This window comes from Primulina huaijiensis, chromosome 1, assembly GCF_012295235.1.
Source record: "Primulina huaijiensis isolate GDHJ02 chromosome 1, ASM1229523v2, whole genome shotgun sequence".
Lineage (NCBI taxonomy): Eukaryota > Viridiplantae > Streptophyta > Magnoliopsida > Lamiales > Gesneriaceae > Primulina > Primulina huaijiensis.
The window spans coordinates 14109341-14181429 of NC_133306.1; the positions used below are offsets into that span (position 1 = coordinate 14109341).

Below are 72089 nucleotides of genomic sequence, written 5' to 3' on the forward strand. Positions count from 1 at the left end.
CTATAGGTTGGTTTTTGGTAAAGCCTGTCACTTGCCACTAGAATTGGAGCATCGAGCTTTCTGGGCAGTTAAGAAGTTGAACTTTGACTTGAAAGCATCTGGCGAAGGCAGAAAACTACAGTTAAATGAAATGGATGAGTTCCGCAATGATGCATATGAAAATGCCAAGATTTACAAAGAACAGACCAAGAAGTGGCACGATAAACTCATTGTACAAAGGGAGCTAAAACCAGGACAACAAGTACTATTGTTCAATTCCCGTCTGAAGTTGTTTCCTGGTAAGCTAAAGTCGCGTTGGTCAGGGCCATTTGTTGTGGAAACGGTGTCTCCTTATGGGGCAATTGAGCTAAAATGCAATGATGGGAGGACCTTCAAGGTGAACGGATAGCGAGTCAAGCCATGCTATGGGACTGAAGTAAGGAATATCGACAATGTCAAGCTGAGCGAACCAAACTGATCAGACTAGTGATAGTCTGGCTGAAGACGTTAAACCAAGCGCTTATTGGGAGGCAACCCAAATTTTTGTTTCTCTATTATATTTTGTTTTCGGTCTTCTTTTTATTCTAGTTTTATTGTTTTTGATTGTGTATTTTAATAGTATGTTCTTGTATTTTCCCAAAATTTTATGAATTAAAATGGTTTTCTTTTCAGGACTAAAAAAATTGGAGACAAAAAAATTTTTACGAAGGACAACCGCACCAGCGGTCATCTCTGCAGCGCACCCGCGGTTGCTTGGAATTACAAAATAAAATTTTTTGCCGAGAGCACACCGCACCCGCGGTCCTTGCACACCGCACCCGCGGTCGACGTTTTAAAAATCAGATTGGGGCAGAATTTAGACATAACCGAAGAACCCTTCTTCAATTTCTCTCCTCCATTTCGAATTTCATCTTCTCAAAACACACTCCTCACTCAAGATTTGTTCTTCCAAGCACAAATTCTCCACTACACAACCAAATAGCTTCACTCATTCCATCAAATATCTCTTTCCTTTCAACAAAAATCAACACCAAACCTAGGGTTTCAAATGGGCTCGAAAATTTCTTCAAGGATTGAATGGAACTTCGATTTTGTTCCACAAGAAACATTTAAACAATCAAGGTGAGCAAATCAATACTACATTTGCTTTAAATTAGAAATATTTGGTGTTATTGAATATGGAAGAAATTTACATTTAGTGGAGTAAATTCTTGAAATTGTTGATTATATTGGTGTGAAAATTGTTGGAGTGTTGTTATTGTGGTGAATAAGTTTGGGGGAGTGAAGAATCATTTAGTTTTGTGAATTGATTGAAGGGGAAGTTGTTGAACTCAAGGTGTTTGATAAAATGCCTCCTAGAAAAAAACAAGCTAAGGGTGCATCATCATCTTCAAACTATTATGAAAACAAATTTTGGAACGAAATAGCTGAGGAAAATTATGGGAGAATTTTGAATAAAAGCATTATAAAAGAGAGGGGATTTGATTTGAGTTTTCCCCGGTCCGAAATTGGTTTAATGCTTACTGCTCGGCATTGGGAGGATTTTGGCAGGCAGCCACAAGATGCTGTCATTTCATTGGTGAGAGAATTCTATGCTAACCTCAAGGTTAGGCATGAACAATTGAAGGTGTTGGTGCGAGGAAAAATGGTAGCCTTTGATGCACATACAATAAATACTTTATATGGAATCCCTCATATTATGCATGATGAGTATGAAGAATACCGGGCTGAGCATGTTGATTATAATCATATTCTTCAAACAATTTGCATAGAAGGAGCTGAGTGGAGAATGAGGGATGAGGTGCATGTCAGCCTAGCCAAGTCTGATCTGAAAACTGTTGCCAAAGATTGGTATTCATTTATTTATGCTAGGATCAAGCCTACCGAACACACCACCACTGTCATCAAGGAGATAGCTATCCTTACTTTTTGCATTATGACGGGAAGGGCAATTGATTTAGGGAAATTGCTCCAGAATTCGATGCTTGAATATGCAAATGGTAACTCTCGTAGTGGACTCGTCCACCCTTCTTTGATCACAGCATTATGCCAAAATGCGGGAGTGACTTGGGCTGTGAATGAAGAACTGTTGAAGCCGAAAAATGTCATTGTGATGATTCAACCACATAGGGCAGTGAGAGGTGATCAAGCGGCGGCACGTCGAGCTGAAAGCGAATTTAACAGAAGAGCTGCACAAAGACGTGCCCATGTTCAAGCTCAAGAACCACAGCCACAACCACAAACGCAACCAGGAAATATGAGAGATAGGTTGACCCATTTGGAAGAGGAAATGCGAAATCAACGTCAAGACATGCATGCGTTTCGGTTTAGGACCGATACATTTATGGATTATATGATGGATTTTACGTCTGTCTTGGCTCAGCAATTTCCAGCAGCCTCAACCTCTGGTAATCCATTTCCACCTCCTCCTCAGTGGCCACCCATATACCACCCGCCGGAGTTCCAACAACTGCCACCACAAGATGATGAAGATGATGACGATGGCAATGACTACTGACGGTCGTTGCCATAGGTATGTGTATTCCTCTAACTTTAGTTTTTATTCACATCGAAGACGATGCACATGTTTTACTTTGGGGGAGATATTGTTTATTTATTTTATTTTGTGTGTTTAATTTAGTTTTATTTGAGTGTTGTGTTTTCTTTAGTTTTATTTTGTGTGTTTTATTTTCTTTTGAGTTGTTTGCTTGTGTGTTTTTAGTGTTTTTAGTCATGAAATATTTTAATGGCTAATGATGAGAAAAGAATAATTTTGCATTAAGAGGAAAAGTCATGCATTACGTTCATGTTAATCGATCAATTTGAAAAATTTGGAGAACAATCATGAGATTTTATAATTTTGAGACTTATAATTTCTATACAACTCTGTGATTTTCATTTGATATTGAAATAAATTTTTTTCAAATACATAGATGATTGAGGCAATCTTTGACTTTACTTGGGCCTATTTATATTGTTCATAAATATCCATTTGAAGCCCTGTTGAGCCTATATGAGAAAAGAATTGTGTTCTTGAATTTCTTGGAAGCCAAGCACTTTTCTTTTTAATATATATGTATTTGGTTGATGCATTGAGACACCATTTTTTCACGATGATTAGATTCTACTTTGTGTTGGTGAATTGAGATTTTGTCTAGAACTATCCAAACAACACTTGAGGCGAAATACGGACAATCTATGATTTAGGAATGATTTAGGTGATTTTTTTTTTTTATTGATTGAGCCTTTCAAGCCACCAAATAAAAATGATTTATCATTTGTCACCTCTTTGAAGCTTATATGAATTCGAATGGCACACGTAAAAATGTGTAAAAGACCCCCATTCGATGTTCTTTCAAATATCCCACATTTACTACCCTGTTGAATATCTTAAACACTAATTTCTTACCTTCTCAAGGGAGTAAGAATTCAAAGGATTAAAGAAATTGAAATTCTCCTAAAAAAGAAAAAAAAATGAATGATTTTTCATTGAAGAGTTGGAGAAAAATGGGAGAAAAAGAGATGAAATGAAAAAAAAATGGAGATAAAAGAAAAAGTGGAGTTTGCAAGAGAAATAAAATTCAACTTACTCCCTTATTTGAATTCCTAATCTTCATTTGTAGCCGTGAGCCAAGGCCTAACATTACAAGCATTGCAAATCCTATTGACCAAGTCATAGTTGTCCAATATACTAGTGGAGAGTGATTGGGAGGATCTAGCTTATGGACAATCGATAAACACTTCCATTGAGTATGAATTTTGATAAATTTTAACACACACCTCATTGCATCAAATATTTATTGGGTATTCCTTTCTTGAATGAATATGCTTTGAACCAAATCTTTACCGGAAAAGACCTCTTGATTTGTGTTTGTAAAAATTGAAATAAATTGATAATGTTTTGAAACATGAGTTGAAGAGATTAGAAGTTAAAAAAAATTAACCAATTGCATGATTTTATCCGGATGAAAATTTGGTTGGATTGTTTTGATTTGTGAATTCATGAAGAGTTGGTTAATTTATCTTGAGGCCAAGTTATTTAAAATATTTCATGTCTTATTTGTTTGTTTGTGTTGTTTTGTTTTGCTCGGGACTAGCAAAATATTAAGTTTGGGGGAGTTTGATAAGTGCAATTTATTGTACTTTTATTACTTGTTTTTAACTTAGAATTTTGTGATCCTTGAGCAGGTTTTATGTGATTTGTTGTTGTTTTTGTTGTTGTAGTTTGGAAGCTTAGAATGAGTAATTGGAGTAGTAAAAGTGTTGAATTGGAAAGTGCAAAAGATGAAAATTTCCGATAATAAACCGCACCCGCGCTAGAAATGGCACCGCACCCGCGGTCCATGAAAAGCAATTTTAGAAATTTCTGCCGAAGCAGTACCGCACCCGCGGTCCTTGTTGCACCGCACCCGCGGTCTTCGTAGCTTGGAGATTAAAGTTTCCCCGAAACAAGACCGAACCCGCGGTCTGTGTTATTGCGCACCCGCGGTTGTTGACAGACAAAGTGCGGAAAATGCTGATTTTTGGTGTGCTGCGCATGGGAGTTGAGGACTTTTGTGTTTTGCGTGGAAAGACTTGCCTAGGACTATAAAAGACTTCTATTATTTACTATCTAGGGTAGGAAGGGAGCAGAGGAGAGGAGAGGAGGCTACAAAGAAGTTAAAAAGCTCAAATTCATCATTCTTAGGAGATTTTGTTGCACACATAGGAGAGAAATAACCTGCACTCCACACTCTTCTTCTAAGTTCTTCTTTCTTTATTTTTATTTGATATGTCTTGTTTAAGATTCATGTGTTGTTGTGTTGTTTGTATTATTATTATGAACTAATTCTTGTGTCTAGGGGAAAGATGGAACAAAACTAGAAACCATGTGTTGGGATTTATGAATTATGCTATATAAGTTTTCGTTATTGTTCATTTTTATTTTTCCAATCTTAACGCTTTCATTTTACTGGCCATATCTTGAATGATTCTTATGTTTATAAGTTATCACTTGGAAAAGGGATTTTATAAACAAGAAAGGGAAAAATACATCGATGGTATTTATAGAGTTTGGGAGGACATATATTGCTATTGAAGCCATTAAGAGAAATTAGTGCTTATTGTGTTATTTAATTATAGATTGTTGACGGGGACGTTACAATCTTTTGTTAGATAATTAGTATCTACTTAGCAATCGGAAGATGGAGTAGGTAATTTAGAATTCTTGGTTAATGAATAAGAATGACATTTATAATATAGCTACACAAAATAACACATGGTGGATAGTTGCGTGAAATCGGACCTCTAGATCTTTTATTCTATTGTTATTTGCATAAGTTTTTTGTGATATTTTATTTAAATCCTTTGTCAATTTAGTTATTCTCGCAAACAAATCATTTACTCGATTTTTCTAAATAAAATTGAGACTATTTTAATTACAAGCATTAATATACATTTATATATATACTCCTCGTGGGATCGACACTTGTACTCAAAAATACATTTTATTATAACTTGACGTTGTGCACTTGCAAGCAATTAAGAAAACATGCAACAATAATAGGCAATACTCATACTCAATGTCGTTCACAATGCTTTTTGAAAACTTCCCCAGAAATTTGAAGCACACAACAATATTTAAGAATTTCTTGGATGTATAGTCTTGCCATGCGATCGAAACTATATTCACGACTATACGGAATGAAATGTGCTTACTAATTCAGTCGGTATAAAATCACCCAAACGGCATCACAATTCTTAGATGACAAGGGCAAGTGGGTGACAAATCCATCATCATATGCTCCCACTTCTATTCAGGGATAGGAAGATTCTGAAGTAATCTCTTGGTCTTCGATGTTCAGCTTTCGTTTGCTGACAAACCAAACACTAGACAACAAACTAGTAAACACTTTTTTTCATACCTTTCCACCAAAACATGGTCTTCAAATCCTTATACATTTTCATGACACAAGAAATGAATCCGCCCATGCTGCTGAACTAGAATGACAGAAACATGTTTCCACAATTTAGGAGCTTTTCCTTGGATTATGAAATCTGCTACCTCCATCTTCTCATCCTCTTCATACTGCGACACTCGAAAACACTGCTCCATGATATATACCAAAGCTTCAGCAAAATCAGCATTCTCGTCTCTTGTCAACGGTGGAGATCCAATCTTCATGAAATCCATAATGTTGATGTGGTTCCTACGTCTCCTTTCATCATGATCTCGGTGATGCTTTCCGTCGTTATCTCTACGACGAAGTTCTCGGTCAACCTCATCGTCGTCATAACGGTCATGTTCCACACTTCCGTGACTACTTCAATCTCCTGAAATCTAAAAGGAAACAAAAATCAACCTCGAAAAACCTCGAAACCGAATTACTAATGTCCCAAAAATCTTTGCATGATCTGATAAAACTACATGCAGCGTCCTTACCCGAGCCATTACAAAAAAGACTAATAAGCATGCAAAATTTAAATTTGATAACAACAATTAAACAACGAAAACCAAATTACTTAATCATCTTACAAGCCAAACAAATATAGAACAATAATCTAAGTTTTCAACATTAATATAATCATATCGAAATTATAATTTTGAACGAGAATACGAGAAATCAAATAAAACATCTACTGGATCACATCCAAAACCCAACTTCTTTCGCCACTGCCATTGCCATCCGAGCCGTCCGAACCTAAGACCTGCACCATGAAATGAGGTGCCCAATATGAGAACAAGGAGGTTAGAGACAATTTCCCAATACGAGAATGTGTGAGTATACAAACTGATATGATGCATGTGAAATTAAATATGCAGTCAAAGATCTAATGATCAGTCTAGAGGTGCTTGAGTGTTCAGTCTCTGATCTGCCCGAGGCATGCTTTGGCTCCCACACTCATCATAGAGATGTGGACCTACAATGTCAAAAGGTCATCAGAGCCTGTAGGCCCCGTTGGGAACTTTAGCTCTCAATGCCCAACCGTCCACAATACAGAACATGGCTGAGCGACCCCAACAAACGAGGTATATCTCAAAAGATATCTGGCCTAACATGATATGTCATGTATAATATTCCAAAGCAGTAAAACATATATCGTGAAACAGATAAATATGCAGCATATAAGTGTGTACACTGCACTTGGATATCTCAGTCAGTACATCACGTACCTCACTAAAACAATCGACATACAGGTCACTCGTATGAATGAACCTACACAACACTAACGTAATGAAATTACTATCAAGCCAGATCTTGAATCACTAAACATGCTTCAAATTTTTTCCTAATAATCCTCAAAACATTATTTAAGGCTTTAGGATTATACCTGCGTTCGTCTTCAGCCCACTGACAATGTCTTGATCTGCGTCCCAGTTCACCGACCTCTCCTAGAGTCAACACTAGCTTCGAAACTTCTCGACACCTAACTGCCTTGGAAACTTGATAGAAAACCTAAGGTATATTGCTAGAACTCGAGAGAGAGTAGCTGAATGAAGTGGTGTAGGAAACAAATGAAATCAGCTTCCATTTATAGGCTGTATCTAGACTAGTTCAGAAGATTACAAATCAATCTTATCGATCACGTGTTAAAATCTCATTCGTTTAGTTGGGTTTTTCAAGATATTGTAATCCGAAGTAGATTGGGTGGTACATTTTTATTTCAGTTGATCCCAACAGGTTGATTCTGAATTATCAATTCCTTAATAATGCTTAATTAACAACCCTTCAATCATCTTTTAATTAGTATTTCATTCAAAATAAAGATTCGGGTCATTACAGAAAGAAATGAGCCCAGACCCTGAGTATTTTATCAGACCTCTACCTTGGTCCTAATTTTATTTAATATGGGCCCCTCACTTTGGTTAATGGGCTACGACACTGATCGGGTAAGCTTAAATCATATCTAGGTCTGGTCAGAATTATGGAAGTATCAATATTTCCTCTTCCTCTTTGGTCTAAAAGAAGAATTAGAGACCAAATATTTGATCCATTTGACCCGAGTAAATCATAGTGTTTATAAAATTGTGTTTCTTTGTATTTGTGCTTTTTCATGTTCATCTGATCCATTGAAATGAAAGGTAACAGACATTTGAGATTGAGATCTTTGTAGATCAAAACGTTGATCCTTTTGATTTTATTTTCAACCGTTAGATTGACACGTTGACGGTCGTGATCTGACGGCTGTTTAGCTTCCTGAGGCAATGACTCAAACACTCGCTTAAATTTATATGCCCAATTATTTTGATCGTCTGGGCGTGATCTCTTTTGTTGTGCTATAAATACTCAGTCCCCTTCTCGTCATTTTCACTCATTTTTGCTATCTTGCCGTGATTCTGTCAAATTATTTTCTCGTTCCCGACCAAAAAACTTTTGTGGTTGGACCTATCCGAGTCGGGAGACTCACAATGAGAAGCACCTTAGGTTGACTTGGGCCTTAGAAGCTAAATTGCCTAGGGCTGGTCTGAAGCGGTATGATTTGAATGGGTCACACATTGATCATGGTCTAGCTGACACTTTCAGGGAAAGAGCAGGACTACCTGAGGGTTTTGATCTTGCTATGCCCGGGACGAGTGATCGAATTCACAATTCCCCTCATGTGTACCATACCTTCAACTAATACCAAGTAGACATGGGTCTTAGGTTTCCCGTCCTTCAGATAATTTAAGGAGCATGTAAATACTATGGGGGTTAGCTCGTGCTGAATTTCTATTTTTTGCACATACCAGCCTTGCTAGACTTTTGAATCAGGAAGACAGGGCTGGTATTTAGGATGCCTAACTTGTCGGACTTTTGTGATCTGTAGAGGTCGTTGGACTTATGAAGTGTACAAGGCTGTGCGGGACTTTTAAGCTTATGAGTTGGTCTGGCTTTGTGGTCGACCAAGCTCCGTAGACTTACGAAATGTGTCATGATGTGCTGGGATTTAATGTGATGAGTTGGTCGGGCTTTGTGGTCGGCCAAGCTCCATTTGACTTATGAAATGTTCTAGGATGTGTTGAGATTTTAAGGTGCCGAGTTAGTCGGGCTTTACAAGTTCTTGCCCGAGGTAATTCTTGTGAGATGGGCAACTATTGTTGGACTTACATTTAATTTTAATAAAAATCCTATGAAGAATAATTTATTGGAAAAAAAATCTGAACAACGTAAAGTTTCAAAACAAAACTCAACTTAGAAAGGTATAAACAATAATATAAAGAGCTTCAGTTTCCCTAACTTGACCCGCAAGTCATCTATGAGTAATATTTCTTGAGATGTCAGGCATTCCAAGGTTACTTAATCCTTCTTCCTCTGGAATCCAAGTAATATGCTGCTATTCCAGCTTTTTCCACAATATTGAATGATTCTTCATAGCTAGGATCTAGCTTTCCTAAAACGACCTGTACATAGTGTTTGAACATTTCATGTTCGCAATCTTGATTTTGATGTTAACAAAACTTGTTATTGTATTTCTAACATATTTACTCACGTGTGAAGTTGCAAACACAAGAAGCAAAGCGAAACTGAATTCTGCACAAACTGAATTTCTGGCAAGCTTCGGTGTTTTAATGATATCTTTCAACTGGATGATCCAAATTACAATCTGCAAACTAGACTGATCAGAAAACTTAATTTGAAACAAGTTGTATTTCACGTCAGTTGTGAAAAATCACATGTTATCATGGTCTAACTGATCGCTGAATTACCAAACTGATCACACGAAAACAGCAATCAGTTGGGTTTGAGCAGTTGCGGTATTTGGGTCATATCTCTCAGCTCAGTTACTGAAATAAAGCAATTCAATATACGTTGAAAATATAAGATGATGATCTACAAATCATCTTCAGAAGTCAAAGTTTGAATCGAAGCTTAAGATGCTGATAAATGACGATGAAGCTATTTGTTATGCACAAACTGAAATCAGCAAACTGAACTGAACCGAACCAGTTGAACTGAACCAGACCAGTTGAACTGAAGCATACCAACTGAACCAGCTTCTGACCATCTGAACTGAACGACCAGTTGAACCGAACGACCAGCTGAGTTGACCAGTCGGGAAAATGTCCAGCAAGGCGAATTTGACCTTTGCAATTCCAGAAACAGTACAGAAATCTTCCAAACGGTCATATTCTTGTGTCTAACGTATATATCATTGTCGGAGCCTATAAATACATCATCTTGAAGATCAAACAAGAGCTTTTGAAGGGGATTCAAAGCATGAGCTGTTAGCATGTATATATCAGCTAGTTGAGAGCACAAGCCCTTGTGTGAGAATACATTTGAGATGTACACTGTAAAGGATAAATTCCTCACACATATACAAGAGAGTTGAACTTCAAAGATTAGTTGAGTGAGTCTTGCACAAAGACGTAAAACTTGTTTATGTAGTATTTGCATATGAGACATTAAACAATATGTAGATTGTGAGGTGCTTCCTACAATCTTGAGTGCTAGGAGTTTAGTTTAGGCAGTGGGTAAGTCCTAGCTGAATGAGTTTGTACAAGTAGTTGTATAAATCAAAGTCTTCTGGTGTATATCCTATCCTTGTGATAGAAGGGGTGACGTTGGAGCATTTGAAGACTCCGAACATCCATAAACAAATTCGTGTCTAATTGTTTATTGCATTTACCTATTATATCCACTGTTTTAAAGATGCATTGTTGAAGTATTTTATGTGTTCTTCAAATACCAAAATATTGCATACAAGTGTTTGATAAAATGTTTCAACTAAAATATTTTTACACATTCAACTTGCATATATTTTAAATGCTTTAAAAAATATTTAATCGGTTTCTACGAAGGATTATTTTGAGTATTTTCCACTTGATTTCATATCAAACTCAATTTAGTTCATCGATGTTCAATATTTCAAGAACCGAGCTATTGTAGCTCAACGATTACCCCCCCTAATCGATCCCAACACATAGTCTACTACTTAAAATATGAGGAAAATAATTTTTTTAATTTAAATCCAAAATTTTTAATTTTTAAACTTAATAAATACCTAATTAATATTTTCAAAATTTTCAATATATAAACATAAGAAATTCGAAACTTGAAATAAAAAATTCAAATATTGATTATTTTAAGTCATAAAAATGATTCGTGTCAAAAGCCCATAAAATATTTCAAAACGAACTTAATAATAATTTGTTTACCAACCATACGTAAAATAAAATAAATCCGAGTAAAAAATAAGTTCTCACTTACATAAAAACTCAAAAACTGCAAGACCATCGGGCTTGCACGGCCTACAGTCCGAGCTTGCTCAGTGGTCATCGCTTCCAGCCTCCTTGATAAGTGCAATTTGTGCCCTTAAATTATACTTAAAATTCGTATAGATTGTTAGTTTTCTTAGGCAGAATTATGTGTTTTTTGTTATTTTTGGTGTGATTGCAAGAATCTAGGTAAGACGATACATGGGCATGAAAAGGAGCGAAAATGGCTCTTATAAGAAAATTGTGAGCAAGAGTCCAGCTTTGGAGGCAGTGAGACCCGCGTATATGCGTGAGTTAGAGGCGCGCATATGCGCGCAAGATACAAGAAAAGGCCAGAGAACACCGCGCATATGGGCCGGACGAGGCGCGCGAGAAGAGATTTCAGATGCACGAACAGAGGACTCCGCGCATATGCGCGGAGCAAGGGCGCGCATGCGCGCGCAAAAGAGTAGGACTGCCTAGCAAAACAGAATGATCCGTGCATATGCGCCGGCTAGAGACGCGCATATGCACGCGGCGCGAAGTTCATAATTAAATAGGTTTCGACGTGGGCTTTGCAGAAGGAGTTGTGGCATTTGAGAAGCAGCCGACACCAAGAAAGAAAAAGAGGCGAAAAATCGAGAACTAACGGAGGACGGAACGCAAAGAACGAAGATAGAAGACGCTTAATCTCGACACGGAGACGCACTTTCATCTCTCTTCAACACGTTTCTAATTCGGTTCTTTACTTTAACGTTTTAACGATTTCAACCAGGTTTTGTTGTGATCTGAATTCGTATATGAACTAATTTTATTTTCTAGAGATTGACGTAGTCGTAGTCGAACCTATGTTATTGACGTTTTGAATTTTCATTGAATTAATTCATCGTGTTTATTTGTGATTTCTTGTTTTAATGCTTTTGGATTACTGGCCATAATTCGATTGATCAAATAATTTAAATCTAAAACTCGAGAGAGGGGATTGAAATTAGGACAGGGGAAATCACATCGTCAGATGTTTATAATGTGCAAAAGATGTGTAACTCTTGCGAATCCATAAAAAGAACATTGTTTGCATTTATTATGTGTTACGTGATTTTGAATAGACATATTGAAATCAGTAATAGGTAATACAGTTTTATTTATCACTTGAAAAAGGGAAGAGAAAATATTACGAGTTCTTGGTTAATAAATGTGATGCTATTTAATGATATGCTAGTCAATTTTAATTTAGCATAGGGGAGACCAGACGAAATCATATCTCTAGATTGCTTTACTCACTGAATCTCTACTGCGTGCATAAGATTTACATAATTCGCTATTTTATCTGAATTGATTATAAACCATCTCATTGATTTCCCTAAATAAAGTTGAACTATGTCAATTATGATACTTAATATACAATTTTAAATAATTACTCCTCGTGGGATCGATATCTGTACTTATACCTGTACTGAAACTTGAAACCGTACACTTGCGGTAGTGAAAATATGCAACGCTCCTCAACAATTTCATCTGCATCAATCTAGTCTATTGAGTCTAAAGACTCAACATGTATAAACCGTGAGTAGCAAATACTTCATAATAAAAGGAAATCATGCAAATTAAACATAATTGATACGTAAAATGACATAGGTATAAATAAATATGACGTGACTTCCCTGCAAAAATATTTCCATAAAACGTGCTTCGTGCTTGACATAACATAACTTTATCATTTTGCGTGGAGTTCTGCTTATTGAAATGTGGCACCATAATGTTTTCTCGAGTTTTAGCTTTTCAGGTGAATATTCAACGTCGGACCGGACAAAGGGGACCAGAGACGATTAAGGTGCAAAAATTGAAAGTTATATTTTATTTTAAGCCAAGAAAATTATTTATTTCAAATGATTTACAAATTTTAGTATTTTAAAGTTTAATTTAATTTATTAGGCGATTTAAAAAATTTTAAGCGTTAAAAATGTTAATTTTGAAAATTAAAGATTTAATCCTTTAACTTGGGGTAAAATATTTTATGATGATTTTTATGTCATAATTAATTAATGTAATTAGTATTTATGTTGGATTAGGATTTTAAGTATCTTATTTAACAATTTTATTTAAAAAAAAGAAGAGATCTAATCTTGTTTAAATTTGACACTTAATCTTTTTAAATTAAAGGGTGAGATTTTATTATCTATTGATTGTTTAAATTATTGATTAGATTTTTAATATACCTAAACAACCCTCAAACTTTCATAATTATATCATCACAAACCACGCACACACATTGAACACACATAATTTCAAACACTTAACACACACAAAAGCCGTAAGTTTTTTTGTGTAAAAAAGGGCTAAGATTTTTGCTCTCTTCTTGATCCTATCATCACCGATTAATCACCCACACATAGCACGGTTGATTCACGCCATTTTCACACAATTTAAACAACTGAAACATCGCTCCGATTGCCCACCGTTTTCCTCGCAACTATATTCGACGGTTCGTGCGTTTAAAAATGTAAAGGTATGTCTAAATCCCTTTTTTACTCATAGATCTTGTCATATTATGTATTTTGATGAAAATCATGCATGAAAATTCATTGGTTATATGTAAACTTGGGTTCAAAATGATTGAAACCGTTTCCGAAAACTTAAAGCATGAACTCACGTATTCTTCCAAATTTTGGTGGTGTGTGCTTCGGCTGGGCTCCTGGGAGAACTCTGCTTGTTATGGGTAAGTTTTAGGGGTGTTTTGGTCATGGTTGACGGCTGGTAAGGGCTAGACATGGTTTGATATGGCATGGGTTAAGAAGAGGCGCAGGATGTCATGCAATCAGGGAGGCTGTTCTTGTGTTGGTCGCATGGTTCCATGCAGGGAATGGTTAAGGGCTCGTGGCTATGGTTAGGGACGTGAGCTAGGGTCCTAAGGGGAGCCTACTTAGAGTGGTTCACAGTATGACTTGCCAGGAAAAGCGCTAGAACTAGAAAACTACAGCTGCGCAGGTTGGGGTACATTTAGGTGTTGTAGAGTTCGAGCTTATTGTTTCAAGTCAGGGGCTAGGTTGGAGCTCTTGGCTATGGTTTGGTCAGTTTCTAAAGGTCCTAGGATGAGCCTAATTAGGGTGGTTTAGGGTTTGGTTGGTTAAGGAAGGCGGCTGGATCAAAAACACGAAAGCTGCGTAGATGGGGTCTCATGAAGGGACTGTCACGGTTTTTGCTTGTTTGAGGCTTGGGCTGTGGGTCTGGGCTGGAAAGGGGTGGACTAGGATCTCATGGGAATTCTAAGGGTCGAGTCTAGCATCTGGTTTAGGTCCGGTTCGCATTGGTTTAGTCGTGAAGTCGTGAGAAGCGTATTCGCGTCATAGTGTATCTCATGGGCAGTTTTTCTTGGATGGGTTGTTGCTCACATTGTTAAGTGGTTCGAACATGGTTTGGGGAGAGTTTAGGCTCTTGGACAGTAGGTTAGGGTGTTGGCTAAGTATTGTTCGACTCCCGAGTCGTTCGGAAAGTCGTAAGATATTTTATTTAATCCGAGAATCGTACGCGTCGAAGTGAATCTTTAGGACTATGTTCGTTTAGTTAATTTATGATGTTCTCGCAGCATGTCCAAAGCGTTCCAACGAAGTTTATGATTTTCGTAACTATGTATCATGTGCAAAATAATTAATTTTCAGCTATGCGATTTGTTTTTTGGCCAAATTATGTTACGAGTTTGGAAGCAGGAGAACGTGTCCGAGGACCTCTCCAACCTCTTCGGAGGATTATGATATGTTAGGGAGCGGACATACAATCCAAGGATTGTGGTGATCCATGTCGGCCCAGTACTGCAGTTTAGTTTGATAAAACGATTTATGTGTATGGGCCACTTGCATTGAACAGAACTCTACGCAAAATGATTTACGATTACGATTATGCAAAACAATTATGAAAATATGATTTTACGTTTCTTTTATGAAATTTTTTATGCAGTAAAGTTGCGTTATAAATATTTATGCTTATAATATTTTATGTACAAGCTAAGTTTAAATTGTATGGATTTTTATTACGCATTATTCTTTATTTACGATTTGTGCATGCTGAGTTATTAGACTCACTAGACTTGATCGATGTAGATGATTTAGTTGAGGAGACGGGAGACGGTGACTAATGAGCATGTAACGTCCAAAAAATTTAAAGGTCCACGTGAACCACATGCATGCAAGTTATCAAATTTCTTATGTATTTTAATTAATTTATTTTTAACGCATTATTGAATGATTTTAACATGAATAAATATGTTTAATTCTTGGTTCATTAAGATTGCAATGATATAAGCCTTTTAGTTGTGTTTCACGCTCGAACGAGGAACGGAGATCATGGACAATTAAAGAAAAATATTTTTATAAAATAATTATATTTAATTATTTAATATATGGTGTTAATAAGGTTGATTAATTTTTAAAATGGGCCTTGTTAAGGTATTTTTACTCGAAGAGTTGTATTTTAAACTGGTACGCAAAATTTAGCGAGTCGGGGGACTTTTTGAAGGCTCGGGCAATATTTTCAAAAACGTACCTAAATGAAATATTTTTCGGTAGTGTTTTTGGGCTTGATGGGATTATTTTATTGCTTAATAGGCCTAAAACCCTTTTAATCCCTTTATTTTTAATTAAGGACACATTAGCACCTTATATTAGAACTTAAACCTTACTTTAGCAAACCCTAAACATAAAATATTACCATGTGGCCGCTCCATCCCCATTTCAGCAGCAGCCTCACGTTAGTTCAGCAGCTTTTCTCTTGGTTTCTCTCAAGCTTTTTCAAAGGAACTCCTCCCCGTCCCTCCGGTGTCCGTTCAACACGATTGTATCAAGGTTTTCGAGCGTAATTACCCAAATGCATGCCATAAATCCTTTTTTTCTCATCATTCACACTATTTTATGCTGATGTGTGTGTGTGTTTGCTTGAGGAATGCATAGATATATTACGTTGCATCGTTTTTGCAAGGTTTGTCATGAAATATGCCTACCGTTTTGCATGAAACTCACGTGTTTGTTGTTCTTGTGTAAGGGGCTGCAAGTTTGAAGTGTTAGGGGGCTGGATACGTTGGGAGTTAGGGTGTCAAGGGTCTGGAGTCACGAGTTGTTCACGTTTTGGTGAGGGCCGATTGGTCTTCTTGAGGGGCTAGGGTTTGCGGTTGGTCGGGTGAAAGGTAAGGGGAAGCTCGGCCAAAGATGTCTGAACCAGGCCATGGTGCGGTCCAGGAGGGTCCAAACCGAGGTCTAGGGGAGGTCCATACATGGCTGGTCTCAAGTCAAAAGCAGTTGGAGTCGATTTAAAACGATATGGTGGGTAAATTGTGTGTTTCTTAAGGAACCAAGGGATACGCGAGCATGGGGCCGAGGGCAGTGCCTAGGTTGATCAAAGAGGGTCCATAGGTGGGCTAGGAAGAGTTGGTTCAGGTCTGGTCCCCGTTGGTTTCGTCTACGGTCGAGAATTCGAGGGTTTAGTGCACTAGGGTTCGGCTCACTTTGGTACAGAAAAAATCCAGGAACTTTGAGGTGCTGTTCGAGGGTCTTAAGAGGGCTGGACTAGGTGGTATAAGGGCTGGTAGGGTATGGTTGAGGCATGATTTAAGCTTGGAAAGTTTTGGTTAAGTTTCGGGTTGATTTTCAGATTAAAACGAGACCACGGTCCAAATTTTAAAACGAATCGTATAAGTCATGAAACAGGCTCGATTTTAAGTCTAAAAAATTATTATAAATATGTTTTTAGGTATTTTAAGGAGTATGGTTGGCTTCGGGTTGAAATTTTGAGGTACATGGGTATAATGATCAACTAGAATTTCCAGGGGCAAAATGGTCATTTTGCACACGGGTCGAGTTAGTAGTTTTGGCAGTGCCTTGATTACAGTTTGACATGTTTCAAAAGTTTATATTTTCACGAACATGAATTTTTATGGAAATATGAAAAATACGTTGCATGCTTGATTTTAAGGAAATTTACGTTTATACATGATTTTTATAAGTGATGAATACGATGACATGTTTTTGGTGTAAGGGTTTTGGTTGTGACTAATATGATGATACGATAATACGATGACATGTAAGGCCAAGGCTCAGTAGATGGGTATTACTGTCGCTGATGTCCCCGCCGTCGGGTAATGCGGTTATACGTAGATGGATCCATCGACTAATACGATGATACGAAAGTCACAACTAATGAACGGAATTAAAATAAAGAAAATGATCAATACATATATGCTCATATGTTGAGACATGTTTTGGACACGTTATGCTTTGATACGATATGTTTAAGTTCATTCTTTTAAGATCATGAAATGTATGTTGATTACAATACTTTTCACTGTTGCATGTTATGTATATGTACTTGTTATAACGATTCAGATGTGTTGAGTCTTTAAACCACTAGGTGTGAATAATGCAAGTGAAAATACTGATGAGGAGATTGGAGGCGTTAAATACTGAGTAGGCTGAGCTGGGGGTGCACATGTTATCCCGAGGACCTTGCATTCTTTCGCATATTATGATCATGAGTTATGGGTGTAAACAATATTTTAAATGTTTTTGCATCTCTTTATACGTTGATGATTTTGACAGACGTTGAGTTCTTTTAAAACAGTAAATTAGGAGATTGATTTTATTTTAAGATTTAATTAATTACAGTTATTTTTATTCAGTGGTTGGATGGCTTTTTTAAAATGCATGATTGACTGCTTCTATTACATGCATGTGTTTGAGGATTTCCGAAAAGAGCTAAAAAAAATTATTTCTGTAGAATTTTAAGCAGTAGACGTTTCAGTTGAAATCATAGCAAGGGTCCTATATAGGGTTGTGCTACCGCCAGCTTCAGCAGCTCAGTTTCAAGCCTCAAGTTTGTAAGTTTACATGTTTTGAAAGTTTTGTGCCATCACCTACATGTTTACATGATATACATTTCACAGTACATGTTTGTCTGTCTATATGCATGTTACGACATGAAATGAGATATTATCTGATTTTCATGCATGCTGGCTTTGTGGTGGAATTGGACATCATTAAGAATTTGGATAATGGGCGTGAGGAAAGGATTGAAAATGATTTGACTATATTAATTTTTGGTTGGTAGTACTGATGTTCTACTTTTTGAGTCATAAGTTAGTAATGAAGATTATCAATGCTTTTGGGACATGTAGATTTCTAAGAAAATACTGATGATTTCTGGTCAATAGTTGAGTTAATTTTAGAGAATTTTATATAAGGAATAATAATTGGAAGAATACAATCATCTTTAGAAGTATAAAAATGTATAATTTTGGATTTTATATATTGATGGAAATGTAAGATTTGTTATGAAAATTGATTTTGGGTTTAATAAGCTTAAGATGATCGAATTTTGTGTTACGGGAAACCTATAAAATGGAATTAAAAATGCCAAAAAATTATGGGTAAATGTAAAATTTTTGAAATTAAGGACCAATTGGATAATTTTCGAGGAAATTATGAATTAATTTTGCAATTGTTAAGAAATTTGGGGACTGGTTTAGCAATAAGTGAGAATTGAATGGTGTAAATGATAAGAATTTTCGATGATTTAGGCTTTAAGAGATATTTAGAATCTTGAAATATCTGGTTATAATAAGGAATGGTAATCAAGAGTATTGTAGGATGATTCAATATTGGACTTGAAAATCTAAGCTTTAGTGGATTAATGTTGTGGCAACTTAAGAATTTAGTGTGATGACAATTTAAGATAAAGTTGAAACGTCTGCTACTCGTTCTCTTATTAGAAAATTTAGAGTGATGACAATTTCATATTATCATCAACATATACGTATTCCTTTTTCCTTTCGTTCAATTCAGATATTTAATTGTGACTTTCATGTTCATCTACGTCTACGTGTTGGGCGATGGATCCATCTACATGCAACCACAGTACTGGGCGGAAGGGACATCAGCAACACTCTCACCGGTCAACTGAGCCTTGACCTTACGTACTAACATATCATCTTATACATATTTGTGTCCAAGGAAACACGATCGTCGGGCTCCCACTAGGACCATAACCCTCACGATATCTCCAACATATCATCGTATTAGTCACAATTACTTCACCTCCTTCAACATTTCATATTCTCATCATTTTATAAAATTTAAACATGCATATAACGTTTTTCTTTTAAAACAAACATGCAACATATCTTTTAACGTTTTCGTTTTATCATAAAAACCCATAAATATAATAAATCATAACATATTAAATACTAAAATCCATAAACATTTAAAAAAAAACCTTTTATCATATAAAAACTTGTAAACATTTGAAATAAACATTAAAAATCCTAAACATTTAAAATAAACGTTTTAACATCTTAAATCATAAACATTTAAAATAACATTTTAACATATTAAAAATTAATACACATTAAAAATAAACATATTAACATCATAAAATTCATAAACATCCATAACCATTGAAAACAATCATATTAGCATAGAAATCAACATTCGGGGAAATGCCATTATGTTTACTAATTTTCAGATGTAAAATTACCGTTTTACCTCTAAACGTAAAATTTTAAGTTTTTGACATTTTCTTAATTTTATTGACTCTAACATGTCCCAAATAATTATTTAAGCTTACATGAATTTTCTCGTATTTTTATTTAGCTTAAATCGAGGACTTTTAAATAAATCTTTTCAATGTGACGTATTAATGCGCTTTAACCCCGAATTAAACCAAACCTTAATATAAAAATTTTAAATTAAAAACGTAGGCTTTTAATAATTATTTATGGTTAAATATAATTTTTCATAATTTTATTAAGCTTAAATCTTGGCGTTTCAATTAATTCTTTAATTAACGTTTTGTGAAGCGATTAAATCCCGAATAAATCCAAAACTCATTATTTTGATCCCAAATTTTAAACACCAAGTCATGAGCAACACCCGTGGACCCATGGTTTCACTTTTTCTTCTTTAAATTTTGTTTTTGACCCTTAATCGATCAACCCGAGCCATCTCCCGATTTACTCGAGCCACGCCTGAGCCACCTCAAGCCAAACCCTAGCCAACCCACCTAGGCACCCTCCTGACCAAGCTCAGCCCAAAGAATAAGCCCTGGCCGACTCAAAAACCTTCTGAAACTTGACCCTTTTAGTGTGCGCGAGAGTTTTGTGCACTTAGGACTCCTTCTCCTTCTAAAAACCATACAGCCCTCAACCATCTACCAGCACTGACCCTCACCGAGCCTAGACCACACTCAGACCCTAGACAAGCCTAGCCCAGCCCCTGGCCGCGCGTGCGATCACCTAGTGCTTCCCTCATGTTTCTTTCTTTTCCCTTGAGCCAGCAGCGACCCAGCCGCACCAGCCCCTAGCCAGCCCTTGTGCACCCTCTTAGGACCATAAAGACATAGCCTAGCCCAGCCCAAAGCCCCTTGACCGAGCCCTCTCTTCCCTGGACAAGCTACAATCTGCGCTCCCTCTTGTTGGCTCTCGGGTGGAGTCCTAGCTTGCTAGGACTCTTCCCCATCCTCTTGTGTTCGAGTCCTAGCATGGCTAGGACTCTTCCCTTGACTCAACCATGTCCCTAGCTAGCCCTGGTCCCAAGCTGAACCCAAGCCCAGCCACAAAACCCAAAAGCCGATCCCCTAAGCTCACAACCCATACCAAAATTCGGTTCCATCTTGTTATATTCACGTGTGCAGCATTTTGGTGTGATTTAGGACTCTTTAAAACATGTAGAATCATCCCATAAACATTCCTAATCATGACAACCCTTTTAAAAACATAACAAACATGATTTTTCCTCAAATTCAAGCCTTAAAAATTGGCATATAACACAAAACCAAAAAATATTTCATGTTGCAACTTGTTTTCCATGCCAACGGATTTTAAATAATTACTATAATGTGAATGATGAGTAAAAATGGCAGTATGGCGTGCTTTTCCATATTTAATGCACGAATAAACGTCGACGAACCGAAGAACGGCGGCGAGAAGACGTTGGCTGAATTTTTCTTGCAATATTCGAAAATTTCCTCTTGATACTTTGAGTGTGCCGTGGAGTTTAAGAGAGAAAGGAGTCTTGTTGATTTGATTATGGTGTGGGGCGTGGGTTATAAGGATTATGGGGTGGGTTTTTAGTTTAAATAATGCTTAGAATCCTAATTAAACTCTAATTGCTAGCTTAGTCTCATTAACCATATTAATTAGGCTTTATTAGCCCATTAGTGTTTAATTAATATATAAAAATTAATTTTGTTTAATATAGTTTGTGAATTTATCAGCCTGGTTGCCAAAATGTTTGTATTTTTTTTGAAAAACCAACACCGATAAAAATTACGTCCCGGCGTATAAATTCACCTCAAAATCTATTATTTTCAAAAATAACAAAAATCATCACCCATATTTTAAATAATTAAAATGATTTATTTAATAAAAAATTTTCTATTTTTCAGCCCTCAGTCTCCTTTACTCGATCGCAACTTGAATAACATTTAAAAATACATTTTAATGCAACCATGTAGAAATATATATTTTAAAGATGTCAATATGCACTACATAATTAATTATGCAATTAAAACAATTAATTAAAATAAATGAGAATTTAATAGCTTACGTTCATGTGGTTCGCGTGGACCTTTGAAATTTCAGGGCGTTACAATCTTCCCCCTTTAAATTTAATTTCGTCCTTGAAATTCGCTTATCCTCGATAATCAAAAGTTTAGACTTAGCTCTAGTATCCCAAAAATCCACGCTTCAGCTGCGCTACTCTGATAAAATTTAAGTTATGAAATGTACTTACGCCTCCTTGATCCCAATTAATTTTATCTTCTAATTTTCGCGTATTTCAAGTTTTCTTAAAATTCTCAATAAAAATATGGATGACCACGCTCATCGTATATTACCTTCCTTATTTTATACCTAAAATGTTCGTCAACTTATCATATTCCAATATTAAAATATCAAACGCATCCGCTAACGCTTAGATTTTCAAGCCTAATATTGTTTCATCTTACAAAATCCTTGATTAACATTCCTTATAACATTTTAACCTAAGATATCCCAAGGTTTAAATATCATTTTGGGCCCAAATCATCAAAAATTCTTACCATTTAACCCATTCAATTCTCACTTATTGTTAAACTAGTCCCCAAATTCCTTAACAATATATAGCAAAATTAGTTCTTAATTTCCTCAAAAATTATCCCGTTGATCCTTAATTTCAAAAATATTACGATTAACCCATAAGTTCTTGGCATTCTTATTTTCCCTCTACAGGTTTCCCATGACAAAATTTCGATAATTTTAAACTTATTTACCCAAAATCAATTCCTATAATCAATCTTACCTTTCATCAAAACTTAAAATCCCATTTTAAACATTTCTTACTTCCAAATATCATCGCAGTCTTCGAATCATTAATCCTTATGTCTAATTCCCAAAATTAACTCAACTAGTAACCATGTGTCGTCAGTTTTTTCTTAGAAAAAATCTACGTGTCCCAAAAACATTCATAATATTCATGATCAACTTATGGCCCAAAAAATAGAACGTCAATACTAAATCCCAAAAATCAACATAGTCCAATTCTACCACAAAACCAACATGCATTAAAATCAAAAAATTTCTTATTTCATATCATATCACGTATAAAAATTCCGAAGCATATAAATCATATATTATCATAAAGCTATTAAATATGTGACGTAAACATATAATTCATGTAGTCATGCAGGTAACAACATATAAATCATATAAAGCATTTAAACTTACAGATTGAGGCTTGACGACTGAGCATTCCGACGCTGATGGTGGCACAATCCTTACAGGAATCATTGCTCTGATACCAACTGAAACGTCTGCTACTCGTTATCTTAAAACGTGCTAATTTTTTTTTCCCTCCTTAATCTCTAAAATCGGAATATACATATATATAAATACTTTAAAAATACCTTGTACCATTTTAAAAATAAACAATCAACTAATATTTAAAAAATCGAAAAAAATAGTTCAAATCGTAAAAATCGTCAAACATTTTACCAAACCTGAAAAAATTATTTAAAAAGTATAGCTCATACTATAACCACTCAAAAACCTCTCATAACCACACTTATAAAGTCATAAAATATCTTTAACATAACGTAAAATATAAACTAGTGCGGAAAACTAGCGTCGGTCCTCGGGTTATGTGCACCTTAAGTCCAGTCAGATCAACCATGAAGACCTCCATTATCATTAATATCAAACTTACCTACATCAATCAAACCTAGTGAGTCTAAAGACTCAACATACCATAATCTTGATAACAAGTACTACATAACAAATCACATGCAACAGTGAAAATTACTTGTACTTAAAATATCGTTTTCATGAAGATGCATAAACTTTAAACATAACCATTTTCATAAACATTTTCATTATGCATAAACATTAGACAAAAACATTTTCGTAAACATTTTAATGATACATAAACTTTAAATATAAATTTGTTCGTAAACATTTTCATAAATATTTTCATATCATCAAAAAAATATTCATATACATATCATCATCAACATATACGTATTCCTAATATCATCAACATATACGTATTCCTTTTTCCTTTCGTTGAATTCAGATCGTTAATTGTGACTTTCATGTTCATCTACGTTTACGTGTTGGGAGATGGATCCATCTACATGCAACCACAGTACTCGGCGGCAAGGACATCAGTAAAACTCTTACCGACGTATTAACATATCATCGTATACATATTCGTATCCAAGGAAACACGATCGTAAAGCTCCTACTAGGACATAACCCTCACGATATCTCCAACATGTCATCGTATTAGTCGCAATTACTTCACCTCCTTCAACGTTCCATATTCTTATCACTTTATAAAACTTAAACATGCATATAACTTTTTTTTTAAACCAAGCATGCAACATATCTTTTAACGTTTTCGTTTTATCATAAAAACCCATGAATATAATAAATCATAACATATTAAATACTAAAATCCATAAAATAAACCTTTTATCATATAAAAACTTGTAAACATTTGAAATAAACATTTAAAATCCTAAACATTTAAAATATACATTTTAACATATTAAACCATAAACATTTAAAATAACATTTTAACATATTAAAAATTCATAGACATTAAAAATAAACATATTAACATCATAAAATTCACAAACATCCATAACCATTGAAAACAATCATATTAGCATATAAATCAACATTCGGGACACTGCCATGACGTTTACTAATTTTCGGGTGTCAAATTACCGTTTTACCCCTAAAAATAAAATTTCACGTTTTTATCATTTTCTTAATTTCATTGACTCTAACATGTTTCAATTAATTATTTAAGCTTACATGAATTTTCTCGTATTTTATTTAGCTTAAATCGAGTATTTTTAAATAAATCTTTTCAATGTGACGTATTAATGCGCTTTAATCCCTAATAAAACCAAACCTTAATAATAAAATTCTCAAATTAAAAAAATTAGGCTTTTAATAATTATTTGAGCTTAAATATAATTTTTCATAATTTTAGGTCCGGGTAGGCACTGGAAATTTGCATTTTTGAAGGAAAAAGGACACGGACTCCGTGTCGGGGTCCGGGTAGCCTTTGTTTTTGAAACTCACGAAAATTCGCTATCTTATTCATTCATTCTTTCAATCCAAGCCTAAGGATCATGAACCAACACCTCGAGACTCATCCTAGGATGCTATTACATTGATTCAAACCCATACAAACACCCCAAAAGTTCCCAAGCATCGACAAGCAACTTCAATACAACAATAACTTGTAATTCGACATCATTTCGCTTCCTACGACTTCTATTACATCCCAAGCCAATCCCAACCCAAACGAACCACCAAATAACACCTAAACTCATCCCATAACATATCTAAATGCAGTAGCACAAGCCCGGAGGTGCCCAACGAAGCCTGCAACAAAATAACTTCAAGAACATGTCAAGAACACATTTTCATAAAAGTCGTAGTTTGAGCAGTCCTACGAAAACAATCATAACTGACTCAAGATTTGTCCAAATATTTCGAATTTTATATCAAATCGAAGGTATCAAAACGTTCTACGTTTCATATGGTAAAAGTTTTCCCAAATTCTTGACTGAAAAATCTCAATTTTCAAAACGAGCCAAAATTTTGAGTTTTAGATCTAAATATTTTCTTCAAAACACATCCAATAGATTTCCTGCTCAAACTACTACATAACATACACAAGTTTTCATACCAAACACAATAAAATTAATACTATGACAAGATCAATGCAGGAAGAACAGAATATACGTGCCTTTGATGTGAAAAACTCACGATACGGCGATACCGAAACGGAGACAGTGCGAGGCTTGATCCGGGACGATCGTGGATCGATTTTCTTGCAATAAAAATCACCGAAAACTTGCTGGAAAATGAAGGGAAAGGGGCGGCTGTTCTAACTCTCAAGAACCCTGAGTGTTTGCTCTCAAAATAATGAAAAATAAACTGAATTGGAATACGTTTGTGTGTGTGTTAATCGGTTTTGGTTTGTGTAAAAACGTGTAAGTGTGTGTAACGTGTGTGTGAGTGAGCAATTAGGGAAAATTTGCTTAATTAAATAATTAATCAAGTTATTTAAAATGTGAAACCTATTAACAAGCTAATCAAAATTGTAAACTAATACCCACTTTACTAAAATCCTCTAATTAAAAATAAAATGCACACTTGCTAAACTTTAAAAGTTTTAAAATTCTAAAATTCCTAAATAAATAATTTAGGCTTTTAAAATGCTGAAATTTAATAAATTAATTAAAACGCCCCAAATCTTAACTTAAAATAAAAAATACCACATTTAAAATTTCGACAAGCGTAGCTGGTCTCTTTCCTCGATCCCGCATCGAATAATCGCCTGAAACAAGAAACTCGAGAAAAATATTTTTAACGTGCGTCACATAAACATAACTAATTTAAAATAATGTAATTTTATAAATCATGCATCACTAAACTCATTTTAAAAATCAAATTAAATAAATGATTTAATAATTAAATAAATGCATGGGTTTTACGTGTACTGAATTTTGGGCTCTACAATGGAAGAGGGAATTTATGACTCTCTGTCAAGGAGACTCTTCTGTTGCTGAATTTGTGAAAAAATTTGCTAGGGGTTGCCACATTGTACCCCTTATTGTGAGGGATGCTGTCACGCCCTGTGTCCGAAGCGTCAATGACATCCGGCATTGTTTAACAACTAATTGAAAACAATTAAGCCTCGAATCTAATTGCCAAAAACAAGTCTTTTTTCATAAATAAAACATTGTCTTTACAATGACAATAAAACAACAATTACATCAGAGTTTTGCGGAAACGAAACAGAAGAAAAGAATAAAAATCTCAATTCTTGGGCTTGACTTTCGATCACCATCCCCAAAACGCTTCATGTTCCTCCTCATTCATCTGTTCTTCATTTTTATCTGAAATTTGTAAGGGGTGAATGTTTTGGGAAACACTCAGCAAGTGGGGGGGTCGATCGATTTCCAAAGATACATATAGAATCTAATCTTTAAAACATTTCATTAACCAACTTTCAAAACTTATTACTTTTAACTTACAGAATCGAATATGAGACAGAAGTTAACAGATGATTCAGAGCATTTCAGAAACAAATCAGATCATTTCAGAACAGACACAACACTGTTACTCATATCATTTCTATGGTCAAATTGTCCCCAATATGTTAGTCCTCTAAGGGGTGAGGCCAGAACACGGTTTTATACACACCGATGGGGGCCAAACAGAAAATGGTTTTATATCCACCTATGGGGGCCAGACAGAACATGGTTTTATACCCACCAATGGGGGCCATACAGAATTATCATTCTCGTCCCATTTAAAATTCGAATCGTTACAGTGCGACACATAGGTCAAACTTATCAGACAGAACTTATCAGAGTTTCATATATCAGAATTTCAGACGGATTCAGCGGAATCAAAGAAGTTCGAAACATAGAAGAAAACACATAATCGATCGAAATTTTAAAAGACGGACATCATGCCTTTTTCAAAAATGAAGACACACATACATGCATGTCATAACATATATATTCAAGTTTTAAAGTACAAACGAATATACGTAGCAAAAACCCACTTACCGAATTTTTGAGGGTAGACTCGAAATTGTAGATTTTGGCACAAAGTTTCCTTCCGAAAATTTGGCAACACTTCAATGTAACTTTAACAAATACTGTCTTCAATCTAGCAGCACTTCGACGTAGGATTGTAGCACTCGAACCGCACGAACGAAGCTTCCTCCTTGCTTGAGTTGGCGTAGAGGTTTTGGGGTGGGGGGAGGGAGCCGAATTTTTAAGGCTTTTTGAGTGTGTTTTTCTTTCAACCTTGAGGTCCTATTTATAGAAAAAATATGGATTTCCATCTACCCATTTGGCCGATCCCTTGGTCTCCAGGATTAGCCATAAATGTAGTCCAAAATCCCATGCATTCTTCAAGAGTCACATTGGTTTTCTATAGGGTCATTTCCTGCATCATTAATGTGTCCTAGCCCTTAGCTCCTCCCACAGCTCCTTTATGGGTTTACTCAAAGGTCATTTCTTGCTTACTTATTTTTTCAAACCTTTAGCTCATCCTTTAGCTCTCTCTTTGGTCTTGTTAGGACAAGCTCGGTTGAGCTACTTTGAGCTGAAAGATCGAGTCCTTGAGATGAGGTTTTACTCCTCCCATAGTAACTCTTCAATGGATGCTGTTATTTGCAGCTTGGCCTCCCGTTGAGCTAATCCACGAGCTTTGAAGCTATTTACTTGAGTTAAATTTACTGAAAATCTAAGTTAATATTCACGTTTATAGTTAGAATGAAAGTTGTTGAGCTTCTATTAAGTTAAATTTCAAGCTCGTATTTCTTACATGATTTATTTCTGATCGGAAAATCTCGGGTTCTCACATCCCTCCCTCCTTATTGAAAGTTTCGTCCTCGAAACTTGGATCAACTTGAGCCTTGGAATAAATGAGGATATTGTGAGCGCATTTTCTCTTCAAGTTCCCAAGTGGCCTCCCTTTCAGTATGATTTGACCACTGCACTTTGACATATGGGATTGTCTGGTGCCTCAACACTTGGTCTTTTGTGTCCACTATTTGGATAGGGACTTCTTCATATTTTAGTTCTTCGTTAAGGTGTCCTTCAATCATCAGTGGAGCAACTTTGAGAACATGACAGGGGTCTGGGACATATTTCCTCAGTTGCAAGATGTGAAAAACGTTGTGGATCCTAAAAATTTCAGGTGGCAAAGCTAGACGGTAGACTAAGGTTCCCATATTTTCCAATATCTCGAACGGTCCTACATATCTTGGGTTTAACTTTCCGGATTTACTGAACCGAACCACTCCTTTCATGGAAGAAACCTTGACATAAGCTTTTTCACCAATCTCCAATTCCAACGGTCTTCTCTTCAAATCAGCCCAACTCTTTTGCCTATCTTGGGTTGCCTTGAGTCTTTCCCTGATTATGGCTACTTTGTCAACGGTTAATTGAATAAGCTCTGGTCCGGCAACAGCCTTTTCTCCGACTTCATCCCAGTATAGAGGCGACCTACACTTTCGGCCATACAAAGTCTCATATGGAGCCATCTCGATCCTACTGTGATAGCAGTTGTTATAGGCGAATTCTATCAGGGGTAACTGTTCACTCCAGTTTCCAGTAAAATCTAGAGCACATGCCCTCAGCATGTCCTCGAGGGTTTGAATTGTTATCTAGGTTTGGCCATCAGTTTGTGGATGATAAGCTGTACTGAGAGTTACTTTGGTTCCCATGGCCTTCTGAAAACTTTTCCAAAATCTTGATACAAATCTTGGGTCTCTGTCAGACAGTATACTTACTGGGGCTCCGTGTAGTCTTACTATATTGTCCATATATAAGGTAGCTAACTTGTCCAAGTTGTAATTCATCCGTACTGGCAAGAAATATGCAGACTAGGTCAACCTGTCAATGATTACCCAAATTCCATCGCGACCTTGCCTTGATCTTGGTAGTCTTACTACTTAATCCATGGAGATGTTATCCCACTTTCATTTTGGTATTTTCAATGGCTTTAAAAGTCCTCCAGGCCGTTGGTGTTTTGCCTTGACTTGTTGACAGGTCAGACATTTGGAAACAAAGACAGCTACGTCTTTCTTCATTCCGTTCCACCACTAATTATTTTTCAGGTCTTTGTACATTTTGGTGCTTCTTGGATGTACTGAAAATCATGATTTATGTGCCTCGGTCATTACCTCTTCTCGAATTCCATCGATATCGGGCACATACAACTGTCCTTTCATCAAAAGGATACCATTCTCATCCATTTGAAACTCTGGAACCTTTCTTTCGTGGATCTGTTCTTTAATTTTAATGATAGAGGTGTCTTGAATCTACTTTAATTTAATGGTTTCCCGAAGTCCTGGTTGCGCCGATAGTGAAGATAAACTCATTTTTCCAAAATTTCTTCGACTCAATGCATCTGCCACCTTATTCGCCTTACGCGGATGGTAACTGAATACCAAATCATAATCTTTTAGAAGTCCCATCCACCTTCTTTGCCTCATATTTAATTCTTTGTGGGTGAAAATGTACTTGAGGCTCTGGTGATCAGTAAAAACTTCGCATTTCACTCCATAAAGGTAGTGCCTCCAGATTTTAAGCGCAAATACCACTGTAGCTAATTCCAAGTCATGAGTGGGGTAATTTTGCTCATAAGGTTTTAGTTGCCAGGAGGCATAAGCAATTACCTTACCTTCTTGCATAAGTACACGCTCTAATCCTCCCTTCGACACATCACTATATATAGTGAAATTCTTACCATCATCGGGAAGAATTAGTATTAGTGTGGATGCAAGTTTTTTCTTCAGGGTTTCAAAACTTCTTTCACATGCCTCATTCCAAATGAATTTCGAATTTTTTTGAGTAAGTTTGGTGAGTGGGATGGCTATCGAAGAAAATCCTTCCACAAATTTTATATAGTAGCCAGCTAAACCAAGAAAACTTCTTACTTCGGTTACTGTTTAAGGTTGTGGCCAATCCTTGATGGCCTCTATCTTCTTAGGGTCTACTGACACCCCAAATTCAGAAATTATATGTCCTAGGAACGCCACACTTTTCAGCCAGAATTCACACTACTTGAATTTGGCATATAGTTCCTTTTCTCTCAGTGTTCGCAATGTGAGACGCTAATGTCCCCGGTGTTCTTCCTCACTTAGTGAGTATACCAAGATATCATCAATAAAAACAACCACAAACTTGTTGAGGTATAGTTTGAACACTCGATTCATCAGGTCCATTAATACTGTAGGAGCATTTGTTAGACCAAAAGACATTACTGTAAATTCGTAATGTCCATATCTCGTCCCAGAAGCAGTTTTAGGGATATTCTCAGTTTTGACTTTCAGTTGATGATAACCAGATCTTAGATCGAGTTTTGAGAAAACTTTGGCTCCCTTTAGCTCATCAAAAAGATCGTCTATTCTTGGGAGTGGGTATTTATTCTTTATGGTGATCTTGTTTAACTCCCGGTAGTCAATACATAGCCTCATACTTCCGTCCTTTTTCTTTACGAACAGCACTGGGTCTCCCCACGGAGATGCACTAGGGAGAATCTGCTTCTTGTCCAGTAATTCTTGAAGTTGCTCCTTTAACTCTTTTAATTTAGCTGGAGCCATTCGGTATGGTGCCTTTGAGATTGGTGCAGCACTAAGGACCAAATTGATTTCAAATTCTACTTCTCTATCGGGTATCTCTCCCTGTAATTACTCGGGGAACACATCTGGAAATTCTTGAACAATTGGTATATCCCCCAACTTTGGGACTTCTTCTTCTTTGATCTCAGTGATCATCGTCAGATAAATTTCTTCTCCTCCTTTTATGGTCTTCCAGGCTTGTGAGGCGGATAACAGAGATTTTCTTTCCTTGGATTTCCGTGGTATATGACTTCCTCTTTAGTCGGAGTCTGAAGTCTAATTTCTTTCTTTTGACAGTCCACCATGGCATGGTTTTTAGCTAACCAGTCCACTCCAAGGATGATGTCAAACTCAACCATATTGAGTTGAATCAATTCCACTTCAAAAGTTTGTTTGCTGATACCAATTTTACAGTTTCGATACACTTTGTGTGTCTCAATTATTTTACTCGCCGGTGTTTCCACTCTTAATGGTTCATTAAGAGTATCATGTTCAAGTTTAAGTTTCTTAGCAAATCTTCTACACACAAACGAGTGTGTAGCACCACAATCAAACAAGGTATATGCAGGCATTTCATTGAGTAAAAAAATAGTGCCTGCCACAACTTCATTGGTGTTATCAGCTTCCTCCTGGGTTATTGCGTACACCCCCGCATTAGTTTTGTTTTCCTTCGGTTTGATGGGTCCCGTCCCTTTGTGTTTGTTGTCTGGGCAGTCCTTAATCCGGTGACCCACTTTACCGCATTTGAAACACGCACCTATTTTCCGATAACATTCTCCAATGTGCTTCTGTCGGCATGTATCGCACCACTTTCCTTCGATATTGCCAGCACTGTTGAAATTTACTCTTGGAGGTCCATGTTAATGATTCGGCTTCTTGAATTTGGGACCATTTTGAGCATATTGGCTCACCAATGGTATCTTGTTCCTATTTTCCTCTTCACGGCGCTTGATATCTGTTTCCGCGCTCATCGCCGCGCCCATCAGATCAGCAAAATTATTCGGCTTGAATACTGCTAAAGCCGATTGAATCCAGCTGTTCAGTCCTTTCTTAAAGCGATGCATTTTCAATGTTTTGTCAGACATGATTGTTGGGACATAAGTTCCCAGATCGTTAAATCTTGAAGTGTATTCCATCACTGTCATGTCTGGGGTCTGCTTGAAGTTATCAAATTCGTTCAACTTCTGCAGACGAAACTCGGCTAGGTAGTATTGTTTCAAAAATTCTCTCTTGAAACTCTGCCATGTGATTTCTTCTACTTCAGCTAGAGATGGTGACACAGTTTCCCACCACTTTAGTGCTCTGTCTTCTAGAAACGGTGTTACAACTTCTACTCTCAATTCTTCAGGCACTTCCAGTAGGTGTAGTTGGGATTCGACATTTTTTAACAAGTTATGACTGACTTCCGGGTCTCGGTTTCCATGAAAAGTTGGAACTCGATTCCTTCTCAGAGATTCATAATGGTATTTAATTCCACACGGTTGGGGTTCCGGTGGTGGCTGGATAGCGTTGGCAAGGGGGCTCACGATTCCTTGCAACGTGGCGGCTACAATGGTAGCTATTGCCATCATATCTTCTTGACTGAGATTCACTCTCGGTGGTGGCGGCGTCTTTTCATTTTGGTTGGCGCCACGAGGGTTACGGTTGTTTCGGGGTGGTCTGCCTACCCTTTCCTATAAACATGTATTTTATTAATTTATTTGCCACGATGTAAAATCAAAATAATTTCATAAATTTTGAAATTTATAAAATCAAAAAGTTTCAAAACAAAGGATTAATCAAATAATTCTAGATACAGTCGATGCCTAATCTAGAGTTCTCACCCTACTCATCTATGACCTCACCGTCTCCTACTGCCTCGATAATCTCTTCTTCTTCAATAGGATTTTCTTCTTGGTTAGCTTCAATTTCTTCTAAGAGATCCTCCATATTGATCATGTTATTCTGCAGCTGATCAATATGACTTTGCAACTGTGTGTTTTGGTGGTCAAGGTTGTTTACTTGCTCTTGAAGCTCCTGTATTGTCGATTGACTTACTTTTTCATCGATTTCTTGTTCTTCGATCCGTCCTCAAGACGGCGTTGTGTTTTTAGAAGGCTATCATCCCGGATTTGGAGTGTAAAAATCCTATCTTGATCTTTGTTTAACTCTTGCTTGGTGATCTCGTGACGACGTTCTGACTCTTGATGATAGGCAGCATAACGTCTAACGTCCTCGCGTAGTCTCTTCTCTTCCTCTCTGGCTTCACGAAGATCCTCCATCATGCATACATTATTCCCATCCAACTGGTAGTTGCCTCTCTCAAGTTTTTCATTTTTTTCTTTCAGTGTTTTAATTTCTGTCTCCTTTTCCTGAAGTTGTTTTTGACGTTCATTTATAATGCCTTGAAGATCCATGTTTGTTTTCCTATAAAAAAAATTACGATTTTACTGATAGTATACTCATCCAATTTTAAATATGCAATAAGATAATAGAAAGTTTAATTTAAAAATAATTCGTTACATAATATTTTCTTAATCGCAATTTCACTACAATCCAGATACTTTTATTAAAATCTTGATACTAATCTAGTCTATCATCTCTCCTCCGACACTGTCGCTATCACTGTCGTCTCCGGCCACCTCCATCGGTGCCTCATCCTCCTCTGCCATGTTCTCTACCACTAGATGCAAGTAGCTGTTCTGGTCTTGAAGCAGATCCATGGTTCTATGGAGCCTTGAAAAGTACCGCTCATGCTTGGCGCTGAACTCCTCCTGACGCTGACGAGCCTGAGTAGCACGTCCTCACTCTATCTCAATTCTCTCCAGCAAATCCCTGTTGAGTGAGGCTAAGCGCGCGATGCGAGCTGAATCAGTCGGCATCTGTAGAAGTTGGCTCTCAGCCAAGTCCAAGTGATGAGCTAATCGTTGTACGTCAGTCTCCAGTATGTGCTTAATCTCACTTAGTTCTTGCTTTTCCAGTCTTTCCTTGGCCAATTGCGCTTTCAAGGTCACGATTTCCCTAGTCCGATTATCAATCGTGAGCTGACGGATACGAAGGGAAGCCTGAGCACGGGTACGTGGGGCAGCCATTTCCTAGAATAAGTGGAGGAAAAATATTAGAATCGTATAAAGGGTAGAAAGGCAAAAATAATAGAAACAAAGTGGTCGTGGAAAGTTTTCGATACTAAGGATTTCCGGAACGATTGAAGGAACATGTTTTTGAAGTGTTCGAAAATTAGGAAACAAATAAAAGTTGGACTCAGATTGGGATACACTAGGATTTTGCCAAAATTTGACTTCATCAAATTTTGTCTGTCAAAATCTCAGGGGGATTATGAAGCTGGCGGCTCTGATACAACTTAAATGTCACGCTCCATGTCCGAAGCGTCAGTGACATCCGGCATTGTTTAACAACTACTTGAAAACAATTAAGCCTCGTATCGAATTGCCAAAAACCAGTCTTTTTTAATAAATATAACATTGTCTTTACAATGAAAATAGAACAACAATTACATCAGAGTTTTGCGGAAACGAAACAGAAGAAAAGAATAAAAATCTCAATTCTTGGGCTTGACTTTCGATTACCATCCCCAAAACGCTTCATGTTCCTCCTCATTCATCTGTTCTTCATTTTTATCTGCAATTTGTAAGGGGTGAGTGTTTTGGGAAACACTCAGCAAGTGGGGGGGTCAATCGATTTCCAAAGATACATATAGAATCTAATCTTTAAAACATTTCATTAACCAACTTTCAAAACTTATTACTTTTAACTTACAGAAACGAATCGAATATGTGACAGAAGTTAACAGATGATTCAGAGCATTTCAGAAACAAATCAGATCATTTCAGAACAGACACAACACTGTTACTCATATCATTTCTATGGTCAAATTGTCCCCAATATGTTAGTCCTCTAAGGGGTGAGGCCAGAACACGGTTTTATACACACCGATGGGGGCCAAACAGAAAATGGTTTTATATCCACCTATGGGGGCCAGACAGAACATGGTTTTATACCCACCAATGGGGGCCAAAAGAATTACAATTCTCGTCCCATTTCAAATTCGAATCGTAACAGTGCGACACAGAGGTCAGACTTATCAGAGTTTCATATATCATAATTTCAGACGGATTCAGCGGAATCAAAGAAGTTCGAAACATAGAAGAAAACACATAATCGATCGAAATTTTAAAAGACGGACATCATGCCTTTTTCGAAAATGAAGACACACATAGATACATGTCATAACTTATATATTCAAGTTTTAAAGTACAAACGAATATACATAGCAAAAACCCACTTACCGAATTTTTGATGGTAGACACGAAATTGTAGATTTTAGCACAAAGTTTCCTTCCGAAAATTTGGCAGCACTTCGATGTAACTTTAACAAATATTGTCTTCAATCCAGCAGCACTTCGACGTAGGATTGTAGCACTTGAACCGCACGAACGAAGCTTCCTCCTTGCTTGAGTCGGCCGAGAGGTTTTGGGGTGGGGGAGAGGGAGCCGAATTTTTAAGGCTTTTTGAGTGTGTTTTTCTTTCAACCTTGAGGTCCTATTTATAGAAAAAATATGGCTTTCTATCTAACCATTTGGCCGATCCCTTGGTCTCCAAGATTAGCCATAAATGTAGTCCAAAATCCCATGCATTCTTCAAGAGTCACATTGGTTTTCTATAGGGTCATTTCCTGCATCATTAATGTGTCCTAGCCCTTAGCTCCTCCCGCAGCTCCTTCATGGGTTTACTCAAAGGTCATTTCTTGCATACTTAATTTGTCCAAACCTTTAGCTCTCTCTTTGGCCCTGTTAGGACATGCTCGGTTGAGCTGCTTTGAGCTGAAAGATCGAGTCTTTGAGCTGGGTTTTTACTCCTCCCGTAGTAACTCTTCAATGGATGCTGTTATTTGCAGCTTGGCCTCCCGTTGAGCTAATCCACGAGCTTTGAAGCTATTTACTTGAGTTAAATTTACTGAAAATCTAAGTTAATATTCAAGTTTATAGTTAGAATGAAAGTTGTTGAGCTTATATTAAGCCAAATTTCAAGCTCGTATTTCTTACATGATTTATTTCTGATCAGAAAATCTCGGGTTCTCAAAGATGCTGCAGAGAAGCTTCTACACTTCATGGATCGTCTACGACCTACCATACGGAATAATGTGATGATGATGCGTTTATTGGATTACGCTACTGCTACTACTTATGAATTTCAAGCTGAGCAATCTGATATAGGTGGATTTTACGTGTTTTTAATGTCATGTGATGTCCAATTGTGTTGAATTTATCGTTTAGATTGCGAGCATTTTGTGTTATTTTGGCATAATTTATGTTTTCTTGTTTCCCATGAGGCTTTTGATTGAAAATGTAGGTAGTTCGTGAATAAACTGAAAATAAAGGGAAAAAGTCGAGAGCTATCCGCCCGGGTGCACATTTATGTCCGGCCGGGCGCCTGCAAGGTGTGAGAAAATAAATTTTGGTGAGAGTCATACGCCCGGGCGGAAACTTATGTCCGTCCGGGCGCTTCAACGAAAAATTAAAATACAAGATTTGCGCAAGCCATCTGTCCGGGCTGAACTTATGTCTGCACGGGCGCGTTTGTAATTTTGGAAAGATTCTTGGCCGATTTCTTCCCTTATTTATGAATGGGAAAGGATATGGAAGGGGAGAGGCACAAAAATTATCATCATTTAGCAGCCAAGGAGTCCAGGGAGGAGGGAAAAGCTTGAAGAAAGCGCTTGGGTTAAAGATTTCGAGATTTTCGGGCATCGTTCTTCGCGTTTCTCGTCAAATCTAGTATTTTTAATTCAGTTTTTATCCTTTATACATTGTTGTGTTTATTGTCACTATGAATTCGAGAAGCTAAAATAAAATATCTGTTGGGATTTAAGGGGATCCTACCCCGAACTCTGATTTAGTTAATTCATCTTTTAATTGTTGGTTTATTCTTGATCGTGCTACTGTTTTCATTATCATTATTAAAAAATAGCTGTCTTTAATAATAATCTCATATTGCGAGTGAGTTCGAGAGAATAGCTTGTGATAGGAACGAGTAGCATAGTTCGTGGATCTACAATTTACAAAGACATATGAAATTGGATACGCGTCGATAGTCATGGTCCAGTAGGGCGAAAACTAGGGGATTTCATAGACCGATATGCGATTCACTCTTGATAAATAATTAAAGACATTTAATTACTTCATTGAGTAGAGTTAGTTTTGCATAGCTGGAGAGGGCGTGTTCAGTTGAATAGGAAATCATTTCGGAAGCATACAATCACAATTGAACGAATTAATTATTTAAAGAGGGGTAGGTGATCTGAAATTCCCAACAAATTCATTCCTCATTGAATTTTAATCAACCATTCTAGATATTTTATCTCATTATTTAATTCATGAATCTTTTTTATTTGCATGTTTATTTGAGCATAGTAGTAATAAACAATCAATTAAATTTTGTTGCTAAAGATTTGATAACTAGAAATAATCATTGTCAAATACGGTGTTCAGTAGAACGATACTCGTATTCGCGTACATTATACTATTTCTTGACATCGTGCACTTGCGATTAATTTTCGAGCATACTAAACCATATTTTTATTGAGGATTCCACAGTGCAAGTTTAGCTCGATCAAGTTTTTGGCGCTGCTGCCGGGGACTGTTAATTCACAATTTTATTTTTATTTATTTTCTTTATCATTGTTTTATTTTTCTTAAGCTAACACTCCATATTCTGTTACAGATATCTCTTCCAGTGCATGCCGTGGAGCTTGAGCAGTTTGACCATGAAATTGAAAGAACTTTCCGCAGGAGAAGACAACAACAGAGACTGAAGGAACTTATGGAGAGGCACGAGCACGAGCATGAGGAGGAACACCATATAGATAGACAAGTTGAGATGCCACGCCGCATACCGATGCTAGAGTATGCCCAGCCTTATTTTGATGATGCACGCCCCAGCATTGTGAGGCCCATTGTGCGGGAAAACCACTTCGAAATCAAGCCAGCCATAATCCAGTTGATTCAGAATACAGTCCAGTTTGGAGTATCTGCAGTAGATGACCCAAACACGCACATCGCAGATTTTCTTGAAATTTGTGATATTTTTAATTTTAATGGAGTTTCTGATGATGCTGTTAGGTTGTGTTTATTTCCTTTCTCTTTATGTGACAATGCTAAAGCGTGGTTAAATTGTTTGCCTGTAGGTTCGATTACCACATGGGAGGACATGGCTAAAGCGTTTCTCATTAAATACTTTCCTCCATCTAAGACCATGAAGCTGCGGGCAGACATCACCACATTTGCTCAATTCGAGCAGAAGTCTATATATGAGGCATGGGAGCGTTTCAAAGATCTATTACGAAGATGTACTCATCACGAACTGCCACTTGGGTTAGTCGTTCAAACCTTTTACTATGGCTTACTCCCTCCTAATCGTACTATGATAGATGTTGCTGCTTGTGGAAACCTACTGAGAAAAACAGCTGAGGAAGGACATGAGTTATTGGAGGAGATGGCCGCTAGCAGCTATCATCCTCAATCTGAAAGGAACAACCATCAAAGAAGTGCAGGAGTTCACCAGGTAACTGACCTTTCCGCTATTACTGCACAACTTGATGTCTTGAATAGGAAATTGGACGGACTAAATATGGTTGGCACGGCTATGCGTCTTCAAGAGATATTTTGTGAAAAATGCGGAGGAAAACACTATATTAAGGACTGTCAAGACAGTGGTCTTTTTTATGTGCAAGAAGAGGTACCAGTGAATCAACTGGTAGTCCAAAACCGGCCAGGGAATGATCTGTATTCGAACACATACAATCCTGGATGGAGGCAACATCCCAACTTCTCATGGGGTGGCCAAAACAGTCAGAATCGACCACAGAGAGGACAACCATATGGAAAACAACCAATGTAAAGATCTGACCCTCTTAGAGAAGAAAAGTCCAATTTGGAGCAAATGATTCTAAGTTTATCTCATTTACTGAAACTCGAGTCCAAAATCAATATGCATCGATAAAGGGGCTAGAGAATCAGATTGGACAGTTAGCTAAGATGATAGCAAGTAGAGAACCGGGCACCTTGCCAAGTAACACAGAGATCAATCCAAAAGAGCAAGTGAAGGCCATTGAGTTGAAGAGTGGAAAAATTTTAGAGACTAGAGGAAAGGGCAAAAATCAAGTACGAGATGAACAGACCGAGTCATCAAAAGGTAAGTCTTCTAACACTACACTAGCACCCACTGCACAATCAAAAATTTTCATACCTCCTCTGTAATGCCCGAGATTTAATTACTGTAATCCGAAGTGGATTAATTAACAGTATTGAGATTGTAGGAGCTCGAGTGGGGTGGCCGGGCGTCGGTACACCAAAAGACTACTCTTTTGTACAGAACCTGTGGTGCTCGAGCGGTAGAAAATGTCCGCCCGAGCGCCAATACATCACAAAACAAGAATTCAGACAGAACGTCTGGCGCTCGAGCGGCTGAAAGTTACCGCCCGAGCGCAAGAGTAGACCAATTTTAGAGCGCGGAAAGAAACTTCCGCGCCCGAGCGGTAGTCTTTGACCGCCCGAGCGCCGACTGAAATTCAAGAAGAATGTGCCACGTTTCTCTAGCATGCAACTTGTGATATATATGTTTCCTGCCTTCAACAATTATCAGAAAAGAAGAAAAAACGAGAAGGGGTCAGAAGAATGGTGTGAAATTATGATAGGATCCGCCTTTTATTTGAGGAAATTGAAGTTTACAAAGGATCCGCCCGTCAGAATTTCAATCCAACTTCAGTATCTTGTTTCTATCGACGAGAGCTTCAACTAGACGTAAGTTTTGTTGAATTTTGATATGGTTTGAAATTATGATATTGTCAGAATCGGATAGGATTGATATATGATGTTCTTGAGATATTAGAAATCGTTGAACCAAGAACAGATTGAAGAACAGATTGTTTATACATTTGCTACGATTTTTCAGAGATGGAATTGAGAATATTCAGATTTCTGAGAGTATGGATTATATTGACTACTGGTTATGATTTGTAATTGATATCTGTTGTTGTCTGAGTTGACGGGGATATCAATATTGTACCGTTATGCCGTCGATATTAAATTAGATTGAGTATTGATCAGAACATATCTGAGTTGAATTGAATATTGATATTATGCCTATTCGATATGTCAGTTCAGATTGATATTGACCACTTTGAATTTGAGACTTCGACAGAGCTAGAAATTGACGAAAAGAAGGTATAACTTAATGTTAACCGGGAGTTTGACTTAAGTCAGATTGGACTTGAGTTTCCCTAAACCACATACTTGTATGTTATTGTTTTCATACTGTTGTATTACTTGAATGAGTATGCTTAGTCTATTGATTTATAGAAAAGCATAGAATAGCAGATAGCTATTCAGTGAGAGTCACTGACAGAGGTGCCAGATTATGACAGAGTAGTCACTGGCGCATTGCACATTGTTAGAATAGGCATTGGCGGATATGCCAAGTCTATGGCGAATAGGCCAAGTCTATGGATATTTGATTTATATCGATGTTGATTAGGAAGGGATCGATTCCTATCGCGGAGATTCGGTATATTGTAATATCAAAGAACCGGGATCCCTAGATTAGAGATGAGTCGAGTCTAAGATGACGAGTCAAAGAGTTTTATCTGTATTCACTAATGTGTCATAAATTATGACTTATGTTTTGTGATACATGATTTATGCTTTCGTATATGATTTTATGCATTGCATGTATACATTGTTTATACTGGGATTATATTCTCACCGGAGTTATCCGGCTTTTGTCGTGTTTGTATGTGTGCATGACAACAGGTGGGACAGGATCAGGGTCAAGAAGAGGATGAGAGAAATGACAAGTTAGCGTGGTGATCCGGATCAGAAGTAGTTAGGTTTCAGCACTTGATATATAGTAGTTGAACCCTAGTTTCGTTTGTTGTATCATGTACAACACTTGTACTGTTATACTGATATGTATATTAGAATGATTCCATTACGTTCCGCATTTAAAAAGAAAATTTAGACCCTGTTTATCTTAATTGATTGGATTATTCCCAAAGAATGATTAAGAAATGAATTAGTGTCCGGGTCCCCACAGCAGGTGGTATCAGAGCAATAGGTTCCTAAAATTAAACTAGAACAGAGCAGTTGGTTTAGAACTGTAGGTTCTGTAGACTGAAATAGAAGCTAGTGAGCGGGGTAGATTGAGTTTTCTTTCCTGCATTTGTGTGCTAGCATGATTACTGCTTTTTATTATTACATGTTTACCTGATTATCTGATTTGATTGGTAAACCTTATTAATTGAGAATGAATCAGAACCGATTCTTGATCAGTAGTAAGATGATCGGAGGGGGAACTGAACTGAAACAGATTTGTTGTATTGGGTTACTAATCCTTTTGATAATCAGATATGCCTCCCCGCAGAGTACCGGAACAGGGCAGTACTTCGGCTAATCCGATGGATGTTACAGCAACTACGATGGAAACGCTACTGAAGAGATTTCAGTCGTTCAAACCGCCATCCCTGAAAGGAACAGAGACTTCTGTGGACTGTGAGTGTTGGTTAGATGACATTGAGATGCTTTTTGATTCGTTGGATTACACTGATGAGCGCCGAGTCAAATTGATTTGACACCAATTACATGACGTTGCAAAGAATTGGTGGATCACGACAAAGAGAGCTTTAGAGCATCGAGGTACGAATATCACTTGGAATGTCTTTAAAACTGAGTTCTATCAGAGATTTTTCCCAGTGTCGTAGAGGAAAGAGAAAGGGGCAGAGTTTGTGAATTTGAGACAGGGTCAGTTGAATATTGAAGAATATGTGGCCAAATTCTCTACATTGCTCCGATTTGCTCCTCACGTTGCCGAGAATGATGAAGCTGTTGCTGATCAGTTCATCAATGGCCTGAATCCCGAGATTTGTACATTGGTGAACACAGGGCGACCGAATAACTTTGTTGATGCCCTGAACAGAGCAAAGAGAGCTGAAGCTGGTCTGATGAGACAGAAAGGAGCTTCGTATGTTCCTACAGCACCGAGACCACCGCAACCACCTCCCAGATTTGAGAGTGGCAGCAGCAGTGGTGGGAAGAAAGATTATCTGAAAGCCAGAGGAAAACGGTTTAAGAAGCCTGGCAGCAGTTCTTCTAGCTCCAGTGGGTCACGACAGAGCCAGAGTTATACCGGAGTTTACTGCAGAACCTGCCAAGGGAGACATCCCACTGAGCAATGCCAATGAGTGATTGGTAGTTGCCGTATCTGCAGATAGCAGGGACACTTTGCCAGAGTTTGTCCACAGAGAGGTTCCCAAGGATCCCAGGGAGCAGAATCAGTTGGATCTATGGCTCAGACTGATAGACGATCATCAGCTGTACATTCTTTTCAGCCACCACCATCCACCCAGTCACAGCAGAGGCTTGGAGGAAGCTAGACAGTTAGCCAGCCTCCAAGACAACAGGCCAGAGTCTTTGCCTTGACTGAGGAGCAGGCTCAGGAAGCACCAGACGATGTGCTTGCAGGTAACTGTTCTTTATGTGGTTATCCTGCTTATGTATTGATAGATACTGGTGCATCTCATACATTTATATTTGAGAGATTTACATTGAGTCATGCATTACCTGTTGATTCCTTACCTACTGTAGTGTCTGTTTCTTCCCCGTTGGGGAAATGTTTGATATCCGTGAATTCGATTAAACATTGTACACTGTAGTATGAAGGGCATGAGATTGAGTTAGATTGTATTGTGCTTGGATTGTCTGATTTTGACTGTATTATCGGTATTTATATGTTGAACAAGTACAGAGCTACCGTTGATTGTTTCCACAAGATTGTGAGATTCAGACCTGATATGGCTGACGAGTGGAAATTTTACGGTAAGGGTTCTAGATCTAGAATTCCTTTGATATCTGTTATGTCTATGACTCGATTATTACAGAAAAGAGCAGAGGGGTTCCTTGTCTATTCAGTTGATTTACTGAAATCGAGTCCATCATTGGCGGACCTGCCAGTGGTGTGTGAATTGGCTGATGTCTTCCCAGATGAGATTCTGAGATTGCCTCCGATTCGAGAGATAAATTTCAGCATTGACTTGGTACCAGGTACAGTTCTGATTTCTAGAGCTCCTTACAGAATGGCACCAATTGAATTGAAAGAATTGAAAGATCAGTTAGAAGATTTACTGGCCAAGGGATACATTAGACCGAGTGTTTCTCCTTGGGGTGCTCCAGTGTAATTTGTGAAGAAGAAGGATGCGTCAATGAGACTTTGCATTGACTATCGCCAACTGAACAAGGCTACGGTAAAGAATAAATATCCTTTGCCTCGTATTGATGATTCATTTGATCAGTTGCAGGGTTCTTCTGTTTATTCTAAGATCGATTTAAAATCTGAATACCATCAGTTAAGAGTCAGAGATTCTGATATCTCGAAGACAGCGTTCAGAAAAAGGTATGAACATTATGAGTTTATTGTCATGCCGTTTGGTTTGACGAATGCTCCAGCTGTTTTTATGGGTCTGATGAACTGTGTGTTTCAGAAGTATCTAGATGATTTCGTGATTATTTTTATCGATGATATTTTGATTTATTCGAAAAATATGATTGAGCATGCTGAGCATCTGAGAATTGTGTTGAGAACATTGAGAACTGAGAAATTGTATGCAAAACTGTCGAAATGTGAATTCTGGTTGAGACAAGTTGTATTTCTGGGTCACATCATATCCGGAGATGGTATTTCTGTTGATCCTAGCAAGGTTGAGGCCGTGATTTCTTGGCCGAGACCGACATCAGTGCCGGAAATACGCAGTTTTATGGGTTTGGCAGGATATTATCGATGATTCATTAAAGATTTTTCCAGTATTGGTAAACCGATTATGCAGCTGACTCAGAAGAATGCTCCATTTGTCTGGTCTTAGAAGTGTGAGTCCAGTTTTTTTGAGTTGAAGAATAGATTGACCAGTGCACCGATATTGACTATTCCGTCAGGTACTGATGGATTTGTTGTATATTGTGACGCTTCTCACAGAGGTTTGGGTTGTGTTTTGATGCAGCGAGGCCATGTCATTGCATATGCTTCGAGACAGTTGAAGCTACATGAAACTCGCTACCCAATTTTATGATCTTGAATTGGCGGCCATTGTATTTGCATTGAAGATATGGCGACACTACCTCTACGGTGAGAAATCTGAGATCTATTCTGATCACAAAAGTTTGAAATATCTGTTTTCACAATCAAAACTGAATATGAGGCAGAGAAGATGGCTTGATTTGCTGAAAGACTTTGATTGTGAAATAAAATATTATCCGGGAAAGTCGAATGCAGCAGCTGATGCACTGAGTCGAAAGGTATGTTCTTTATCCTTATCGACAATAGGTGTTTCCAATTTGATAGAAGATTGTTGTTTGTCTGGATTGTTATTTGAGACAGATTGTAGACCATTGAGATTATATGTTGTGCAAGCCGAACCAGAGCTGATTTTGAAGATTAAAGCGGCTCAAAAATTTGATCAGAATGTACAGAACTCGATATCGATGGTCAGAGCAGGGCATCGATCAGAATATCAGGTACCTGACAATGTACTGTATGTGAATAATCGATTGATTGTGCTAGATGTTTCAGAGTTGAGACAACAGATATTGTCAGAAGCGCATAGCAGGCGGTTTAGTATTCATCCTGGTGGCAGAAAGATGTATAATGACTGGAAAGGACAGTTCTGGTGGAAACCAATGAAAACAGATATTGCAGAGTTTGTAGCCAGATGTCTGAATTGCCAACAGGTAAAAGCGGAAAGAAAGAAACCAGGAGGTCTGTTGCACAGCTTGTCTATTCCTGAATGGAAATGGGATCACATTTCTATGGATTTTGTGACGAAGCTACCACGTTCCTCCAGAGATTGTGATGCGATTTGGGTCGTGATTGAGAGACTGACCAAATCCGCATGTTTTATTCCATACAAGATGACGTATCGACATGACCAGATGGCTGAGATCTATGTAAGTGAAGTGGTCAGATTGCACGGAGTGCCGAAGTCGATCGTATCAGACCGTGATCCTCGTTTTACTTCGCACTTTTGGCAGAGTTTACAGCAAGCTCTTGGTACGAAGTTGCATCTGAGTACCGCATATCATCCACAGACCGACGGACAGTCAGAGCGGACTATTCAGACACTGGAGGATATGCTGAGAGCTGTAGTGCTTGACTTTAGCACTAGTTGGCAAGATTCATTGCCACTTTGTGAGTTTTCGTACAACAACAGCTATCAGACGAGTATTAAGATGGCACCATTTGAAGCGTTGTATGGAAAGAAGTGCAGATCCCCTCTGTATTGGGATGATATCTCTGAGGTACCTGAGATTGGACCTGATATGATCAGAGATATGACTGAAAAAGTGAAGCTGATTCAGAAGAGAATGAAGACAGCTCAAGACAGACAAGCCAAATATGCCAATGTTTGACGGAGACCGTTGGTATTTGAGGCTGGAGACCGAGTATTCTTGAAGATTTTGCCTTTCAGAGGAGTTGTCAGATTTGGCAAGAAAGGGAAGCTGTCTCCACGTCATATTGGGCCGTATGAGATTCTCGAGAAGATAGGACATCGTGCCTATCGTCTCGTATTACTGCCTTCTCTATCTGGAATACATGATGTCTTTCATGTATCTTTATTGCTAAAGTATATTTCTGATGCTTCACATATTATTCAGCCAGATGAGGCCGAGCTTGACGAGACACTGAGTTATTTCGAAAAGCCGATTAAGATTCTCGATCGTAAAGAAAAGAAGCTCAGAACGAAGACTATTCCACTTGTAAAAGTTCAGTGGAGTCGTCATGGCATCGAAGAAGCTACCTGGGAGACTGAGTCAGATATGGGGCAGAGATTCCCAGAGTTATTTCATTGATGTGAGTTTTCTATTTAGTTTCTGTTATACATTTCTTTCTGATATGATTTGATTGCCTGTGATTTCGGGGACGAAATCAGATCTTAGGGGGGAAGAAATGTAATGCCTGAGATTTAATTAATGTAATCCGAAGTGAATTAATTAACAGTATTGAGATTGTAGGAGCTCGAGTGGGGTAGCCAGGCGTCGGTACACCAAAAGACTACTCTTTTGTACAGAACCTGTGGCGCCCGAGCGGTAGAAAATGACTGCCCGAGCGCCAATGCATCACAAAAGAAGAATTCAGACAGAACGTCTGGCGCCCGAGCGGCTGAAAGTTACCGCCCGAGCGCCAAAGTAGACCAATTTTAGAGCGCGGACATAAACTTCCGCGCCCGAGCGGTAGTCTTTGACCGCCCGAGCGCCGACTGAAATTCAAGAAGAATGTGCCACGTTTCTCTAGCATGCAACTTGTGATATATATGCTTTCTGCCTTCAACAATTATCAGAAAAGAAGAAAAACGAGAAAGGGTCAGAAGAATGGTGTGAAATTATGATAGGATCCGCCTTTTATTTGAGGAAATTGAAGTTTACGAAGGATCCGTCCGTCAGAATTTCAATCCGACTTCAGTATCTTGTTTCTATCGACGAGACCTTCAACTAGACGTAAGTTTTATTGAATTTTGATATGGTTTTAAATTATGATATTGTCAGAATCGGATACGATTGATATATGATGTTCTTGAGATATTAGAAATCGTAGAACCGAGAACAGATTGTTTATACATTTGCTACGATTTTCAGAGATGGAATTGAGATTATTCAGATTTCTGAGAGTATGGATTATATTGACTACTGGTTATGATTTGTAATTGATATCTGTTGTTGTCTGAGTTGACGGGGATATCAATATTGTACCGTTATGCCGTCGATTTGGAATTAGATTGAGTCTTGATCAGAACAGATCTGAGTTGAATTGAATATTGATATTATGCTTATTCGATATGTCATTTCAGATTGATATTGACCACTTTGAATTTGAGACTTCGACAGAGCCAGAAATCGACGAAAATAAGTTATAACTTAATGTTAACCGGGAGATTGACTTAAGTCAGATTGGACTTGAGTTTCCCTAAACCACATACTTGTATGTTATTGTTTTCATACTGTTGTATTATTTGAATGAGTATGCTTAGTCTATTGATTTATAGAAAAGCAGAGAATAGCAGATAGCTATTGAGTGAGAGTCACTGACAGAGGTGCCAGATTATGACAGAGTAGTCACTGGCCCATAGCACATTGTCAGAATAGGCATTGGCGGATATGCCAAGTCTATGGATATTTGATTTATATCGATGTTGCTTAGGAAGGGATCGATTCCTATCGCGGAGATTCGGTATATTGTAATATCCAAGAACCGAGATCCCTAGATTAGAGATGAGTCGAGTCTAAGATGACGAGTCAAAGAGTTTGATCTGTATTCACTAATGTGTCATAAATTATGACTTATGTTTTGTGATACATGGTTTATGCTTTTGTATATGATTTTATGCATTGCATGTATACATTGTTTATACTGGGATTATATTCTCACCGTAGTTATCCGGCTGTTGTCGTGTTTGTATGTGTGCATGACAACAGGTGGGACAGGATCAGGGTGAAGAAGAGGATGAGAGAAAGGACAAGTTAGCGTGGTGATCCGGATCAGAAGTAGTTAGGTTTCAGCACTTGATATATAGTAGTTGAACCCTAGTTTCGTTTGTTGTATGATGTACAACACTTGTACTGTTATACTGATATGTATATTAGAATGATTCCATTACGTTCCGCATTTTAAAAAATAATTTTAGACCCTGTTTATCTTAATTGATTGGAATATTCTCAAAGAATGATTAAGAAATGAATTAGCGTCCGGGTCCCCACATCCTCCTTTCCCTACAGCATTGAAAAAAGCAAAACTTGATGCTCAATTCGGTAATTTTATTGAGGTATTTAAAAAATTTCATATCAATATTCTTTTTGCCGATGCTTTGATTCAAATGGCTAGTTATGCAAAATTTTTGAAGGAAATCTTAACAAACAAGAGAAAATTGGAGGATCACATGACGGTAAATCTAACTGAAAATTGCTCTGCTTTGGTGCAAAACAAAATCCCATCGAAACTAAAAGACCCAGGGAGTTTTTCTATTCCTTGCATGATTGGCGATGTTGTTTTTCACAAAGCTTTGTGTGATCTTGGTGCAAGTATTAATCTTATGCCTTTATCTGTATTCAGGAAACTCGGATTAGGAGAGCCTAAGCCAACCAGGATGTCCTTGCAACTGGCAGACAGATCTGTCAAATACCCGCAAGGAATCATCGAGGACGTCTTGGTAAAGGTGGAAAAATTTATATTTTCTGCAGATTTTGTAGTACTTGACATGGAAGAAGACATGGAGATGCCCTTGATTTTGGGGAGACCATTCCTTGCGACTGGCAAGGCCCTGATTGATGTTCATTGATAACTATTTTAGAATTGATGCTGTGGATTCACTTGTGTGTAATTTTGTGCAGGATGCCATGAAAGACCCATTGGAAGCCACCCTCACAACTGATTTGAAAGAGAATGACTTGGACGAAGAAAAAACTGAAATAGTGGCATACTTTGATGCCAACCATCCATGGAGAAAGCCAATGAGGATGACACTAGAGGATTTAGGAGAGCGAAGAGATTTGACCCCTCAAAAGTCAAGCATCGAGGAAGCACCGACGTTTGAGCTCAAACCATTGCCTCCACACCTAAAGTACGTATACCTAGGTGAGAGTAACACTTTACTTGTCATTATTTCTGCTGCTTTGACAGATGTGATGGAAGACAAACTGCTGAAAGTCTGGAAAGCGCCCAAGAGTGTATTTGCATGGAAGGTGGCGGATATCAAAGGGATCAATACATCAGTCTGCATGCACAAGATATTGATGGAAGACAAGTACTCACCTTTTGTGCAACCTCAGCGAATATTGAATCCAAAGATGCAAGAGGTAGTAAAAGCAGAAACTATCAAACTCCTTGATGCAGGTATTATCTATCCTATATCTGATAGTGCATGGATAAGTCCTGTTCAATGTGTGCCGAAAAAGGGTGAGATTACTGTTGTCACATATTAACAAAAAGAATTAATACCCACTAGGACAGTTACGGGATGTCGTGTGTGCATGGATTATAGGAAATTGAATGATGCCACTCGTGAAGATCACTTTCCACTGCCCTTCATTGATCAAATGCTTGAGAGGTTAGCGGGTCATGAGTTTTACTGTTTTTTGGATGGGTTTTCAGGGTATAAACAAATAATGATTGCGCTCGAGGACCAAGATAAAACCACTTTCACTTGTCCTTACGGCACTTTTGCTTTTAGTCGGATGCCCTTTGGTTTGTGTAATGCCCCTGCCACTTTTCAGCGATGCATGACCGCTATATTCCATGACATGATAGAAACTTTCCAAGAAATATTTATGAATGACTTCCCGATATTTGGCTGTTCTTTTGATGAATGTTTGCACAATTTGAAGGTGGTGTTGATGAGATGCGAGGAGACAAATCTAGTGCTGAATTGGGAAAAGTGTCATTTTATGGTACAAGAAGGCATAGTGTTGGGGCACAAGATATCACAGCATGGAGTAGAGGTGGATAAGGCAAAGTGGAAGTTATCAAGAACTTACCACCTCCGGCATCCATAAAGGGAGATAGAATTTTTCTAGGCCACGCTGGTTTTTATCGACATTTTATCAAAGATTTTTCAAAAATTGCAAAACCTCTATCTTCTTTACTTATGAAAGATGTGCCTTTTGATTTTAATTCTGACTGTTTACAGGCATACGAGGATTTGAAGGAGCGCTTGGTGACGGCTCCTATCTTGGTGGCACCAGATTGGGATCTACCCTTTGAGGTCATGTGCGATGCCAGTGATACTGCGGTGGGGGCTGTGCTAGGCCAGCGGCAAAACAAGGTATTTCATACAATTTACTACGCAAGTAAGACCATAGATGAGGATCAATTGAATTATGCAACAACTGAAAAGGAGTTACTTGCAGTAGTATTTGCGCTTGAAAATTTCATTCATATCTTGTTTTATGAAAAGTCGTTATTTACACAGACAACTCTGCACTGAAATATTTACTTGCTAAGAAAGATGCAAAGCCACGACTACTTAGGTGGATTTTATTGTTACAAGAATTTGATCTAGAAATAAGGGATAAGAAGGGTGTCGAGAATGTGGTAGCTGATCACTTGTCTAGGTTGGAGCTGATAAGTACGGACTGTGTAGTTCATGCCATTAATGACTGGTTTACTGATGAGCAGCTATTTGAGGTGAAACATTGTCCTTGGTATGCAAACTTTGCTAACTTTTTTGTCAAAGGCTCACCACCACCCAACCTATCGTTTTACCAACGAAAGAAATTATTTTCTGACGTGAAGCATTACTTTTGGGAGGAACCATTTTTGTTTAAGATTTGTGCAGATTCCATGATAAGAAGATGTGTTGCAGAGGAAGAGTTTGGTAAAATTCTCAACCATTGCCATGACCGTGAGGTAGGTGGTCACTTTGGACCAACAAAGACGGCATCTAAGGTACTTGAATGTGACTTTTATTGGCCAACCCTCTTTAAAGATGCTCGTTCTTATGTGCTAGCCTGTGATGAATGCCAACGGACAGGAAACATATCTAACCGTCATGAAATGCCATTAAATAATATCATTGGGTGTGAGGTTTTTGATGTGTGGGGGATAGACTTCATGGGACCGTTTACCAGTTCGTTCACGAAAAAATATATCTTGGTTGCGGTTGATTATGTGTCTAAGTGGGTAGAGGCAGAAGCATATGCCACTAATGATGCTCAAGTGGTCTTCAAATTTTTGAAGAAAAATATTTTTAACAGATTTGTAACACCAAGAGCAATCATTAGTGATGGTGACACCCATTTTTGCAACAAATTATTTGAAAAACTTTTAAGCAAATACGGTGTCACACATAAGATCTCTACCCCCTATCACCCCCAAACGAGTGGTCAAGTGGAAGTGTCTAACCGAGAGATTAAGCGGATTTTGGAAAAAGTGGTAGGTGTCAGTCGAAAAGATTGGTCTGTGAGGTTGGACAATGCTCTTTGGGCATATAGGACTGCTTTTAAAACACCTATTGGCACTACACCATATAGACTACTGTTTGGTAAAGCATGTCATTTACCTGTAGAGTTAGAGCATCGAACATACTGGGCAACAAAGGCACTAAACTTTGACTTTACTGATGCAGGTGAACGACGTCTGTTACAAGTGGATCAGTTGGAAGAATTCCGGAATCTGGCATACGATCTCGCATTATCATACAAGAAGAAAACGAAGAGGGCTCATGACAAGCAGATCATCGAAAGGGAATTCAAAGTAAGTGAAAATGTCCTACTCAACAACTCTCGGTTGCGAATGTTTCCCGGAAAATTGAAGTCATGATGGTCTGGTCCATTTGTGATTTCTAAAGTATACCCATTGGGAGCCGTAGAACTGCACGATGGAAAGGATGGGACATTTACGGTCAATGCCCAGCGACTGAAGCACTACATGGGTGGCACAATTGAGTCACAACATGGAATCACCCAGTTTCAAGACAATCCGAACTGAGACTGACTCACAGCCAAACTCTCGACTATAAAATGAAAACTACCTCTCTTTCCCTTATCTTGCACTTAATTCAATTTTTAGTTTTTATTCTTATTGTTTTACTTTAAAAATAAAAAATTTGTTGGACAGCTCAGGAGGTCAGTCCGGGCGGACATTTACATCCACTCGGGTGCTCTATTCTTAAAATTTTTTAAAAAAAAGCCGCAACGCATCAGCCCGGGCGCAAACTTATGTATGCCCGGGCACGCTTTTTGTTTAATTTTAAAAAACGCCGGAACACATCCGCCCGGGCGGAAACTTATATCCGCCCGGGCGGGTCGCGGAAGATGTTAAAAATCAGGCTTTTTTTTTTTATCTTCCCCCATTCGAACCCTAGCCGTCTCCCTTCGATTTTCCGCCCCTCCTCTCTCAATCTCACTCAAATCACTTGTTTTGTGCAAATTTAAGGTACAATCTTGTATCACCACCTTCACCAAGCATCAACAAGTCCATTTTCCGGCCATCACTGAATTTCGCCGGCCACCACTGAATTTCTCCGGCGGTCGCTGCCATTTTCGGGCCACCACTGACTTCCGGCAACACACCTCCTACCCCGAGCTTCTTGTTCTTCACAAATCATCCACGATGGCGCCTTACAAAGCTCGGGTAAGTCACGATGCTTCTTTGTCATCATCTCATAATTCCCAGTTATTTGTGAATACTGCTGCTAGGGAACGATATGAACATGCGAAAATACATCGAGCTCTGATTCGAGAACGTGGTTTCCATCTTGTGCAATACATCTTTATTATAAATAAAATTGAGAGTAGAAGGTGGGGAAAATTTTGTAGCCAACCGCAAGCCGCGGTACCGCCAGTAGTGAGGGAGTTTTACGCCATTGCGGCTTAGAGGAGCGATCAAAAAGCAATTGTGAGAGGGAATGTAATGCACGAGAATTTTATGTTGATAATATGAGATTAATGATTATGACTTGTAGCGCTTATAGATGGATCAAGTCTCGATCAGAATGGGACATGCACGAGTTAGCTTAAGTTGAAATCCCGTAGGTATCGCGCATATGCGCGAGTTCCATATGCCAAGGTCGAAGGCCTCGCGCATATGCGCGAGAAGCGACGCGCATATGCGCAAGTAGCTGGAATTGAATTATGCAGAGACCGTAGGTCTCGCGCATATGCGCGAGAAGAGAGCGCGCATATGCGCGAGCAGCAGAACAGCCAAAATTCCGAGACCGAAGGTCTCGCGCATATGCGCCGGTTGAGGTCGCGCATATGCGCGAGACGTGTAATTCAAAGATGAAGCCATTTGCCCCTTGCCATGCATGAGATATATATACAAATCTTCATTCACAATTCAGAAAAGCCAGGAAGAGAGCCGGGAGAATCCATAGCTACTTCTCAAGTTTTTAGCTAAACAAATTCGATTGTACACGATCCGGCCATTCGATTTTCAATCCGAGGTTAGATTCTTGATCTTCTTGTTAGTAGCATTAAAAGAAGGTAAGTTTTATTCAAGTACAGTATTGTTTGGAAGTTAGAGGTTAAGGAAATGAATATATGCTCTATATTATATGTTCGTAAGATGATAAGCAACATATATTCGCAACCGGATTGAAGAACGGACACCGTATGTGACTCTTGCTAATTTTCAGCATACATGTCATGAGTTTATGCAGAAAATGGAGGTTATGATATAGATATGATTGTTGTTATGAATTGGTAACATTGATCTTATGAGGTTTGAGTTACCGCTATCGCGAGATTTCGCCGTTATGCCGTCGAAATGTACCGAGATTAATATTGATCGTATATGTATTGAGTTGGGTTGAGATTGATAGAATGCAATTTGAACATGTCATTTCAGATTTGTTGTGACAAGCTTCGACATCGAGACCTCAACGTTTCTAAAGACTACGACAAGGAAGGTATAATTCAATGTTTGATTGGGGAGATATAACTCGAATCAGAGTCGGTTCGAGTTTCCCATAAATCTCATACTAGATGTATATGCATTGCTATGTTTGTGTTGGTTCTGAATTATGTACAATCATTGAGATAGGAGAGTCATTGGCAGAATTGCCAAGTCTAGACGTTCGGTGGTATCGAAGCACAGGAGAAGATAGACTCCGATTGTAGATATTCGATACAGACATGGCCGAAGTCTTAGAATAAGACGTACCGCCACCACGATTGGGAGGGTAGGTGGGAGACTTGTTACGTCTTATTCACACTGGGATCCCTAGATTAGATATGAATTGAATCAAATATATGAGTTTGATTTAGATTGCTTGACTTATTATGAATATGTTTCATATACTATAAGATGTATTGTTGTTGTTTTCACTCATGATAGTATGTTCATGATTTATATTGTGTATATGCATGTATACATGTTTATACTGGGATTTGTTCTCACCGGAGTATCCGGCTGTTGTTGTGTCTGTATGTGTGCATGACAATAGGTGGGACAGGATCAGGGTCACGCAGAGGATGAAAGATCGAGTTAGCGTGGAGATTTCGGGCGTAGCAGATGAACTAGGAATGTTTACATGTGACATGTAGTTGTGATAAACTCTAGTTGTATTATGGAAAGGGAATAAGACATGTATTTACCTTTGTTGAAATAAAATAAAGAATGTTGTTTGTGTATGATTTTATACAACTGTTTTTGATATTAAAAGCAAAATTTTGACCCACATTTTCTAGCAAAGATCCACTTAATCCCAAAAATAATTGAGTTAGAGCCCGGGTCCCCACAACAGGTGGTATCGGAGCGATAGATCCTTTAGACTAAAATAGAATAGAATGAGCGGGGGTAGATTGAATTTTTCTTCCTTGCTCTGATTGTGCTAGCATGATTTATTGCTTTCACTATTATATATTGTATTGTTATCTGAGGTGATTACAGCATCTATTTGCAAAGACTGAATCAGAACCGCTTCTGGATCAGAGGTATATGATCAGAGGAGGACTGAGACAGATTGTATAGATTGTGTACTAATCCGTTTGATAATTAGATATGCCTCCTCGAAGAATACCACAACCAGCCGCAAGTCAAGTGCCAGAACAGGGTAGTACGTCAGCTACTCAGATGGACGTTACTGCAACACCGATGGAGACTTTATTAAAGAGGTTTCAGTCATTTCATCCTCCGACCTTGAAGGGTACTGAGACTGCAGTGGATTGTGAGAGTTGGCTAGACGATATAGAGATGCTGTTTGAATCTCTTGCCTATACAGATGAAAGAAGAGTGAAATTAATAGGGCATGAGTTGCAAGAAGTGTCGAAGAGTTGGTGGCTTACCACGAAAAGAGCATTGGAGCATCGAGGTATCGATATCACGTGGAAGGTATTTAAAGATGAGTTTTATCAACGTTTCTTTCAAGTGTCGTATCGAAAATACAAAGGGGCAGAATTTGCAAACTTACGACAGGGGCAGTGGAACATTGAAGAATATGTTGCCAAGTTTTCTTCCTTGCTCCGATTTGCGCCACATGTAGCAGGAAGTGATGAAGCGGTCGCTGATCAGTTCATCAATGGCTTAAACTCTGACGTCTTTACTTTCGTGAACACGGGACGACCCAACACTTTTTGTGATGCACTGAATAGAGCGAAAGGAGCCGAGGCTGGATTGATTCGACAGCGAGGAGCTTCATATAGTGCTCAGAGTCAGAGACCGCCATAGCCCGCCGCCCAGTTTCCACCACCTCTTCCTCGATTTGATAGTGGAAGCAGTAGTAGTGGCAAGAAAGATTTTCTGAAAGCGAGAGGTAGACAGTTTAAGAGATCAGGGAGCAGTTCGTCGAGCTCCCGTGGGTCACGACAGAGAGGTCCTGGCCAGAGTGTAGAGTATACAGGTGTTTATTGCAGTTCTTGTGGAGGCAGACATGCGACAGAGCAGTGTCAAGGTGTGACGGGCCGATGTAATATCTGTAGACAACATGGACACTTTGACAGGGTCTGTCCACAGAGAGGGGCACAACAAACTCAGAGTGTAGGAGCATCTGGCTCAGTAGTTCAGCCTGAGAGGCAAGCTTCATCTGTTCACTCCTTTCAGCCGCCAATCCCAAGCCAGAGGTGGTCAGACAGTGAGCCAACCTCCCAGACAGCAGGCTCGGGTATTTGCACTGACAGAAGAGCAGGCCCAAGATGCGCCAGATGATGTGATTGCAGGTAACTGTTTTCTTTGCGGTTATCCTGCTTATGTGTTGATAGACACCGGTGCATCTCATACTTTTATATTTGAGCGTTTTTCATTGATGCATGCTTTACCTGTCGAGTCCTTGGTAGCTGTAGTTTCTATTTCTTCTCCGTTGGGAAGTGGTCTTGTATCTGTGACTTCAGTTAGACATTGAATACTACAGTTTGAGGGTCACGTGATTGATTTAGATTGCATTGTGCTTGGGTTAGCTGATTTTGATTGTATTGGCGGTATCGATATGTTAACCAAGTACAGAGCCACTGTAGATTGTTTCCAGAAAATTGTTAGATTCAGACCAGAGATGGCTAACGAATGGAAATTCTACGGTAAGGGTTCCAGATCTCGGATTCCCTTAGTATCTGCTCTGACTATGAGTAGATTGTTGCCGAAAGGAGCAGAGGGGTTCCTTGTATATTCAATAGATCAACTGAAATCGAGCCCAGCATTGGCAGATCTGCCAGTGGTTTGCGAGTTTACTGATGTATTCCCAGAAAAGATTCCAGGGTTACCTCCAGTTCGAGAGGTAGATTTCAGCATTGATCTTGTACCAGGTACTGTTCTTATATCTCGAGCTCCTTATAGAATGGCACCTATTGAATTGAAAGAACTGAAAGAACAGCTCGAAGATTTATTGGCCAAGGGGTATATTAGACCGAGTGTATCTCCTTGGGGCGCACCAGTGTTATTTGTGTGAAAGAAAGATGGTTCGATGAGATTGTGTATTGATTACCGGCAACTGAACAAGGCAACGATAAAGAACAAATATCCCTTGCCTCGTATTGATGACTTATTTGATCAGTTGCAGGGATCCTCTGTCTATTCTAAGATCGATCTGAGATCTGGATATCACCAGCTGAGAGTTAGAGATGTTGATATACTGAAGACAGCATTCCGAACCAGGTATGGACATTACGAGTTTATTGTCATGCCTTTCGGTTTAACGAATGCACCAGCTGTGTTTATGGGATTGATGAACCGTGTCTTTCAAAGGTATGTGGATGAGTTTGTGCTTGTTTTTATAGATGATATTTTTGTTTACTCGAGAAATGAGACTGATCATGCTGAGCATTTGAGAATTGTGTTACAGACGTTAAGAAATGAGCAACTGTATGCTAAATTGTCAAAGTGTGAGTTTTGGCTGAGACAGGTTGTCTTCTTGGGTCATATCATATCTGGAGACGGTATTTCTGTTGATCCGAGTAAAGTTGAAGTTGTGATCAGTTGGCCGAGACCGACTTCTGTGCCAGAGATACGCAGTTTCATGGGTCTAGCAGGGTACTATCGATGATTTATTAAAGATTTCTCCAGTATTGCGAATCCGATTACCCAGTTGACACAAAAGAATACTCCATTTGTGTGGTCTGAAGATTGTGAGTCTAACTTCTAAGAGTTGAAGAGACGACTAACCAGTGCTCCAGTGTTGACGATACCTTCAGGTACATGTGATTTCGTTGTATATTGTGATGCATCGCACAGAGGGTTAGGATGTGTTCTTATGCAGCGACAGCATGTTATTGCCTATGCTTCGAGACAGTTGAAGCCACACGAGACTCAATACCCAATTCATGATTTTGAATTGGCCGCTATCGTATTTGCACTCAAGATATGGCGACATTATCTTTATGGCGAGAAGTTTGAAATTTACTCTGATCATAAAAGCCTGAAGTATTTGTTCTCTCAATCCGAGTTGAATATGAGACAGCATAGATGGCTCGATTTGCTGAAAGATTTTGATTGCGAAATCAAGTACTATCCAGGGAAGTCTAATGCAGCAGCAGATGCCTTGAGTCGAAAGGTATGTGCCTTATCCTTATCGACGATAGGTGTATCTAATTTGATTAAGGATTGATGTTTGTCTGGATTAGCATTTGACACTGATAGTAGACCACTGCGACTTGCTACGATTCAATTAGAACCAGATTTGATTGTTCGCATTAAAGAAGCACAGAGAAATGATCAAAATGTTCAGAAGTCGATTCAGATGGTCAGATCCGGACATCATTCAGAGTATCAGGTACATGATAATGTTTTGTATGTAAATCATCGTCTTGTGGTGCCAGATATTTCGGATTTGAAACAACAGATTCTATCATAAGCGCACTGTTGTCGATTTAGTATTCATCCTAGTGGCAGAAAGATGTACAACGATCTAAAAGCACAGTTTTGGTGGAAAAAGATGAAATCTGATATTGCAGAGTTTGTGTCGAAATGTTTGAATTGACAACAGGTGAAGGCCGAGAGAAAGAAGCCCGGAGGTTTACTTCAGAGTTTATCTATTCCTGAATGGAAATGGGATCACATTTCCATGGACTTTGTTACAAAATTACCACGATCATCCCGGGGTTGTGATGCGATTTGGGTGGTGATAGACAGGTTGACCAAACCAGCATGTTTTATTCCATACATAATGACTTACCGAAATGATCAGATGGCAGAGATATACATCAGAGAGATAGTCAGATTGCATGGTGTGCCGAAGTCTATCGTATCAGATCGTGATCCCCGATTCGCTTCACATTTTTGGCACAGTTTACAGCAGGCTTTAGGTACGACATTGCACCTGAGTACTGCATACGATCCTCAGACAGACGGACAGTCAGAGCGGAGTATCCAGATCTTGGAAGATATGCTGAGGGCTGTAGTGCTAGATTTTGGCACTAGTTGGCAAGATTCACTCCCTCTTTGTGAGTTCTCGTACAACAACAGCTATCAGACGAGCATCGAGATGGCACCGTTTGAGGCTTTATATGAAAAGAAGTGCAGATCTCCGCTGTATTGGGATGACATCTCAAAAGTACAAGAGCTTGGGCCTGATATGATCCGGGAGATGACTGATAAAGTAAGACTAATCCAGAAAAGAATGAAAACAGCTCAGGATAGACAAGCCAAGTATGCGAATGTACGTCGTTGACCGTTAGTGTTGGAACAGGGAGACAGAGTATTTTTAAAGATTTCTCCTTTCAGAGGCATTGTCAGATTTGGCAAACGGGGGAAGTTGTCTCCTAGATACATCGGTCCGTATGAGATTCTTGAGAAGATTGGTGATCGTGCATATCGACTTGCTCTTCCTCCTTCTTTATCCGGAATACATGACGTTTTTCATGTGTCGATGCTAAGGAAATATCTGCCAGATACTTTTCATGTCGTTCAGCCTGATGAAGCCGAGCTTGACGACACTTTGAGTTATATGGAACATCCAATTCAGATTCTTGATTGGAAAGACAAACAGCTCAGAACGAAGACTATTCCGCTGGTGAAAGTCCAATGGAGTCGTCATGGTACTGAAGAAGCGACCTGGGAGACGGAATCAGAGATGAGACAGAAATATCCAGAGTTATTTTCATGACGTGAGTATTTTTTAGCTTTTGAGAATATTGCTTCCTTTACAAGCTTTGATTGATTACTTGAGATTTCGGGGACGAAATCATATCTTAGAGGGGGAGAATTGTAATGCCCGAGAATTTTATGTTGATAATCTGAGATTAATGATTATGACTTGTAGCGCTTATAGATGGATCAAGTCGCGATCAGAATGGAACATGCACGAGTTAGCTTAAGTTGAAATCTCGTAGGTATCGCGCACATACGCGGCAGAGAGACGCACATATGCGCGAGTTCCATATGCCGAGGTCGAAGGCCTCGCGCATATGCGCGAAAAGCGATGCGCATATGCGCGAGTTGCTGGAATTGAATTATGCGGACAACGTAGGTCTCGCGCATATGCGCGAGAAGAGTGCGCGCATATGCGCGAGCAGCAGAACAGCCAAAATGCCGAGACCGAAGGTCTCGCGCATATGCGTCGGTTGAGGTCGCGCATATGCGTGAGACGTGTAATTCAAAGATGAAGCCATTTGCCCCTTGCCATGCATGATATATATATACAAATCTTCATTCACAATTCAGAAAAGCCAGGAAGAGATCCGGGAGAATCCATAGCTACTTCTCAAGTTTTTAGCTAAACAAATTCGATTGTACACGATCCGGCCATTCGATTTTCAATCCGAGGTTAGATTCTTGATCTTCTTGTTAGTAGCATCAAAAGGAGGTAAGTTTTATTCAAGTACAGTATGGTTTGGAAGTTAGGAGGTTGAGGAAATCAATATATGCTCTATATTATGTGTTCGTAAGATGATAAGCAACATATATTCGCAACCGGATCGAAGAACGGACACCGTATGTGATTCTTGCTAATTTTCAGCATACATGTCATGAGTTTATGCAGAAAATGGAGGTTATGAGATATATATGATTGTTGTTATGAATTGGTAACATTGATCTTATGAGGTTTGAGTTACCGGTATCGCGAGATTTCGCCGTTATGCCGTCGAAATGTACCGAGATTAATATTGATCGTATATGTATTGAGTTGGGTTGAGATTGATAGAATGCAATTTGAACATGTCATTTCAGATTTGTTGTGACAAGCTTCGACATTGAGACCTCAACATTTCTAAAGACTACGACAAGGAAGGTATAATTCAATGTTTGATTGGGGAAATATAACTCGAATCAGAGTCGGTTCGAGTTTCCCATAAATCACATACTAGATGTATATGCATTTCTATGTTTGTGTTGGTTCTGAATTATGTACAATCATTGAGATAGGAGAGTCATTGGCAGAATTGCCAAGTCTAGACGTTCGGTGGTATCGAAGCACAGGACAAGATCGACTCCGATTGTAGATATTCGATACAGACAGGGCCGAAGTCTAGGAATAAGACGTACCGCCACCACGATTGGGAGGGTAGGTGGGAGACTTGTTACGTCTTATTCACACTGGGATCCCTAGATTAGATATGAATTGAATCAAATATATGAGTTTGATTTAGATTGCTTGACTTATTATGATTATGTTTCATATACTATAAGATGTATTGTTGTTGTTTTCACTCATGATAGTATGTTCATGATTTATATTGTGTATATGCATGTATACATGTTTTATACTGGGATTTGTTCTCACCGGAGTATCTGGCTGTTGTTGTGTCTGTATGTGTGCATGACAACAGGTGGGACAGGATCAGGGTCACGCAGAGGATGAGAGATCGAGTTAGCGTTGAGATTTCGGGCGTAGCAGATGAACTAGGAATTTTTACATGTGACATGTAGTTGTGATAAACTCTAGTTGTATTATTGAAAGGGAATAAGACATGTATTTACCTTTGTTGAAATAAAATAAAGAATGTTGTTTGTGTATGATTTTATACAACTGTTTTTGATATTAAAAGCAAAATTTTGACCCACATTTTCTAGCAAAGATCCACTTAATCCCAAAAATAATTGAGTTAGAGCCCGGGTCCCCACAGGGAAGTTGGTGGATGTTAGTTTGATGGAAATTAATAGGGTGCTTGAGACACTGGTTGTTGATGATTCGATGTATATGGCATGGGCTGCGGAACCCGACTTAGACTTGATGTTGCGCATAATCTGCTATCCTTGGTCTCCGTGGAAGACACCTGGATCGTACACTTGTTTCGCCGAGAAATACTTGTTAGTCCCGGCTACGATGTGGTATGCATTTTTGGCCACACGATTGATGCCAGTCAGGCACACTAGCGAAGTACAGAGGGAGAGGGGAGTGTTGCTTTACGCACTGATAACCCATATGCCAATCAATGTGGGGAAAATTATTCATTCACAGATCCAGTTGAGTATTAACAATCCGAATGTGGCATTATTCTTTTCCCACATTATCACCGAGTTGTGTGCATGCGCTGGGGTTGTTTTTCAGGATGATGATGAATGGTTGCCACCGACCAAGGACTTTGATGACGCTAGTTGGCTACAAAAAATGGCAGTACGGCAGAAGGCTTTCCCACAGTTTGGCCCTGTCTGGGATGGCGTGACTTTTGATCCACTGCCATAGCAGCCCCCACCACCAGCCTTGCGACCTCAAAGTCGCCTTCTTCATGATTGGATGGACGAATTTACCGCATTTGTTGACCATCAGTTATAGTGGCAGGCTGTGAGTCAGACATATCAGACCACGACTGATTTCATGTTGCTTTTGTCCCTGAGTCACCGTGGTATTGACCTGGCCCTTCTGCCGCCACCTATGCCAGCTTTCCTGCCGCCATTTCAGTTTCACTACGCCGATGCATCAGAGCCGGAAGCCGGTGTCATTTCCCCGGAGGTCCACGAGTAGGAGGATCAGTGAGAGGGGAGTCACTTCTATCCCTTCTTTTATTTACTGCATTTCGTTTCGATCTTTTTCTTTATTTCTATTCTATTGCATGCTTAGGTTATATTCCTTTCATTTTGTTGTGGCCGATCTGTCTCTTTTTCTATCATTTGTAGCATTGGAGACACTGCTCGACTTTAGTATTGGGGGGCGGATGGGTGTTGTTTCGTGTGTTCCTTGTTGGTACTTTGTTGGTTTCATTCGTTGACATTTAGTTTGAGTTATTTTGCATTGATGTGTGTGCCAATCGACAGTGTTCAAAGTAGTACTTGTTAGCCAAAGATGATTAAGAGGTGATGAGACATGCCCTGTTTGTCGTGTACTCGCACTTATTTAGTACATACTGTGGTGGAGACATGAAGTTTTATCTAAAGCATTGAACTCTCTTTGCACGAATGTTAGAACTAGGATCATGCATGATAAGATGGTGAAAATTTAAAACTAAAGTGGGGAACAAAGATGTTTGAAGGTGTGAATTGAGCTTGACTATAATCTCTTGAATCAATGTATCTATCAGCATCGTAAAAAAAAAGAGAAAGTTGGCGATATAAGGTGTGAGGGAGCCAAATAAAGGAATGAAATCCTATTCCTGGCTAAATTTGGAGATGTAAGGTGTTGGGGAGCTGAAAAAAGGAATGAAATCCTATTCCTGGCTAAAAAAATTGAAGACACTTGGATTTGAATCTGAAATGAAATGTTCTGATTTGTTCCTTTTATTACTGTATTCCAATTCAGTCAAAACAAAAACAAAAACAAAAACAAAAACAACTTTGCTGCTGGTGGTTGCTGAGTGAAGAGGAATAGATGAGAACAAGATTTACACTAACAGACTGATTTAAATCTCTAACTATAGTTGAGAATGGATCCCTCTGTCATATATGATGCTAGGACTAACGACACACACATACACGTTCAGGTTATATTTAAAACAATGTCTAGACCGAGGAAAGTGCAAAGAGTTGTGCTTTTGCATTGATCGACAACGGAATATGTTGAGTTTCGCTGAGGCTAACTGATGACTATGAATTTACAGTCGAGCTACTTTGTGTCATGTTCTATTTTGTTGTATCACCTGTTTTGCTCGAGGGCGAGCAAAAGGTTAGTATTGGGGTTTGATATAGGTGGATTTTACGTGTTTTTCATGTCATGTGATGTCTCATTGTGTTGCATTTATCGTTTAGATTGCATGTGTTTTGTGTTATTTTGGCATAATTTATGTTTTATTGTTGCTCATGAGGCTCTTTGTTGAAAATGCAGGTAGAATAAACTGAAAATAGTAAGAAAAAGTCGAGAGCTATCCGCCCTGGTGCACATTTATGTCCCCTCGGGCACCTAAGAGGTGTGAGAAAATAAATTTTGGCGAGAGTCAGCCGCAGGACGGAAACTTATGTCCGCCCAGGCGCATTTGTAATTTTGGAAAGATTCTTAGCCGATTTCTTCCCTTATTTCTAAATGGGAAAGGATATGGAAGGGGAGAGGCACGAAAATTATCATCATCCAGCAGCCAAGGAGTCAAAGGAGGAGGGAAAAACTTGAAGAAAGCGCTTGGATTAAAGATTTCAAAATTTTCGGGCATCGTTCTTCGCGTTTCTCGTTAAATCTAGTATTTCTAATTTAGTTTTTATCCTTTAAACATTGTTGTATTTATTGTCACTATGAATTCGAGTAGCTAAAATAAAATATTTGTTGGGATTTAAGGGGATCCTACCCCGAACTCTGATTTAGTTAATTCATCATTCAATTGTTGGTTTTCGTGCTACTGTTTTCATTATCATTGTAAAAGAATAGCTGACTATGATAATAATCTAATATTGCGAGTGAGTTCGAGAGAATAGCTTGCGATAGGAATGAGTAGCATAGTTCATGGATCTACAATTTACATAGACATATGAAATTGGATATGCGCCGATAGTCATAGTCCTGTAGGGCGAAAACTATGAGATTTCATAGACCGATATGCGATTCACTCTTGATAAATAATTAAGGACATTAATTACTTCATTGAGTAGAATTAGTTTGGCATAGCTCGAGAGGGCGTGTTCAATTGAATAGGAAATCCTGTCGGAAGTATACAATTACTATCGAATGAATTAATTAATTAACGAGGGGTAGTTGAATTGAAATTCCCAACAAATTCATTCATCATTGAATTTTAATCAACCATTCTAGATATTATATCTCATTATTTAATTCCTGAATCTTTTTTATTTGCATGTTTATTTGAGCATAGTAATAATAAACAATCAATCAAATTTCGTTGCTAAATATTTGATAACTAGAAATAATCATTGTCAAATACGGTGTTCAGTGGAACGATACTCGTACTCGCGTACATTATACTATTACTTGACATCGTGCACTTGCGATTAATTTTCGAGCATACAAAACCATATTTTTATTAAGGATTCCACAATGCAAGTTTAGCTCGATCACAATCCTTTAAAGACATTAAGTTTGAGCTGCAGCGCAAGAGACAACAACATCGAAATAGTAATCAGCCAAACAAGAAGCCTTATATGGGTCCTCCTAGACCTCAAGGACCTCAAAATCCCCAAGGTCAACCCAAGAAGCAAAGACCGCAAAAGCCTCCACCACCTGCAGCACCAAAACCTGCAGAGGGTCTACCATGCAAGAAGTGCAATAGACTACATTATGGACAGTGCGTGTGGGGTACTACTAAATGTTGTCTATGCAAGGAGGAAGGGCACGAAGATGCTGATTTCCCGAAGAAGAATGCACCTACTGTTGCGAGAGCATATGTTATGAATGCTAAAGAAGCAGAAGAGGAGCCAGACACGACTCTTATCACGGGTAACCTAGTCATTTAACAATTTTATATTGCTTTCATAAGCATGAAATGTTAAATTGGTTATTAGAATTGAATTGGGATTAAGATTAACCTAGTGGAATTTAGGTTGTATGCTCTACCTTAGTTGAAAATTAATATATGATTTTAGAAACCATAGAAATTGATATGGAAGTTTGTGCTTTAATTTATGTGAAGAATAAAATAATTCCAAATAAAAGTTTTAGGGCCAAAATTAAAGAAGAATCATAAATAAGGGTGATAGGGGTTTCAAATATTTATGGAGGGGGTCTAAGTGCAATTTTCAAAAATTTGAGGGCTAAAAAGAAATTTTCGAAAAAGTTTATGGACTAAATTGTATAATATAGAAAATAAAAGGTGCTTTAAGGCAATTATAAAAAATTGAGGGACCAAATATGCAATATCTGAGAATTTCAAAGACCGAATGGAAATTTCCGAAGATGTAAGCGCCAAATTGCAATTACTCGAAAATTCTAAGGACTAAAATGCAAATTTTTCAAGAAAAGCTTAAGTTCAACGTGTAACCTTCACGTAACTTTGGGAAATTAATGATAAAAATTCTTTAATCTTCAACACAAAAAGATTTAAAAGATATTTTCGCCGTAGGGAAGATTATCATTCAAGGTGTAGCAACCTATGCACTGCTAGATTCAAGAGCTACACATTCTTTCATATCTGAAACCTTCATCAAAAGACTAAATATTATTCCTGAAGACATGGGTTTGGGTTTCAAAGTTTCTATTCCTTCCAGTGATCAAATGCTCACGTCTAAAATTGTCAAGAATCTGGAGCTTCGTTTATTCAAAAATGTAGTTCGGGAAGATCTTATTGTGCTTTCTATGCCTGAATTTGATATCATACTTGGGATGGATTGGTTATCAGCGAATGGTGCTTCGATTGATTTTCGTCAGAGATCAGTGTCTATTCGACCGCGTAGTGGTAAATCCTTTGTCTTTGAGGCGGCGAGAAACAAGCAAATGCCGCACATTATCTCTTGTCTGTGGGCGAGGAAGCTTATTAAACGTGGATGCCAAGCTTTTTTAGCATGTGTCACTACTGCACATTCTCCTATTAGTTAGACGTTGGATGATGTTGATATTGTCAAAGACTTTCCTAATGTATTTCCCGAAGACGTTTCTGGCATTCCACCCGATCGTGTTGTGATTTTTCTATTGAGTTAATGTCGGGCACTGTTCCTATATCTAAAGCACCTTATCGTCTAGCACCTGCTGAAATGAAAGAACTAAAAGATCAAATCCAAGAATTGCAAAACAAAGGTTTTATTCACCATAGTTATTCTCCATGGGGCGCCTTAGTATTATTTGTGATGAAGAAACACGGTAGTATGCGACTCTGTATTGATTATCGAGAGCTGAATAGAGTCACTATCAATAAAAAGTATCCACTACCAAGGATTGAAGATTTATTTGATAAGTTACAAGGAGCATCGATATTCTCGAAGATTGATCTTCGTTCTGGATACCATCAGTTGAAAGTAAAAGAGTCGGATACTAACAAGACAGCATTTCGTACTAAATATGGGCACTACGAGTTTATGGTCATGCCATTTGGGTTGAACAATGCGCCAGCGATCTTCATGGATCTCATGAATCGCGTATTTCAGCCGTATCTGGATCAGTTTGTTATATTCTTCATTGATGATATCTTGATCTATTTGAAAAGCAGAGAGGAGCGTAGTCGTCATTTGACGACAGCACTGCAAGTACTGCAAGATATAAAGCTTTATGCAAAATTCAGCAAGTGTGAGTTTTGGCTTGATAGAGTGGCTTTCTTGGGCCACTTCATTTCTAACGATGGTGTTGAAGTTGATCCGAGTAAAGTAGGAGCAGTGAAAGAGTGACCAATACCGAAGAGTGTTACCGAGATTCGCAGTTTCTTGGGACTAGTTGGCTATTATCGCTAGTTTATTAAGGAATTCTCATCTATTGTAGTATCTTTGACATCCTTGACAAAGAAAAATACAAAGTTTATTTGAGGATCCGAGTGTCAAGACAGTTTTGATAAGTTGAAGCAAGCCTTGATGTCATCACCAGTGTTAGCTTTGCCATCGGGGCAAGGAGAGTATGTTCTCTATACCGACACTTCTAAACTTGGTTTGGGCGCAATTCTGATGCAAAATGACCGAGTTATAGCTTATTCATCGGGACAGTTGAAAATTAACGAGAAACTACCCTACTCATGATCTTGAGCTTGCAGCGGTAGTTTTTGCATTAAAGATTTGGAGACATTACTTATATGGGGAGAAGTGCAAGATTTTCACCGATCATAAAAAGTTTGAAATACTTTTTCACACAAAAGGAATTGAATATGAGACAACGAAGATGGCTTTAATTAGTGAAAGACTACGGCCGTGAAATTAGCTATCATCCGAGAAAAGCTAATGTTGAGGTAGAGGCATTGAGTCGAAAAACAGCAGTTATCACTCAATTATCACTCCAAAGACCGTTGCAGTCCGAGATACAGCGGTTTGATCTTACAGTATATGTTAGAGGCAAGGCCCCTAATCTTGCTACATTATCTGTACAATCGACTTTGAGAGATAGAATTCGTGATGTACAGTCTACGGATGAGCAATTGCAAAAGTGGAAAGCAAGAGATGAAGACAAGGGCCAGAAGTTATATTCTGAGGTGGATGGTGTAAGGCCTGAGATTTTGTCACTGTATTCTGAGACTGATTAACTGATAAATTGATGTGATTATAGAAAGAGTAGAAAAGACATGGAAATGAAAGAAAAGCATGAAGTGTGTGTATCGAGCAGAGACTTGCGCGCACATGCGCGGCAGAGAGGCGCGCATATGCGTAGAAGCCTGATGTGCGGGACAGAACATCTCGCGCATATGCGCGAGATCTGGCGCGCATATGCGTGAGGAGGGCAGTAGCCAAGAAGAAGGAACAGAGTTTCTCGCTCACATGCGCGGAGTGAGGGCGCGCATATGCGCGAGCGGCAGAGTTGCTGAGCGCAGAGACCCGTAGGTCTCGCGCATATGCGCCAATAGAGGTCGCGCATATGCGCGAGACATGCAGATTGAAGAGAAGCCACGTTTCCTTAGCATGCAACTTGATATATATGTGTCATCTTCATTCCAGCTTGAGAATTGATGAAGAAAAGGGGAAAACTTCAGGGAAAAGCTTTCAGTTTCTTTTGTGCTTTAAATAGTGATTTGACAAGATCCGTTTATCAGATTTTGAATCCGACTTCGGTACTGAGTTCCTATCGACGAGAGCTTCAACTGGACGTAAGTTTCTTACGTTTTTGATACGATTTGAAAGTATGACATTGCCAGAATCAGATATAATTGATATATAGTGTTCTTGACATGGTAGACATCGTATAATCGGAGTCAGATCAAAGAACAGACTGTTTATGCAATTGTTATGATTTTCAGAACTAATATGATCGAGATTGTACATATTTTAGATTATGATCGGTTATTGTTGAGACTATGAGTTGTACTGATATTGATTATGAGCCGTGTTATTATACCTGTGATGTTGAGATTGACGGGGTTATCGAGATTGTATTGTTATGCCGTCGAAACATCAGTAGATTGATATTAATCAGATGCGCTATTGATTGAGATTATATCGTTGTATAGTTGACATTGATCAAATTATGTTTTGATTTGAGTATTGATCAGAACAGATCGGGGTTGAGTTGAATAGATGTGATTGAGATCTGATATCAAATTTGCAGTATTATTGACTATGAAATTGTGGGAATTGATGTCTGTTGAATTGTATTGCTGGGTATATTGAGATTGTGCAATTATGCCTTTGAAACAGAATTTGATTTAGTTCAGATTTTATCCAGTATTGATTTGAATTGAGTTGTATATTTATATTGTGCCTATTCGATATTGTCATTGCCAGATTGAGTATGGACAGATTTTAAATAGAGACTTCGACTTCGTCAAACGAAGAAGACAAAGGTATAAATTTATGTTGATGCGGGATTGCTCAACTCGAGTCCGATTGACTTGAGTTTCCCTAAATCACATAATTTACTTTATTGCATTAATATTTGCAATTAAATGAGATTGATATCTTTGATTTATTGATTTATGTATTGAGTCATAAGCGGATACGCCTAATTGTAAATGATTAATCTTGTGACAGTAGTGCCGGATAGTGATGGAATCGTCACTAGCACATTGCATGTAGAACCCGTAACTTAGACTACGTATAAGTCATGCATAATTCTAGTATTTAAATTAAAATGATTTTTATTGCATGAGTTTCTAAATTTGATTATTTTACGTAGTAGTTTAAATTTTTGTCGTCTCAATTATTTCAGTGAGGCCGGACTGGAGATGGAGTGTTGAGATAGAATTTAAGATTCAGAAAACATTTCCAGAATTTAATTTAGCTAGCAAGTAAGTTAATTTAAGTTATTAAGGAGGTTTGAGGATTTATTTAAGCAACTTGAGGTGAGTAGAGAATAAATTCGTTTAAGTTCCATAATTAAGGAATTAGTTCACTAAATTATTTAAAGAATAAGTAAGGCTTTTAAGGGTAATAAATTTAGTAAATAATCAATAATTTCCCTTCATTTTTACACCAAATTTCGGCCACCCTTAATGACTAGACAATTCCTTTGCCAACTCACCCTTTGACTCATTCTTTGTTTTTTTAGCATGCCAACCTTTTTGATTATTAATCAACCTTAATTAATTAATTAATAAGCAATATCCTAGTCTAGATTAGCAAGGAAATTCGGTCACCTCATTCTAGATTCATCCAATAATCATTTGTTAGCAAACAAAATTCAAAATTCAAAATGGTGGAGACTTGGTCTTGATTTGGTCCCTATATTTTGCACCCATTCCCTCACTCCCCTAACCAATATTATTTCCCCCTCTCCACCGAAATTCAGAGCCAATTTCAGAGCCATAAAACCGTGAGAATCATAGCAAGAACTAGAGAGAAAATTTAGTAGAAGAAAAGGAAAGAAGATCACTCCACCTCCTCCTCCGCGCCGGATCGTCTCGTTCTTTCATTTTCTATCAAAACGAAACCAGGCATGCTAATATTTTTCCTTGAATCTTCAATCAAGTCGTATTATGTTTTTTTAACCTTACATGATCATGTTTTAATAGCCAAAAACCGAAATATATCATGAACATTTCGAAAATAAAGATGCAGATTTTTTTGAGTTTCATGAAAAGCTTCACGGTTTGCTTTGTTTGTGGGTTTCAGGTATTGGTTCGATTCCAGGCTCCTAAGGCAACATCTAGACATGTAATAGGATGCATAAGGACCATGTTGGTCTATTCATTTAAACTCATGTACGCTGGAGATCAAGAAAATGACAGCAACTCCCCATTGCTCTCCATTTGTGTTTCGAAAATTCAGTTGCTGTCAAAAGGGAAATGAAACTGATCATGGCTGCCCCAAGGCCTATAGCCATGGTTAGATCACTTCCCTAGTATGTCTAAGACGTGACTAAGTCGCCCTTTTGGTGGCTTGGTCCATGGTGCATCGGTTTTTAAATAAAACTCAAGAACAGCCCCTTTCCCCTTTCGGCTTCCTCTTTTTTTCAGCTTGTGTTGTTTCGAATTTTAGGGAATGGTGTGGATCTTGGTTGGCCTATGGCCCTTAGCCACGGTTTACACCATGCCCCTAGATGTCTAGATCGTGTCATGGTCAATCAAATGGCCATTGGAACGATTCGTGACAGCAAAACAAAAGCAATGCATCCTACGTGCAGAATTTGTTCTCGGTTGTAACGTTTGGTTCGTTGCTGGAATATTTCGAATTGTGGCTGGTCTAAAGCCCTTAGCCATGGTTCAAATCATTCCTTGGGATGTTGGTAAGAGGTTTTGGTCGGTGGTTCAAGCCCCAATGGCCATTAGCCTCGCAATCGACGCAAGAAACCAAAGCACAGCTGCCGTATTTTTGGACAGCAACTTGCTGTGATGGTTCAGTGGCTCGTTCGAGTTCTCGGTTGGCTTTTAGCCTATGGCCTTGGACTGGACAGTGCCTCATTGAGTTAGGAAGGTCATGTTTTTGCCCGTTTGTGATTCGGATCATTTTTGAAGTCGTACGAGAATTTACGGTGCGATGTGCAAAATTGACTATCGAAAGAGCGTTTAGTGTTTTGGCCTCCATTTCACCTAGATTTCGACCCTCACCATTTTTGGAGCATTATTTCATCTTTTTGGGCGTATTTTAATCATGACTACATGTTAGTTCAGTGTTGGTTCGGGTTGGTTCGGGGTCATGTTTAAATACGGAGTCGTTGGACGTAATGGTCGCACTTTCGGGTTTAATTGCATAGTTGTGCATTTTAAAGCTATTGCATATTTTTCATGACACATTTAGGTTGCAGCGAGCCTGGGAGCGATCCAATCCAATCAGCAAAATTATGACATGATATTTAACTATGTTAATTAATTATATTACGTGCCAAAATACAAATTTTGAGATTTATGCAAAATTACTTGTGGTCACTCTACTATCATGATTAAGTCTGATCGCCAGTTACCGGCCCGGTCGCCAGTTACCGGTCAGTTCAGTTGTTTCACCCAGTATACTGTGGCAGTAGTCTGATCAGACATACATTATTAAGTCCGGTCGCCAGTCACCGGCCCGGTTGTCAGTTACCGGTCAGTTCAATTTCATTCCGGTCGCCAGTTACCGGTCAGCTCAGTTCAGTTCAGGGACCACTTGCATAGACCATAATCTCACCAGAAAATTATTACAGTTATTTCATGACAGGGTTCCAAGGAGCAAACATTTTCATTATGATTTTCAGTTCAGTTATGCACGTATTATAATTTCTCACGACCAGTTATTTTCACCTTATGCCTCATGACATGATATTATTATCCCATGCAAAATTTTACTATTTATTTACTTGTTATTTACGATATATGCATGTTGAGTCTTTATACTCACTAGACTTGATTGTTGTAGGTGCTGTTGATGATGTCGAGATCGAGGGCGGGGACCAGTGAGCCAGCTCGAGTCGGCAGTAGTAGGACCCGAGGACCTCAGTTCAGCATTTGTTATTATTTGATTGCTCAGACATTTTTATATATTGTTGGATAAATTTTTAACTGTTGCTTCGAAAAATGTTAATTTCTTCCGCTGCCACTTTGAACATCAAACTTTATTTATCAGTTCAATTATGAATGAGGCAATTTTATTTATTTAAAAAGAAAATTTTTAAATTTTCCGCAAATTTTCAAGTACGGATTTCAAGGCCTTTACATTGCACATTGTCACGGGATAGGATATTGGTGAAAATGCCAAAGTCTGTGACGGATAGGTCAAGACACCGGATGTTTGGTCATATCGAAGTGGATAGAATTTGAGTTTCTTCTATTACTGATGTTCGATATGGAAAGGGCCAAAGTCCGTGAATAAGAACATACCACCACCCCGATCGGGAGTGTAGGTGGATGTATGTTCTTATTCCGATCGGGATCCCTAGATTAGGACGAGTCGAGTCAGAGTCTATGAGTCACTGAGGGTGATCCAGAGTTTGCGTTGATTCATGTGTTGGATTTGATACATGTTATATTCAG

At 38.3% G+C, this 72089-nt stretch overlaps 1 protein-coding gene and 1 non-coding gene across 2 annotated transcripts; one reads left to right on the forward strand and one right to left on the reverse strand.

The window, feature by feature from the left end:
* Positions 1-38074: 38074 nt before the first annotated feature.
* Positions 38075-38180, reverse strand: LOC140991203 (small nucleolar RNA R71). The gene has a single exon (XR_012177809.1). It is a non-coding gene; the product is annotated as a small nucleolar RNA R71 (small nucleolar RNA).
* Positions 38181-47725: 9545 nt separating this feature from the next.
* LOC140971465 (uncharacterized) lies at positions 47726-51165 on the forward strand. The gene is made up of 7 exons (XM_073433748.1): positions 47726-48178; positions 48240-48741; positions 49000-49092; positions 49233-49346; positions 49500-49694; positions 49907-50632; positions 50912-51165. The coding sequence occupies exons 1-7, from the start codon at positions 47726-47728 to the stop codon at positions 51163-51165; spliced, it is 2337 nt and encodes a 778-aa protein (XP_073289849.1).
* The last annotated feature ends 20924 nt before the right edge of the window (positions 51166-72089 follow it).

Coding starts and splice junctions, on each gene's coding strand:
- LOC140971465 (XM_073433748.1), top strand. CDS start 47,726: ATGGCTAGTTATGCAAAATTTTTGAAGGAAATCTTAACAAACAAGAGA. Junction 48,179..48,239: donor CTGGCAAGGCCCTGATTGAT/GTTCATTGATAA, acceptor AATTTTGTGCAG/GATGCCATGAAAGACCCATT. Junction 50,633..50,911: donor AAGAGCAATCATTAGTGATG/GTGACACCCATT, acceptor ATTTACCTGTAG/AGTTAGAGCATCGAACATAC.